At 45.3% G+C, this 71,476-nt stretch overlaps 2 protein-coding genes and 1 pseudogene across 4 annotated transcripts; 2 read left to right on the top strand and 1 right to left on the bottom strand.

Moving 5' to 3' along the window:
* The first annotated feature begins 33,434 nt into the window (after nt 1-33,434).
* PRNP (prion protein) lies at nt 33,435-49,865 on the top strand. 2 transcript variants are annotated; one of them, XM_035005902.1, is made up of 3 exons: nt 33,435-33,536; nt 35,963-36,060; nt 47,472-49,865. In XM_035005902.1, exon 3 carries the CDS (start codon nt 47,482-47,484, stop codon nt 48,253-48,255), a length of 774 nt encoding a protein of 257 aa, XP_034861793.1. In that variant the 5' UTR covers nt 33,435-33,536; nt 35,963-36,060; nt 47,472-47,481; the 3' UTR covers nt 48,256-49,865. The 2 variants fall into 2 exon arrangements, with proteins under 2 accessions (XP_034861793.1, XP_034861794.1); XM_035005903.1 differs by lacking the exon at nt 35,963-36,060 and having other exon boundaries at nt 33,439-33,536.
* On the bottom strand, nt 42,251-43,661 carry LOC118011601 (annotated as a pseudogene).
* A 17,661-nt stretch (nt 49,866-67,526) lies between the features above and the next one.
* PRND (prion like protein doppel) lies at nt 67,527-71,368 on the top strand. 2 transcript variants are annotated; one of them, XM_035005657.1, is made up of 3 exons: nt 67,551-67,600; nt 68,359-68,510; nt 69,763-71,368. In XM_035005657.1, the coding sequence occupies exon 3, from the start codon at nt 69,774-69,776 to the stop codon at nt 70,308-70,310; it is 537 nt and encodes a 178-aa protein (XP_034861548.1). In that variant the 5' UTR covers nt 67,551-67,600; nt 68,359-68,510; nt 69,763-69,773; the 3' UTR covers nt 70,311-71,368. The 2 variants fall into 2 exon arrangements, with proteins under 2 accessions (XP_034861549.1, XP_034861548.1); XM_035005658.1 differs by lacking the exon at nt 68,359-68,510 and having other exon boundaries at nt 67,527-67,600.
* Nucleotides 71,369-71,476: the final 108 nt, after the last annotated feature.

Raw genomic sequence — 71,476 nt, 5'->3', positions numbered from 1 at the left:
ATCATAGTGGAGATTTTGGGGGAAGACGGAAGGGAGTTTGCATCACACCCCGCACAGCAAAGAACCTAATGCAATTCATGTTGAGTAAGACATTTCTTTTCACGTTCAAAATCCCTCTTGGGCTCCCAACTCCCAGATTTTAGGCTTTCTCGACACTGCTTAGTGAAAAAGGAATGAAATATTAACATAGCTACATGAATAAATCTCAAAGACAGTATGGTAAGTGAAAGAAGTCAAAAACAAAAAAGTAGCTGCTGTGTGATTCCAACCCTATGAAAGTCTAGGAAAGTGATAAATCAATGGTCACCCAGGGTTCAGAAGAGGAAGAGAATCAGTGCAAAGTGCCCAGGGAAATTTCTTAGGGTTATGGTCTCTTCTATATCTTGGTGGTGGTGGTGGTGTTTACAAGATTACATACAAAGTTCACTCAAACTACACAATTAAAATCAGTGAATTGTAAAGTATGTGAGTAATAGCTCAGTAAAGAAAACAGAGGAAAACTTTATCATTTCACATTACATAGAAAATAAAATTGAGACATACGAAAATCTGCAGACCATACCTAAGGCTTCTATTTCTAACAGAAAGCATAAAAATAAATTAGGCATCCATGTAAGAGCCTACAAAAAAAAAAAAAAAAAATCCAGAGAAAGTCACTAAAATGGTAAAAGTTAGAAATTAATTGGAAAAAAGAACCCTAAGTAAATCTAGTTAGTTCCCACACATACACACAATCTCCTAGTTAAGAATCATTAATGAAATAAAATAAAAAAGAGGAAGCACCAAATATACAAAATAAGAACTAAGATTGAAGAAGAACCAATGATTGAAAACAGACCAAGAACCAAGAAAGAAGTATGGGAAGTTGTCCAAGACTTATAAACAAAGAAATGCCAGCCCTGCTGGCTCCAGGAGTGAATTCATTCCTTTCTCTTGCTAATTAGTTTCTTGCAGCAAAACCCTTACCCTGAAACCTGCCAGTACAGAAAAAGAAATCTGCACCCCAGGCCCTCATAAGAATACTGAAAACACTTCCAACCGTTAAATGTTAGCAAATGAAATCCAGAGGTCATTCAAGCAATAGCATGCTGTTTGTTCTCTATTTGGAAATCTATTTTAAGTCCTATGTTGATAAATAAAAGAACAAACAACAAAATAGTAATTGATGAAATCCAATATTCATTCCTGGTGTTTTTTAATGGTAAAAGATGGGTGTTTTCCACAAAATGACCCATAGCACCATGTTTAATGATGCCACCCTAGAAGCTGCCCCAGTTAGATGTAGGAAAAGCAAGGATGGCCATTGTCACTTTATTCACCACAGTTCTAAAAGCCTGTTAGAGAGAACAAAATGAGAAACACAGTCCACAGAGGAGCCTCTAGTTTCATAATATGTGGATGCTAAGATTGTATTCTTGAAATTTGAAGGCATCAACTGAAACATTTTTTAGAGACAACTGGAGAACTTAGTAAGGTGACAGTTTATGAAATTGACATACAAAAACCAAAGGCTTGGGGCACCTGGGTGGCTCAGTCAGTTAAGCTTCTGCCTTAGCCTCAGGTCATGACATTAGGGTCCCGGGATGGAGTCTGCATGGAGCTCCCTGCTCAGCAGGGAGTCTGCTTCTCCTTCTCCCGCTTTCCCCCCTCTCCCAGCTCGGGCCCCCACCTCAAGTAAATAAATAAATACAATCTTTAAAAAAGAAAAACAGGGCGCCTGGGTGGCTCAGTTGGTTGAGCAACTGCCTTCAGCTCAGGTCATGATCCTGGAGTCCCAGGATCGAGTCCTGCATCAGGCTCCCTGCTCAGCAGGGAGTCTGCTTCTCCCTCTGACCCTCCCCCCCTCATGTACTCTCTCTCATTCTCGCTCTCTCAAATGAATAAATAAATCTTTAAAAAAAAGAAAAAGAAAAAGAAAAACAAAGGCTTTTCTATAATTAAGCAGAAACCAGTTAAAAATAAAATGGAAGAAAATATTGCATTCTCAATAGTTATAAAAACAAACGTAATTTATAAAGACATATTCTTTTTTTTTTTAAGTATAGTTGACATATAATGTTATATTAATTTCAAGTGTACAGCATAGTGATTTGACACTTTTTTTTTTTAAGATTTTATTTATTTATTTGAGAGAGAGAGAAACAGCATGAGAGGGGATAGGGTCAGAGGGAGAAGCGGGTTCCCCGCCGAGCCGGGAGCCCGATGTGGGACTCGATCCCGGGACTCCAGGATCATGACCTGAGCCGAAGGCAGTCGCCTAACCGACTGAGCCACCCAGGCGCCCATGATTTGACACTTTTATACATTACATACACAACAACTCTTCACAATAAGTGTAGTTACCATAAACCTATGCTTCCATAGTCGCTCTCTGACAAAGGAGGCAAGAATATACAACGAGGAAAAGACAGTCTTTCTAATAAATGGTGTTGGGAAAACTGGACAGCTACATGGAAAAGAATGGAACTGGGCCACTTTCTTATACCATACACAAAAATATACTCAAAAGGGACTAAGGACCTAAATGTGAGGCCTGAAACCATAAAACTTCTAAAAGAAAACCTAGGCACTAATCTCTTGGACATGGGCCTTGGCAACGTTTTTTTTGGATCTGTCTCCTGAGGCAAGGGAAACAAAAGCAGAAATGAACTCTTGGGACTACATCAAACTAAAAAGCTTTTGCACAGTGAAAAGAAACCAGCAAAACAACAAGGCAACCTATTGAATGAGAGAAGGTATTTGCAAATGATATATATATATGGACATATTCTTGATTAGAGATGTACATGATCCATATAAAGTATCTATAAAAAATCAGAGAAGCATAAACGATTTGAATAAATAATAGCATCAATAATAATAATAGCCAACACTTTGTAATTACAGCGTAGGTCCTTACAAGGCTCTGTCGGTTGTTATCTCTGGTAATCCTCCCATTAACCTGATAAAGCAGGTATTGTTATTATCTCTGCTCATCGTGGGAAGATATAACATGGTGAAAAAGTTGATCCTTCCTAATACAAACTGTCTAAAATGCAATCCCAATTAAAATAGCAAGATAATGATTCTGAGTTCCACCGTGAAAACGTAGGCAAGTTACTTACTAGCTCTATGCCTGTTTCCTCACGTGCAAAATGGAAATAGTAGAAGTTCTTATAATAAAACATTAAATTAATTAACACATACAAAGTATTTATAACAGCACCTGGAACAGAGTAGGTGTGTAAGTGTCAGCTCTATTATTATTATTGCCTACAAGAATACATATGAGAAGAGCCAAGGAAGTCCTGGGGGAGAAATGGGAAGAAGGCCCATCTAGGTGGGCCAGCCCTCCTGATATTAAAATACACGGCAAAGCTACAATAATGATTATTTAGAAGAAAATGGCATGGAATTGGCAGACAGATAAATGGAATACAAAGTACAGAAATAAACTCAAGTACATATGAGACTTCAGTACATTATTTAAAGGTGGCACTTCCAAGCAACGAGGAAAATCTGTTCTATGAGAAAATCTGTAAGGATAATCTGTTAACCACTTGGAGAAAATAGAGTGAATTCTTTTTTTAAAAATATTTTATTTATTATTTATTTGAGAGAGAGAGAGAACACGAGCGGAGAAGAGGGGCAGAGGGAGAAGGAGAAGCAGGCTCCCCGCTGAGCAGGGAGCCGGATGCGGGGCTTGATCCCAGGACCCGGGAATCATGACCTGAGCTGAAGGCAGCTGCTTAACGGACTGAGCCACCCAGGTGACCCCACAGAGTGGGTTCTTAACTCTTTTTTCTTTTAACCCAAATTTATTTTACATGAAGCGAAGATTTTGATTTTTAAAATGCAGACAAAAAGCACTGTTTTCATCAGTGCACATTTTTTACAAACTGGGAACAGAGAAAGCTTTCCTGAACACCAACATGAAACCTAGAAGTCACAAAAGACTTGATAAATCAATATGACTATGTAACAATTTTACATTTCTATACATCACTATACAGGGGTGTGTGGGTGCCTTCAATGAAATCAAAACAAGATATCTACAACACATAAGAGAGGCCAAAAATAACTTCCTCGTATACAAAACATAGGGACGAACCAATAATGGGAAAAATACCTCATTAAAAAATGAGGAAAGTAAAGGAACAGATTAATTATGGGAAAAAAATACAAATGACCACTAAATATAAAAAGAAGTTCTACTCTCCAATAATGTAAATTTCAATTATTAAATATAATTTTTGTGTGTTTCCAGATGTCAGAATTGAAGATTGATAGGTAATACTGGCAAGAAGGTGGAGAACATGTATTCTCAACGCCGTTAGCAGGAACACACGTGGGTGAACTTCTTTGTTGGGAAATTCGGCAAGATCTGAAGTGTGCCCACTTATAAGAATTTGTCCAGGAGAAACACTAGCACAACTAGACAGGAATGAGGAGGGTTGCTGTATAGAAGCATAAGACTGGTGCTGGAGGGGAAACTGAAGAGTGTCTGGTCCAAACTTTGAGGTCCTCCCCAATACAGGCTGCCCAGCACCATATCCCTGACGCTCTGCTTGAGGGTCCCTTAGATCTCCACTGTCAGGTGTTGTACAATGTAGTAACATATAGACCCTTCCAAACTATGAGTAGAATGAGTACTCAACAGCACTTCATTTGGAACACTTAAGACAGTGTTTCTCAAACTTCAATGTGCACATAAACCACTTGAGTATCTGGCTAAAATGCAAATGTTGATTTGGCCTGAATGGGCCTGAGATTCTGCGTTTCTAACCAGCAGCTCCCAGTGATGCTGATGCCCCTGGTCCACAGACTACAGTTTGAGTAGCAAGGCCATAGATACACTCCTTCGATCTGGTTCTTGGCAGACATGGCTTTCCCACTGAATCTGTAAGGCATCACTCCCTTGATGCCCGTGGGGCCTGCAGGCACAGATGGGGCACAGGAGGTGGCCTGAAAGTGACATATTTCTCCCTGATGTGTGAGCTCTCATAAAATTATTGTGCAGGAAGAGAGGCTTGAAGAAGATTCCCATTGCCTGAGGCTTGGGGGATCCCCATGGCTTTACCACGCCCATTGCGTTGACTTCATAGATCCTTCCTGGCACCAGATTTCATTGTTTTCGCCATCTGGTCTCCTGCAGCGCAGGCCGGTAGGAGGCGGCCGCTCCTGCGGCAGGTCCCCCTCTAACTTCTCAGCCCAAACTCTGGAAACTTGGAGCTTTGGTGACAGAAAGAGTCTCAGATTGCAATTCAAGTTTAACAAATGTGTCTTTTTTCATCTAGAGACCTAATGTCTCTGACCCTGTCTAATCATGCCCTGGAAAATTATCCCTTAATTCCCAAAGCATTTCCTCTCCCATTTTCCCCCTCCCTCTTCCCCTCAACCTCAACCAACACCTGCTTGGTCACTCACAATAAATCTGTGCCTTAAAGTGTTCCTTTGGCAAAGCAGAGATAATTCTAGGTCAAAACTAGGTAGCTCTGTTGGGTTTGAATTTCAAACATGTAAACTTGAGTTCTTAAGTATTTCCTTTGTGGCAGATGGTTTGGCTCCAAGACTACTCAGGGACCAAGCAGAAAAGGTGGGAGTAAGAGATTGTGTGAGAGAGCTGGGGAGCCCCCGGATGAAGAGGCAAATCCCACACCTCCTTGGAATTCATAGGGGAAAGGGGGGAGGTGGGGGGTGGGGGTGGGGTGGGTCCTGGAATTCAGAAGCAGCCAGGATCCACGAGCTGTTCTTTTGGGCAGTTTACTTCAACTGGGAATTGTCTGATGTGACAGGAAACCAGGGCTGGAGACTCTGACAGCACCCCAGGTGGGGCTTCCCTGGCAATGGAGGTCCAAAGGTCCCCAACTAGAGCTTGAGTTGCAACCGTGTGGAGGGTGGAGAAAGGAGCCTCAGGCAATGGGGATCTTCTTCAAGCCTCTCTTCCTGCACAATAATTTTATGAGAGCTCACACATCAGGGAGAAATATGTCACTTTCAGGCCACCTCCTGTGCCCCATCTGTGTCTGCTTGGAAAATGTTCACAGGTGAAGGCTCCCCTCCACAGCAAAACTGCAAAAAGCCCTGCAGCATCTAGAGAGGAAACGTGTCCCTTGGTAAAAGGAATAGCTTTTTGAAGAAAGGAGAAGGTGCCATGGCGGCTCTCCCTGCACAGAGCCCCTACACTGCTCGTCCCAGGCCCTAGTCCCTGCCGGAAGGATCACTTCGTTACATCGAAAGACACCTTCATTGCCTCTCCCCCTCCTATCACCTCAGAAGTGGAACTCTTGCTGGACATGTACTTCAAATCCTCACCTAATTTTATGACATGGGTGAATCTCTCCAACAGTGGATTTTATAAATGTCTCTCTTATCACAAAGGACGTCAAAGAAATTCTGCCTTACAAGCTGTATTGTAGTCCTTGTGTCAGGTATATGGCATAATCTCGGCAGTTGGGAGATTTAGGAGGTTCAAGGCTAATGTAACCCCGTAGGTGATGGGATTCTAGTTTAGAGTTTAAGACTATAAACATCGGGACTTAAGCATGTTTGCCCCCACCATCCATTAGCCCCTCAGCAGCCACGGCGTCACCCAGAAACATACACCAAACCATCCGTCCTCCCTGCGAAAGGCCGCTCCACCTGCAGCTCAGTACATGAAACAAACCTCACCTGCAGCACCAGCACCTGCTCTTCCTGGGCCCGGAACATGCCTTTCCCAGGGGCCCAGGGGGCTTGCCTCTCATCTCCTTCTGGTATCCACTCAAACAGGAAGAAGCCATGCCTAGAGATGTGAATTTGGGTGTCAGCTGCAAAGAGTTATTGTTTAAAACCATGAGTCTGGATGAGACGATTGGGAGCACCAGAGACTTGGGCTGTAGTCCCGGGGCACTCGTCCCCGTCCCCCGACAGTAGGGAGGCAGAGGCAAGAAGAGAGGGAGAGGGACTGGGAATGTGGCACTCCAGAAGCCAAGGGAAGAGCATGGCTTGGGGAGGACGGAGTGATCGGTGCATCCAGGTAAAAACAGCAGCTTGGAAGTACAGACGTGCAAACACAGGGAGAATGGGGGAGAAGACCACAAAATGACATTTTGGAAACTAGAAAGCAGATGGATGAGGAGCATATAATGTCTTTGGTCCAAGGAAGCCAAGTCCCAAGCTTGCAGTGGGGAAAGCAGCAAGCCTACCCTACTGGCACCTTTGAATCCCCAAAAGTTTGAGAAACCGGTGACATCTGGTCTCTCTGGGAGCAGTGATGAAGAAGAAGCCTAAGGCAGAAAGGATTAGTTGAAATGCTGTTTAGCAAGTGATCAGACCCCAGGTCACCCCAATTCTGTTCAGCCAGGTCACTGGCCTTCTGCCCTCCCCTGCAGAAGGCCAGACACGTATTTCCTGAGGTGAGGAGACTCTAAACCCCATGGGAAGCAGGGTGGCCACACTGAAAACAAAGGAATTCCGTGAATGCGGGCATTCTGGATGCTGAGACAGCCCTTGCCCAGCCTTGCTGCCCATGCAGTTCCCAGGATGCCAGCTCCCATCCAAACAGGAAGCAGAAAGATTTCCAGAACAAGGACTCAGACAGCTGAAGCCAACAAGCCCCACTTTTGCATTCAGAGCTTTCCTGTGAGCTGTTAAGTGTTCACTCTTAAATGTGTGCCAGCAGCCAGACGTCTCAGGAAAGCATCTACCATGAAAGACAAATCCAACACAGACACAAAATAATCAGTTGGGAGAAACTGAAACTATGCCAAAATAATATTATCATTCATACCTTTAGAGGATAAGAGAAGAAATATTATCCATGCAATGATAACAGGGTGCCATGAAAAACATTGGTCCAGAGAACAAAAAGAATACTTAGAAATTAAAATCATGACAAGACTGAGTCACAAAATAGAAGCAGTGGAAGATAAAGTTGAGGAAACCTCCAGAAAGAAGAGTAAAAAACAGAAAGAAATGGAAAGCATGGGAGAAAAAAAAGAAAAAGAAAACAAATCTAGGAGACCCAGTGTCTGATAAATAGGTACTCTATAAAAAAGAATGGAGAAACTGGAGGGGAAGAAACCATCAAAAAAAAAAAAAATTGTAAGCAGATTTTCCAGAACTAAATAATGTGAATTTCCAGACTGTGAGTACTCAGCACAGAGAAGAAAATTGACCCACTCCAAAGCACATTACTGTGAAATTTAAGAACTTGGAGACAGAGAGAACGAATGTCTTACAAGTTTCCAGAGGGGAGAAGAGATCACATACAGGAGGTCGGGAATCAGAATGGTTTCAGACTTCTCAACAGCAGCTCTGGAAGCCGGAGACAATGGAGTAATGCCTACCAAAAGTCTAAAGGAAAAATATATCCAACATAAAATTTTATATCCAATGAAACTAAAAATTATATTTGAGGTTAGAATAAAGATATTTTCAAAAATGCAATAACTCAAAACATTTACCTCCAAGATCCCCTATGTTAGGAAACAATTACTGAATGCAGTTGGGGAAATATAATTAAAAGGAAAATCTTCTCCCTGTGGACAGGAAAACCTGTCCACAAAGGTAGTATTGAATAAACACTAAAGCAGAATGTGATACACATCATGGGCAATCTGCTGAGAGACTACAAAGACAGAAAAAAATCTTGCCCTTTTATATAGCCAAGGAGATATGAGCCATTATAAGCATGATTTCAAGATAAAAAATAATTAGTCCTCAAGTAAGAGAACTTAGTGCCATTTGTCACACATAGTTTTTCCTAAATTCACCTGGTAATTGACCGGTCGTCTAGGTTTGCTAATTAGCTTTATCCAAAGGAAAAATAAATTTGTTCTATCTTTACCACAAGAGGTAGTTTTGCAACGTGAATTGAGGGACTCCTCCCCTCCCACAGAAACTGGGAGATAGGGATGCTTTTTCCCTTGATATTTTTATTTCAAAGAGATGGCTCCTAGGTCCTTGATAAGACTTCTGCATCATAAAGCTGGCAAGAGGTTTTTTCCTTCTAAAAAGGCTTACATACATATCCTAGAAAGAACTTACAAGTTTTCTAAAGTAAATGCTCTAAGAAAAGTGAAAGAGGAATTTTCTTATTTTCAACAGGGAGAATTAAGCCTTTATTTTTATTTTATTTTATTTTCTTTATTCAAGTATAGTTAACATACAGTGCTATGTTAGTTTCAGGTGTATAATAGTCAACAATTGTATACATTTCTCAATGCTCCTCAAGATAAGGGTATTCTTGGGGCACCTGGGTGACTCAGTCATTGAAGCATCCAACTCTTGATTTACATTCAGGTCATGGTCTCAGGGTCATGAGATCAAGCCCCTTGTCTCGTCCAGGCTCCCCTGGGCATGGAACCTGCTTAAAAAAAGATTCTCCCTCCTACACTGTTGGTGGGAATGCAAGCTGGTGCAGCCACTCTGGAAAACTGTATGGAGGTTCCTCAAAAAGTCGAAAATAGAGCTACCCTACCACCCAGCAATTGCACTACTGGCTATTTACCCCAAAGATACAAATGTAGTGATCAGAAGGGGTACGTGCACCCCAACATTTATAGCAGCAATGTCCACAATAGCCAAACTATGGAAAGAGCCTAGATGTCCATCAACAGATGAATGGATAAAGAAGATGTGGTATATATATAAACGGAATATTATGCAGCCATCAAAGAACCCCCAAATCTTGCCATTTGCAACAACATGGATGGAACTAGAGGGTTTTATGCTAAACGAAATAAGTCCATCAGAGAAAGACAAGTATCATATGATCTCACTGATATGAGGAATTCTTAATCTCAGGAAACAAACTGAGGGTTGCTGGAGTGGTAGGGGGTGGGAGGGAGAGGGTGACTGAGTGATAGACCTTGGGGAGGGTATGTGCTATGGTGAGGGCTGTGAATTGTGTAAGACTGCTAAATCACAGACCTGTACCTCTGAAACAAATAATACATTATATGTTTAAAAAAAAAAAAAAGAAGAAGATAGTAGGAAGGGAAAAATGAAGGAGGGGGGAGGAATCAGAGGGGAAGACGAACCATGAGAGACTATGGACTCTGAGAAACAAACTGAGGGTTTTAGAAGGGAGGGGGGTGGGGGGATGGGTTAGCCTGGTGATGGGTATTAAGGAGGGCACGTATTGAATGTAGCACTTCATATTCAAGCAATGAATCATGGAACACTAAATCAAAAACTAATGATGTAATGAATGGTGACTAACATGACATAATAAAATAAAATTAAAAAAAAAACGATTCTTTCTCTCCTCTCCCTCTCACCCCACCCCCTCCACTGCTCAGTGGTATGCTCTCTCTCTCTCTCTCTCAAAAAAATAAATGTATTCTTAATCCCCTCTATCTCACTGTTTAAGCCTTTATCTTTTAAATAAAGCTTTCAAGGCTTTCTTTTTCATTTTTATTTGTCCCTACAATGTACTCCACCAAAATGAAAGAGCAAACCAAGGAAGACAAAAACAAGGGGCACCCAAAAGAGGAGACCAAGTATGGGACAGGCTAAGGGAATCCTCAGGATGGTGGAAGAGAAAGATTTCAGGATGATGGCTGTGAAAACAGGAGCAGTCAGAAACTGCAGGAGAGTCTTTTTCAGGAAAAAGGAAATTATGAGTTCCAGATGCATCTGAATGCATTGAGAGATTTAGACAACTGGAGAAGAGTTTGGGGCTGGATTCATGGTAATACAAGAAATATAAGCAAACAATTAGCAATTATAAACTCTAGGAAAACAAATGGTTGAACAGGAAAGGAAAAATAATCATAGTTTACAACATGGCTCCATTGTGAATAAAATTTTCAGATCATGGCACTTTAAGAAATTGATCTATGTAGAATTATAACATATCTTTACTGGAATGATGGGGAGAGGGACAGGAAGAGTAAGGTTGAATGTGGGAAGTTGGAAAGGCAAAGAGACATAATTTTCATTTTCACTAATAGGATGTCAGAGGTAATATTTACAATTGAAAAATCAAGGAGTAGCAATGGAAGCATGTTATTAGGAATATCGAGATAATACCAAAAATAATATGTAAAGGAGATGAAAGTATTTGCTTCTAGGAAAAAGGAAGCTGGAGGCCTGCCCATTTCCTTGAAAATACTGTGGAACTATTTGATTCTGTAAACTAATATGCATAACTTTGGTAAAAATGGGAAGTCAAATTATAATCAAAATAGCTTCAGATTTATTAAGTTGGCAAATGCATTCCCAAGAATTGAAGAGGAATAAAATATGATCCTTATCTTTGTGGAGTACAGAATGAAAAAGAAAATAGCTTATAACACAGTATGATAAAAATGTGGTACTAGAAGTATAAAAAAAGTACACTAGGTACATGAAGACACTGGCTACATTTTGTTTGTATCTCCCTTATCCTGTGTACTGCCTGGCAGGCAGGGGTATGACAGGTGAACAAATGAAGATATATATACACACATGTTGCACTAAAAACAGAAAACAGAATATTTTCCTATATTTATATGGTGGAGGAAAACAAATCTAGGAAGATTTTATAGCAGATGTGATATTTGAATGTGGAACTGGAAGTTCACCAGGATTTCTCCAGGTGGACAAAGATGGGGAGAATTTTCAAAGCAGGAACAACAATTTATACAAAAAAGGTGAGCGAGTAGCATGATATCAGTTAGCATATAAACAATAATGCTGTGTAACAAACCCCCCAAAGCTCAGTGGCACCCAACACTAAATATTTATTTTTCACTCATACAGCTGCAGGTCAGCTGGAATTGGATTGACAGACTGGGTTTAACAGGTTTGGATGTTAACTGCAGGTTAAGTTCAAAAGTGTTTCATCTTCTTTGGACCAGGAACTACAATACTCGTGATGGAGATGGGAGAGCAAGAAGGCAAGTACAGCTCAAGTCTCTGGACGCCTTGGGTCCACTAACATAACCATTGGCTGCAATAATATACACGAACAAGCCCAGCATTAATGGGTTGGGAGTGCACATTCCTCCTCCACTGGAGTTTTGCTGAAAGTTATTCCTGAACAAAAGTCTAAATCACAAGTGTTTGGGCAATAGAATAAATGCATTTAACTTCTGGAGACTTTCTATTCGCACTTCCCTCACAAGAGTAAAAGTTATTCAACCAGAATGAGCCACATGGAGCTACTGAGCACTTACAATGTGTGGCAGGTGTGACTGAGGGACTGAATTTTAGTTTTATTTAATTTGTACTAATTTAAATGTCATGTGGCTTATAGCTACCAGATGGAATATGCAGCTGTAACCATCACAGTTAAAGCTGATGTTTTAATCGGAGGATTTCTTTTATGAAGTCAGGTCTGAAAGTCTCATCTTCTACATATATATTTTTGTTCTATCATGAATTTTAGGATTCATTTTGATGATGTACTTCGTGAAGATTGGAAAAGGCCTTGAGGGCTACTTAGGCCAAATTAATTGAATTCCTGGGAAAAGATTGCATCCCTGACCACCCAGGACCTCCTTGCCAATGTGTGTCTCTGGGACAAGAAAAGCTAGGAGAGGATGTGAACTAATTAAAATAAATCCAGCAACATCATTAGAAAAATAACTCAAAAAAAAAAAAGGAAGAACGAGAACTCCAAGTTCTCTCCAAGTCCTTTTATGATGGTCGTCAGAGGGTCACACAGGAATATTATTTCCTATCTGAATCATCTTGTGTTTTTGTCACATACAATTTACAGTTACAAATTCCACAAATATGAATCATTCCTGGGAAGGACTAGAACAATGTTGGCCAATAAACAGAAAAGCAGTATGCATAAGAATCCTACCATACCACTGTTTCAGGACCGAAGTCTAAGAAAGTTGAAAAATACCAGTAAGAATGTAAATTTCCTTTTCCTTCTAATTTCTTAGTCTCTATTCTTTAAAGGAAAAAGAAATAGAGCAGGAGTCAAGAAAATTGTGCAAAAGAATTGCCATACCGGACATACACAGAGTTTCTTACAAATAAAGACCACATCGAAAGAGGAAATGTCTTATGGGCAAAGTATATTTCACAAAAAGGAAAGGGAATTTCAAAGAAAATGAAGACAGTCTCTCACAGAGGAATGATCAGAAAAAAAATTCTGGACTTTCTATAGTTTCCATTCTGCTTTCTATCATAATTCCACATATCTCTCTGGCTCATTTAGAAGGGAAAATACAGGGGCACCCGGGGGGTTCAGTCTTTAAGCATCTGCTTTCTGCTCAGGTCATGATCCCAGAGTCCTGGGATCGAGCCCCACATCGGGCTCCCTGCTCCGCAGGAGGCCTGTTTCTCCCTCTCCCACTCCCCCTGCTGGTTTCCTCTCTCCCTGTGTCTCTGTCAAATAAATAAATAAATAAAATCTTAAAAAAAAAAAAGAAGGAAAAATATCTAGACTATTCCAGGCTGAATACAACAACATTCATAAGGATTACCAGAAACACAGGCTATAAAATCAATAATAGGTGTAGCTGGGTTCCTCATACGAGTAAAGAAAAAGGGCGCCTGGGTGGCTCAGTTGGTTAGGCGACTGCCTTCGGCTCAGGTCATGATCCTGGAGTCCCTGGATAGAGTCCCGCATTGGGCTCCCTGCTCAGCGGGGGGTCTGCTTCTCCCTCTCCCACTCCCCGTTTGTGTTCCCTCTCTCGCTGTGTCTTTCTCTGTCAAATAAATAAATAAAATCTTAAAAAAAAAAAAAAGAAAGAAAAAGTAAAGAGACCAAGGAACCAATAGGCAGTGACTTAGGAGTTTGTTAGGAAATGTGTCCTCTTCACTTTGTCCCTTGAGGCTCTTTGTAAAAGCCAGGATTTCACATCTTAATGTTACAGCAATCAACAAGCTTTAATCATTAATTAAAATAATTGAATGCCATTTTCACTTATCAAACTGGCAATCATTGGGAAAAAAAATGTAATAGTGTGCTGGGGAATTCAGAACCTACTTTTGTGAGAGTGTAAACTGGTCCAACTACTCTGGGAGCATGCTTCAGAAGCTTAAGAATGTGCTCATCCTGTGTGCACATTCTACCCCTGGCCGCTTATTTAGCCGCAAGGATGTTCTTCCCAGTGACTATATAATAGAGTGCTATGCAAAAATGGTATTGCATAATATATTGGGGGGGTTTTGTTTGTTTCTTTTAAAGATTTTTATTTATTTATTTGAGATAGAGAACACACAAGCTGGAAGCAGAGAGAGAGAGAGAGAATCTGAAGCAGACTCCACACTGAGCACAGAGCCTGATGCTGGACTTGATCTCACCATGCAAGATCATGACCTGAGAGGAAACCAAGAGTCGGCCGCTTAGCCAACCAAGCCACCCAGGTGCCCCACAGAACATATTATTATAGTGGCACCTGAGCAGCTCAGTTGGTTAAGCAGCTGCCATCAGCTCAGATCATGATCCCAGGATCCTGGGATGGAGCCCAGTGCCTGGCTCCCTGCTTGGTGGGGAGCCCGCTCCTGCTTGTGCTCTCTTGCTCTCTCTCACTCACTCTCCCTCTCGCTCAAGTAAATAAAAAAATCTTTAAAAGAATAATAATAATATATTGTTACATGGAGTGGAGGGGAACGGTGGTTACTAGTAAAAGTTATGATTGTATTTGGGTAAGTAAAGATTACATGTACACATAAAAGTAACTTGAAAGTGCCAGAATTATTAACAATTTTTTTCTGTATACTTATATTTTCTATACAAAATTCTAGTTTCTGTATCTATAATATATAGAGAACATGGCTTTTGCAAGAAAAAAATTTTAATACATATTTATGATCATAAAAAAGGAAAAGGGAGGAACTGATTGATTTAGAAGATCAAAACCACATTGAGATACCATCTTACAACAATTAGAATAGCAAAAATGGACAGGGAAAGAAACGACAAATGTTGGAGATGTTGTGGAGAAAGGGGAACCCTCTTACACTGTTGGTGGGAATGCAAGTTGGTACAGTCACTTTGGAAAACAGTGTGGAGGTTCCTCAGAAATTTAAAAATAGAGCTACCCTATGACCCAGCAATTGCACTACTGGGTATTTACCCCAAAGACACAGATGTAGTGAAAAGAAGTGCAATGTTCATAGCAGCAATGTCCGCAATAGCCAAACTGTGGAAAGAGCCGAGATGCCCTTCAACAGACGAATGGATAAAGAATATGTGGTCCATATATACAATGGAATATTACTCAGCCATCAGAAAGGATGAATACCCAACTTTTACATCAACATGGATGGGACTGGAGGAGATTATGCTAAGTGAAATAAGTCAAGCAGAGAAAGACAATTATCATATGGTTTCACTTATTTGTGGAACAAAAGGAATAGCATGGAGGACATTAGGAGAAGGAAGGGAAAAATGAAGAGAGGGAATCGGAGGGGGAGACGAACCATGACAGACTATGGACTCGGAGAAATAGGCTGAGGGTTGTAGAGGGGAGGGGGGTGAGGGGGATGAGTGAGCCCGGTGATGGGTATTAAAGAGGGCACATACTGCATGGAGCACTGGGTGTTATGCACAAACAATGAATCATGGAACACTACATCAAAAACTAATGATCTACTGTATGGTGACGGCATAACATGATAAAATAAATTATAAAAAAAAAGATCTAACTGTCTTTATTAAAGCGTTCATGGATGGAGCAGCATCCTGTCTAGCAAGCAGAGGGGAACTCCTGGGGAGTAACTGTTTTAAATGCTGCTACCTGAGGCCCAGCTGCCTCCTGCATGGCTGTTCTCATCTAGTTTCATTATAGCAGCCCACCTTTGCTGGAACCATGCTGAGTGGGCTGCTCTTCCTTGTTCTCTAAGACTTTGTATCACCTGGAGGTACTGGCCGCAGAATAAAGCCATTGTGCGGATTTGTAGTATTCCAACACGGTCACCTCCATGGGCAAAGGCTCTAAGACTTGTGGAACTAAACTTAAACTCCCATCATCTGGAATGGTCGAGACCATCTTATATTATTTACACAGGAGGGTTAGGTAGGGCCCCCTGTCATCTCAGACAGACCCTTGCCAAGAAGGCGGAGGTTCAGGATTGGGTTTGAGCCACAGGGATGACAACAATCTCCTGCACACATCTTTCTTTCCCCAAGATATGATTTTAAGTAGGTCTGGAGACCTGACTGCATTTAACGCACATGAGGGTTTCTGACTCCCCTTTACCCTTTTGGACCTCCAGTCCTACCCTCCCCAGGGCTCACGCCCTTCTTTTCTGCCTCATGGTGCTTCTCTCTAGCAGAAAAATCAGAAGCAAAATTGGAACAGGTATAAACTGGAGTTGTCGGAATAATTCTTTAGATGGCTTCAGATGGCAGCATTTCCAATCCGGGTTGATCTCTTGTACTTTATTCGATAGAAAAAAAAAAGAACAAACATGCCTATGAGTTTTGACATAACCTCCAACCATTTTTACCTTCAGATTGTTCGCTGCACTTCAGTCTTGCTTCCACAATATGCCATGAACTGTTTTGTGTGTGTGCGCGTGTTTTTCAAATGTCACTGCTTAAAAATTTTTCTGGCATTTTCCAGTGTTGCCCCAGGCAAGCAATTATGTTACCAAGAGTGAGGTGGAAAACAAAAGAAGGCCTGGCTCTTTTCACTGCCACAGTAAAGAATTACAGGACAGCGGGCGCCTGGGTGGCTCAGTTGGTTAAGCGGCTGCCTTCGGCTCAGGTCATGATCCTGGAGTCCCTGGATCGAGTCCCGCATCGGGCTCCCTGCTCGGCGGGGAGCCTGCTTCTCCCTCTCCCACTACCCCCTGCTTGTGTTCCCTCTCTCGCTGTGTCTTTCTCTGTCAAATAAATAAATAAAATCTTTAAATAAAAAAAAAAAAAGAATTACAGGACAGCAAAAGGAAAGTGAAACGAGCAGTTTATCGAAGTACACTCCAGAGGAGGAGGAGCGGGGCAGTGAAGAGACACAAAGGCCCCAAGAACTCCCGGGTGCGGGCTTATATCAATTTTTTCTTTTAGGTGGGTCCTACGGTTGCAACATTTATTTGAGTGACAAGCCTGGATTATAGAACAATTAGCCAACTATACACATATCCTTTCCCAAGATGTATTCAAAATACCTCAACATTATTTCTATTCTAGAGACATAGGTCAAATAAAGACAAGGGGCTGCTTTCTACACCATTGCAACAAGCACATCGAACTTCATTCTTCCGCCCCCGGAATGTTGTCACCACAGACTGACTGTTAGATGGGTGGAATGGGGTGGTCCCTCAGGTGGGGCTCCCTGTCAGGACATCTAAGGTCCAAACTCCTGTTGCTTCTGCCCAGCTTCCTGCCTCACAATTACAACTGACAGAAAGCCAGCCCTGGTTTCTGTTCAGTCTTGGCATAAAATACTGTTCAAAGAAATAACAGTCCATCAGAAGATTAAAACAATTAAAATCTGTATGTGCCTCTCAAGAAAATCCCACAGGACAAGTACACAAAGTTTCTGAAAACAAGAGAGAGCATATAATTTGGGAGAGGGTCCACTGATGCAGACTTAGACTATTAATGTATGAGGCACCAACAGGAAGTCACACCTTGGTCCCGAGGAAGAGAACATGTGGTCAGAGCAGCAGGCCAGGAAGCCAACCCTGGATGAAATACCGAAAGCAAAAAGAGGAAGTTCCAGCCGAGGAATAAGGCACAGAGGCAGCTGCTGAGTCCTGGTGAAACACAGTATATTGGTGGGGGTCTAGGTGGGGGCGCCATTGTGACGTGAAGGGTGCTTGAAGATGTGCCTTGCAAACCAACATCTGAGAATGTGGATCTTCAAATATATGAAGGAGTGACTTGCCTTACAAAATGAGTGTTTGAAAAGGTAATACGTCTTTGACATATTTTCACACTTGTTCCAAACATAATCTCAAATTACATGCAAATGTTCAGGAACCCATCAAAAGCAAGGTCTATTCACAACGTAGTTGAGAATAACCTCAAGGGTAATTGCAGCATAAAAAAACCATGTTTGTGTTAGCAGAGATAGGGGAAGAGAATCCAAAGGGAGATTCACTTCCTTTATAAATGCTTCCCTTTTTTTCATCTTTTCAGCCATTCCCCTACCCCCCTCCCCTCTGGTCAGTTTGTTCTCTGTAGTTAAGAGTCTGTTTCTTGGTTTGTCTCTTTTTTCCCCCTTAGCTCATTTGTTTCTTAAATTCCACATATGAGTGAAATCATGTGGTATTTGTCTTTCTTTGACTGACTTATTTCACTTAACATTCTACTCTCTAGCTCCATCCATGTTGTTGCAAATGGCAAGATTTCATTCTTTTTTTTACGGCTGAACAATATTCCATTGCACATATATATCACATCTTCTTTACCCATTCATCAGTTGATGGAAACTTAGGCTGCTTCTGTACCTTGACTATTGTAAATAATGCTGCTATAAACATGGGGGTGCATGAATCCCTTTCAATTAGTGTTTTTGTATTCTTCGGGTAAATACCCAGTAGTGTGATTACTGGATCTTATGGTAATTCTATTTTTAACTTTTTTGAGGATGCTCCATACCATTTCCTCAGTGGCTGCACCAGTTTGCATTCCCACCAACACTGCACGAGGGTCCCCTTTTCTCTACATCCTCGCCAACATGTGATCATGTATTTCTTATTCTTTCTCTTACTGATGTGACGTATCGTGTTGGTTGATCTGCGAATATTGAACCACCTTTGCAACCCAGAAATAAATCCCCATTGATCATGGTGAATGATTATTTTTTAATGTATTGTTGGATTCTGTTTGCTAGTAATTAGTAGAGGATTTTTGCATCTATGTTCATCAGAGATATTGGCCTATAGTTCTCTTTTTTGTGGTGTCTTTATCTGGTTTTGGTATCAGGATAAGCCTGGAATCATAGAATGAATTTGGGAGTTTTCCTTCCTTTTCTATTTTTTGGAATAGTTTGAGAAGAATAGATATCAACTCTTCCCTAAATGTCTGGTAGAATTCACCTGTAAAGTCATATGGTCCTGGACTTCTTGTTTGTTGGGAGTTTTTGATTACTGATTCAATTTCTTTGCTGATAATCAGTCTGTTCGAATTTTCTATTTCTTCCTGTTTCAGTTTTGATAGGTTATATGTTTCTAGAAATCTATGCATTTCTTCTAGGTTGTCCGATTTTTTAGCATATGGTTTTTCATAATATTCTCTTACAGTAGTTTGTATTTTTGTGGTGTTGAGTGTTATTTCTCCTCTCTCGATTGTGATTTTATTTATTTGGGTCCTTTCTCTTTTTTTCTTGATGAATCTGGCTAGAGGTTTATCAATTTTATTGATTTTTTTCAAAGAACCAGATCCTGGTTTCACTGATCTGTTCTACTGGGTTGTTGTTGTTGTTGTGGTTGTTGTTGTTGTTTCATTTCTATATTATTTATTTCTGCTCTAATCTTTATTATTTCCTTCCTTCTGCTGGTTTTAGGTTTTGTTGTTCTTTTTCTAGCTCCTTTAGGTGTAAGGTTAGGTATTTGAGATTTTTCTTGCTTCTTGAGATAGGCCTGTATTGCTATAAACTTCCCTCTTAGAACAGCCTTTGCTGCATCCAAAGGTTTTTGTACCGTTATGTTTTCATTTTTATTTGTTTTCATGTTCTTTTGTATTTCCTCTTTGATTTCTTGGTTAACCCATTCATTGTTTAGTAACATGTTATTTAACCTCCATGTATGTATGTTCTTCCCAGATTTTTTCTTGTGGTTGACTTCAAGTTTCATAGTGTTGTGGTCAGAAAAGATGCATGGTATGACTGATCTTTCTGAATTTGTTGAGGCTTGTTTTGTGGCCTAATATGTGATCTATTCTGGAGAATATTCCATGTGCAGTTGAAAAGAATGTGTATTCTGCTGTTTTTAGGATGGAATGTTCTGAATATATCTGTTAAATCCATCTGGTCCAGTGTGTTATTCAAAGTCACTATTTCCTTGTTGGTTTTCTGTTTGGACAATCTGTCCATTGATGTAGGTGGGGTGTTAAAGTCCCCTACTATTACTATATTACTATCAATTATGTCCTTTATGTTTATTAACTGTTTTATGTATTTGGGTGCTCCCATGTTGGGTGCATAAATATTTACAATTGTTATATCTTCTTGTTAGTTTGTCCCCTTTATTATTATATAGTGTCCTTCTTTGTCTCTGTTTTAAAGTCTATTTTGTCCGATATAAGTATTGCCACTCTGGCTTTCTTTTGACATCCATTTGACATCCATTTGCATTATGGATGTTTCTCCATTCCCTCACTTTCAATCTGCAGGTGTCTTTAGGCCGGAAATGAGTCTCTTGTAGGCAGAAGATAGATGGGTCTTGTTGTTTTTTTTTTATCTACTCTGTCACCCTAGGGCATTTGATTAGGACATTTAGTCCCTTTACACTCAAAGTAATTATTGATAGATATGTAATCTTTGCCATCTTGTTACTTGTTTTGTGATTGTTTTAGTAGCTTTTCTCTGATCCTTTCTTCTTTTTTTCTTTTTCATGGTTTGCTGGTTTTCTTTATTGATATACCTGGATTCCTTTCTCTTTATTCCTTGCATATCTATTAGTGGTTTTTGATTTGTGGTTACCATTAGGTTTGTATATAATATCTTCTGCATATAGCACTCTACATTAAGTGGATGGTCGCTTAAGTTTGGACCCATTTTTTACTCCTCCCCCACTCCATGTTTTAGGTATATGCTGTCATATTCTACAACCATTTATTTTGTGAGTTCCTTGACTAACTTATTACAGAAATACTTACTTTTACTCCTTCTGTGTTCTCTACTTTTCATACTCTCACTTATGGGCTTTCCTTTCCATTCGAAGAGTCCCCTTTAATATTCCTGGTAGGGCTGGTTTAGCACTCATGAACTCCTTTAGTTTCAGTTTATCTGGGAAACTCTTAATCTCTCCTTCTATTCTCAATAATAGCCTTGCTAGAAAGAGTATTTATGGCTGCAAATTTTTCCTTTCAGCACTTTGAATATACTATGCTATTATTATTCCCTTCTGTCCCGTGAATTTTCTGCTGAAAAATCAGCTGATAGCCTTATGGAGTTTCCCTTGTCTATAACTTTCTTTTTTTCTCTTGCAACCTTTAAGAGTCTTTCTTTATCACTCTTTTTTGCTATTTTAATTATTATGTGTCTTGGTGTGGTCCTCTTTGAGTTGAATTTGTTGGGGGCTCTCTGTGCCTCCTGAATCTGGATCTCTAACCCCCACCTAGGCTTCGGAAAGTTTTCAGCTATTATTTCTTCAAATACATGTTCTGCCCCCCTTTCTCTCTCTTCTCCTTCTGGGATCCTTATAATGTGAACATTATTATGCTTCATGGAGTCCCTGAGTTCTCTAAGTCTATTCTTATGCTACAGTATTTGTTTGTCTCTCACCTGTTCAGCTCGATTGCTTTCCATTACTCTATCCTCCAGGTCACTAATATGCTCCTCCACTCCCTGTAATCTACTATTTATTCCATCTAGTGTATTTCTAATTTCATTTATTGAGTTATTCATTTCTGTTATTTTTTTTATCTCTTTGTTAAGGGTCTCATGATGTCCTCCACTCTTTTCTCTAATCCAGTGAGTACCTTTATGATCATTACTCTAAATTCTCTATCAGACATATTACTTATTTTCATTTCATTTAGATCTATTGTTATAATTTTGTCTTGTTCTTTCATCCGGGACATATTTCTCTGTCTCCTCATTTTGTCTGCCTCTCTGTGTCTATTTCTGTGTTAGGAAAGTAAGCTATGTCTTCTGCTCTTCAAAGTAGTAACTTTATGAAGAGGAGGTCCTGTGGTGCCCTGCGATGCGGAGTCCCCTGTTCACCAGAACCCAGCTCTTCAGGAGAGTATCCTATGAGTGTGGTATCTGAGTCACTTTTTCTTTCAGTGCCATTGTCTGCACTGACTCTCTGCCTGTTGTAGGCTGTGCCTGCTCTCTGCTGTTAGTGGAACCCAGGCAGGCCAGCTCTGGGAAGGTGTGCTGGCAGGGAAACTTCGGGGCTGGGTGGTGCTTTTAGCAAAATTTGTGCTGGGCCACTAGTCCAGGGCAGGATCCCCCAAAGTGTGGCACAGCTGGGGCCTGGGCACCAAGGTGTTTGGGGGCCACAGCTGGACATGGCATGCATAGCATAGTGGTGGCTGGGCAGGGTGCATGTGGCTTTAACATAAGTTGCCCTGAGCCCAGGGCCAGAGGAAGCAGACTTGGAGTGGGCAAGTCCTCAGGAGAACATGTGGGCAATGCGCACTGCTAGCAGGTTAGGTAGCAAGTGTCTATATAGCCCCACCTCCTACAGATGTGTCTGGGCTTCTGCTGGGAGATGGGGGAGGAAAATGATGCCTTCGGCTCCCTTGTTTTCAGAGAAGTCCCCCAACACTCTGAAATCAGTATGAACAGATCTATCTCCTGTGTGTGTTCTCTGCCATTTTTATGTTGCCTCTCCATGCAAGCTGCTATCTCTTTAAGGGTGGCGACTGAGCTGTCACTTGCCCTCCCTGCTCGCCCAGGCCTGAGTCAGCTGACTTTTAAAGCTCCAGACTTGAAGTCCCACTGGTTATACAAATGAATAGAATTCAGCCCCTCTGGTTTTCAAAGCCATATATTATGGAGATTAGTCTTCCCCATGTGGCCTTCCTGGTGTGAGGGCCCATTCTTCTGCCCTCTGCGTGGGTGCAGCTCCCTCCCTCCCACTGCCTTTCTGCCCTTCCTAACCTTTCAGGTGCAACTTCTTCTCTATATTTGGTTGTGGAGTTTGTTTCAGTATTTAGATCACTCTCCACTTATTGACTTGGATGTGGATGAGATCTAGTTATACAGGTGGGATGGGGTGAGCTTAGGATCCTCCTAGTCTGCCATCTTCCCAAGCTCCTATCACACCTTCTTTATCCATTCATCTATCAGTGGACACTTGGGCTGCTTCCATAGTTTAACTGTTGTTAATAATGCTGCAATAAACATAGGGCTGCCTGTATCCCTTTGCCTTAGTATTTTTGTGTCTTGGGGGTAAATACCCGGTAGTGCATATATATGCTTCTTTATTTTCATTGCCCCCACTTAGACAAGTAAAGAGCTGAAGGTCTTGAATGGAAGTAAAAATTTAGAGCACTCAAGATATATTTGGAAACCATCTGGGTTCCTCATCTAATGCAGAACCTCGTTCCCTGCTAAGCACCTTCTGCCAGTCCAAGGATTTCAGGAATACAGGAGGTGTATTCATGCTTACTTGTAATGATCAGGTGCCTTTCTCAGCCTTGGGGACGGCAGAAGCCAGGCCCTCCTCCATGGATGACCAGTCATTGCTGCTGAGGTTCTAGAAGCCTCGTGATGCCAGAGGGCCTTCTAACCCCACAGCCACACAGTGCCCCAAGCATAAGTGAAAACACTTCCTCTTCCTCCTCTTCTATTTCCCTAAAATCCCAGGGACTTCTAAGATTCATGTGGTAAAAGCTCTTTCTTTTCTCCCCCATCCGTGGCACCCTTGCCGTGGGGCTCACAACTTCATCCACCGGGGCTGAACCAAGACAGACAGACAAAGGATGCTTGTCTTTGTACTAGGCCAAACTTTGCTGGTTGACTTACTGACCCCCCAGACAAACCTTCTTCACAGGGGCTCCTGGCAGGCACAGCCCACCAAGGTATCAAGCCCCTGACTTGACAAGCCTGGGTGCTGCTCAGGCTTAAGCTGAGACCCGTCTACCCAGTGCTTACCTCCCACACCTGTCCCTCCCCCAGCATGACAGTGACACAGAAATTAAAGCTACAGTAATGAGGACCCGTCGAACCCCAAAAGGAGCGGGCATTCGTCAAAGGGTTAGCTCCCTGAGCTGCACTTGAGAAGACTACGTTGCTCTCAGAATAGAAGTCAGCATAAGAATATGTTTTAAAAACAAGGCACGGGCTTCTGTGGCAAAGACAGTCCCCAAAAAAGCAGATTTGAAACAGAAAATTCCAGACTCCCTGCCCTGCACCATTTCCCAGAACAGCCTCAGGAAAGGAGAAAGACATTCAAATCCTCTTCCCCTTGTCATGGGTTCACCAGCCTCATTCTGATCTCCAGGTACTTTCCACCAGAGTGACTTGAGCAGCCAGCACCAGAAGCGCTCACGAAACCTACAAGGCCTCTTCAGGGGCCCCTGACACCCACCTTACCCTACCGGAGACCTCACCTTAGAGCGGGCCAGGGATGATGCCATTGATCTAAGCACCACTCCACTCCCTTCCTTAGAAACATTTAGCAACAGATCTTGCAGCCTCAAAGCCTTTCAGAGGCTCTTGTGGTCTTAGAAATAAATCCTTCCCTCCTGCATCCAGATCGCAGTTCTAGGGGCCACACCCTCTTATTTATCATGGCCTTCCACATACACGCTGTACCATGGACATCCACAGCATCATTTCTGTCTATGACTACATGGTACAGTTACATTTCTCCTTTAACTCTGATTTGAGTATTTCCCCGGAAAATGCTCAAATGACTTTCTCCCTTAATAGCATTTGCTTTCACATTATTCGGGGTTATAGCCTTCCTTCCTTCCTTCTACAAGTGTCCGGCACTTGTGAGGCAGAAATAAAGGCAAAAAAATATGGGGGGAAAAGCAGTTCAATATTTTATCCTGCTTCTCATTTTAGTTGTGCAATGTTTCGGGGGTTTGGGGTTGCTTTATTTTTATAAGTAAACTATTTATGCAAATGTTAACTGTATCTTTTCCAGAAATACAACAGTCTTCTCTAGTTGGAGACTCTCAGTGGCCAAACTTCCCATTGTATATACCCTGTGGAAGCAACACAGACATTCAAACTAGAAACTTTTAATAAGAGATGTGGGAAAACTACAGAGCTTGTATCTTAGTTTGGGGTCCACCAAAAATCAACACCAAGACGCAGGTGGTTTTCTTGGGGAGTGACTCCAGGAAGCAAAGTAAGTGGGCAACACAAGACAGAGAGGGGACAAAAGCCAGGAAAAGTGGGCAATAGGGCTTTATCCCCTGGGGGACCGTTTGGGTGATGATGGGAACGTTGGAGCATTAATTCACCAAATCGCATCTCCCATTAGTGAGGATTGCCCCGAAACCCTGACTCCCCACACTTTGGGGTGCTCTATGAGGGGCAGGGCAGGCTGCCAGATCACCACCATTTGGTTTATGTTAATGAGGTGACTTTTGGAAAGCACCCAAGGACAGGAGGGGAAGCGACCATGAAACCAACCTGATTTCTGGGGAGAGGAGAAGGCTGGGAGGTTCAATCAGAGGCTGTGCCAGAGAAAGATCTTTGGCAGAGAAGAGAGATGCAGGCCTTGTGGTGGGTAAGTATCAGCATTCTGGAAGCCTGGTACAAGTGAACTCAGGTGGGCCAAAGGGACATAGCTTGAGGCACCAAGAGCACCTGCCATGACTCTCTAGGGAGGTCCCCAAAGCCACCTGAGTAAGCACATTCATGTTAGTTTCCTGGATCTGGGAGCAAGTATTTTACATAACGTCCTAGTCAGCTCCGGCTGCTGAGTGCTATAGACAGAGTCGCTTAAACAACAGAATTTATTTCTCACAGTTCTGGAGACTGGGAAGTCCAAGATCAGAGTGCCAGCCAATCCAGTTCCTGGGGAGGACTTTTCCTGATTTGCAGACGGCTGCCTGCTTGCTGCGTCCTCACTTGGCTGAGCGGGCGATCCTCTCCCTCATTTCTCTTCTCATAAGAGCACTAAACCCATTCACGAGGGATCCACACTCAGGGCCTGATCCCCTCCCAAAGGCCCCACCTCCTAAACTAGCACACTGGGGATTAGGGCTCTAACATATTAATTCTGCCAGGACACAAACATTCAGTCCATAGCACATAAAGATGTCGATCCTTCATACATTTATTCATAAATGCAATGCCATTCCAATAAAAAATCCCAAGCACAAGTTTCTTGGAGCTCAACAAAAATATAGAATTAATCTGAAAGGAGAAGTGAGTAATATCAGAGACATTCTGAAGCAAAGAGAGGATAATGGGTGATAGTAGTCCTACTATGTGCTGTTGAGGCACATTATAAAGCTTTTACTTGCCTCAAGTATTAGTATTCCTTTGGGTTTGATCCTGAGAGGAAAGCCTCTTCCCAGATAGCACCGCCTCCCCTGGCTGTATCAATTGGCTGTAATAATGCTTTATGCAGATTCTACGTAAAAAGAAAGGCGACATGAACAGACACTTCTCCAAAGAAAACATACAAATGGCTAACAGATACATGAAAAAACGTCATCATCATTAGCCATCAGGGAAATTCAAATCAAAACCACACTGAGATACCCCCTTACACCAGTTAGAATGGCAGAAATTGACAAGGCAAGAAACAACAAATGTTGGAGAGGTTGTGGAGAAAGGGGAACCCTCTTACACTGTTGTTGGGAATGCAAGTTGGTACAGCCACTTTGGAAAACTGTGGAGGTGCCTCAGAAAATTAAAAATAGAGCTACCTTATGACCCAGCAATTGCACTACTGGGTATTTACCCCAAGACACAGATGTAGTGAAAAGAAGGGCCATATGCACCCCAATGTTCATAGCAGCAATATCCACAATAGCCAAACTGTGGAAAGAGCCAAGATGCCCTTCAACAGATGAATGGATAAAGAAGATGTGGTCCATATATACAATGGAATATTACTCAGCCATCAGAAAGGATGAATACCCAACTTTTACATCAACATGGATGGGCCTGGAGGAGATTATGCTAAGTGAAATAAGTCAAGCAGAGCAAGTCAATTATCATATGGTTTCACTTATTTGTGGAACATAAGGAATAGCATGGAGGACATTAGGAGAAGGAAGGGAAAAATGAAGGGGGGGAAATAGGAGGGAGAGATGAACCATGAGAGACTATGGACTCTGGGAAACAAACTGAGGGTTTTAGAGGGGAGGGCAATGGGGGGATGGATTAGCCCAGTGATGGGTATTAAGGAGGGCACATACTGCATGGAGCACTGGGTGTTATATGAAAACAATGAATCGTGGATCACTACATCAAAAACTAATGATGTATGGTGACTAACGTAACATAATAAAATAAAAGAAAATAAAAAAAAGAAAAAGAAAGGACTCTCTACCAGTGCAACATTGTGATTTAAAAGAAATATATATTTGGTCTTCATTCACAGTTCCTGGCTCCCAGCTCCCAAAAACCCTTAAAATTTCCTGAGAGATAAGAGCAATGGGAGCATCTTTTGTATTAATATTTGGTCTCTTGTCCTCAATTCCTGAGATTGCTCCGGTGTCATAAGGGTAAAGTTGGGTGTCTAATTATTCAGAACCAGCCAGATCACCACAATTTGGTTTATGTTAATGAGATGACTTCTGGAAAGTACCCAAGGATGGGAGGGAAAGCAACCATGAAACCAATCTGATCTCTGGGAAGAGGAGAAGACTGGGAGGTTGAATCAATCACCAACGGCCAATGATTTAATCAGTCATTCCTACATAAGGAAGCCTCCATAAAAACCCAGAAGGACTGAGTTTAGAGAGCTCCTGGGTTGAACAATTTGGGGAAGGTGGTGCATGGAAGCATGGAAGCTCCACCACCTTCCCCATATCTTGTCCTATGCATCTCTTCCATCTGGTGTTCCTAAGTTGTATCCTTTCATAATAAACTGTGATCTCATGAGTAAAATGTTACTGTGAGTGCTGTGAGCCACTTTAGCAAATTAACAGAACCCAAGGAGAGTATCATTGGGACCTGCGGTCTGTAACAGTCAGTCAGAAGCTCAAGGGACAACTGGACTTAACAACTGGCCTCTGAAAGGGGCAAAGGGACATTCCTGTAGGACTGAGTCATGAACCTGTGGGATCCGATGTGATCTCCAGGAAGACTGTGAAAATGAAGTTGAACTACAGGATACCCAGGTGATGTTGGACAATTGCTTGGTGGTGGGAGGAACCCCCCCCCCGCCCTCCATCACACACACACATACATTGGAATTGGATATTAGAATCGTTTTAACCAGTGACGAGAAAGATTACCAATGGGGAAGGAACTGCCAGTAGAAACACAGGAAGGCTCCAGTTTCCAGAACAATGGAACAAGTCAGAAGCCCGGCCTGGGGTGGGAGACAAAGAAAGGCTGACAAAATCAAACAGTGAGTTCTGTCAGATCTGTGATACAGAAAAAAGCAAGTGAAGGACCCAAGTGTGGCAGAGATTCTAGGTGACACTAAACATTGGTTTGGGAAGCTGGGATACCTTACACATGGCTGGACAGAAAGACGTGAAAATTCTGTTGGAGCTGAGGGGAAATGGGAAGCAGAGCGATTGGAGCAAATGGGAGAGGGTAACGCTCAGGATAATGTTTAACTGATTTTCCTTCTGCAAGGTCCTGAGGTTCTCCTCCCAAGGAATTTACAACCTTGCTAAAAACCAACAGATAAATACTAGAAAGATCAAAACAGGGCTGGATGGTACAAGCCAGTCACTCCTGGAGCAGGAGGCAGCCAGTTGAGTTTGGGGGGAAGACGTAGGAAGATTTCCCGGGGGAGGACCCATCTGAGCTCAAACCCCCCAGCAGAGGGTGGTGAAGGCATTTGGGGCTGAGGAAACTGCCTGAACAGAGCTTCAACAGGGCAGTGACCCTGCAGGACCACAACCCCTGGGGCGACGCAGGGAGAGGCACCATTAGAACGTGGGCAGGGCTTTTCACAAACCCTTAAGCCCTAGAATCTAGCCTTCCAGGAAACATTAAATGTATTGCAAGAGTGGAGTAACCCGGGGCGCCTGGGGGGTTCAGTCGTCGAGCGTCTGCCTTAGGCTCAGGTCATGATCCCAGGGTCTTGGGATAGAGCCCCACATCGGGCTCCCTGCTCCGCGGGAAGCCAGCTTCTCCCTCTCCCACTCCCCCTGCTTGTGTTCCCTCTCTCGCTGTCTCTCTCTCTGTGAAATAAAAATAATTAAAAAAAAAAAAAAAGAGTGGAGAAACCCATGAGCCACTCTGTCCTGTGGTAGCAGCATGATGCCTCCTCTTCAAATTCGTGATCAATCATCTTGAGAGAAAATGCTCCTCACTCCCGAGAACAGACGACCCCATTACCAGGCCATCGGCCTTCTCTGCCTGTGGTGACTTCTTACACAATGCCTCACACCACTGCAGCCCTCTGACTCCAGCCTGGGGAGGGCAGAGGGGAAAGAGGGAAGGAGCGAGGTTTTTGAAGACTCCAGCTGAAGGCATCCACCCCGGAGAGGACCCTCATGGTTAGAGAGAGTTCGAAATACCCCCTTTATGCTCACAGGCTTCTCCGGCTACGGCCCATTTCTCTATTCCCTTCAGGGTAAAAATTCTCTCAAGAGTTGTCTCTATCCCCTCACCTTTAGTTTAAAAAAAAAATCTTTTTTTATCGAAGTGGAGTTGACAAGTGTTACATTTGTGTCAGGTGTACAATATCGTGATTTGACGAGTCTGTACGTTCCGCTGTGTGCCCCGCGAGTGTAGCTACCCTCTGTCCCCCAACACCGCCATGACCACACCACTGACTATATTCTCTGTGCTGTGCCTTTCGTCCCTGTGACTTACATCCCCTCTTAAATTTCTTTCCATCCCCACCTCTCCTTTGAAACTGTTCCCATCAAGCCCCCAATAACCACTTCCCTGTCACCAGATCCGGTGAGCTCTTTCCTGTCACCACTCTGTCTGGTCTCAGTAGATGCCTCCTGTCTTCTTGAAACACTCTCCGCTCTCAGCTTCGGGGACCCTCTTGGTTTCCCTCCTACCTCACGGGCCATCCCTTCTCAGTCTGTCTTGCCCGCTACTTTTCCTCCAATTCAAAGTGTGACAGCCGGAGCATCTGGGAATCTGTGAGCAGTGCAGATCCTTGGACCCACCCCTCCCAGATCTACTGATCAGAATCTCTGGGGTGGGGTCCAGGTGACTCACACGAGCCACTGAGAACTGGGGATGGAAAACCGCAGGCATTGCTGGCGGTTCAGAGCAGATTCCTCTTCTTCTCTCTGGCTACACTTTCTCCCTTGATGTTATCGTCCAAGCCCATGACTTTGAACATGATCTACAGACTGATACTTCTAAATGCACATCTTTGGCACCAACCCACCCAAGCTCCAGAATCCCCAGGTGTACCCATCTGGGGGCAACACGGGCATCTCAAATTCAATGTGTTCAAGATGGAAAGAACTTCTCTAAAACCTGTTGCCTCTAAAACTGGGTCTTCCGCCATTTCGGTACCATTTTAGATTGAAGTACCTCCTCTGTTACCACACTAGATCAAGCACCATTTTCTCTCTCCTGGACGGACCACTGCAAAAGCCACCTACCAGGCCCTGTTCCCACTTTTGCCCCACTGGGCCCCACGCCACAACCAGAGTGGTCTTTTCGGAACTTAAATCAGGTCATGTCATTTCCCTGCTCCATCTCCAAGGGCTTCTACCACATTTGATTAAAATCTAAACACCTTGGGCGCCTGGGTGGCTCAGATGGTTGGGCGTCTGCCTTCGGCTCAGGTCATGATCCCAGGGTCCTGGAATTGAGTTCCGCATCGGGCTCCCTGCTCCTTGGGAGCCTGCTTCTCCCTCTGCCTTTCTTTCTCTCTCTGTGTGTGTCTCTCATGAATAAATAAATAAAATCTTTAAAAATAAATAAATAAAATAAAATCGAAACACCTTGTCATGGGCTCTTTGGCCCTGCATGACTTGATCACTTTCTATGTAGCTTCCTGTATTCCCTTTGGTGTCTGAGGTCAAAGACTACAACTATATAATTCACACTAGGCGCTCTATAAATTATTTGTTGAATGAAATAATTCTCCTTTTGCATATAAGTAAACTGAGACTTTGACTTCCTTAACTTCTCCGTATTTGCTGAGAAGGATCCACGTGACACTGACAAGTACCTTCTAGCCAGGACAGGAGATGGATGCAAAAGGAGATTCTCAAAGCACTTGACAGTGCTGTGAACTTCAGCACAACAGGTGCCCAAGAGTCCACAAGATGAAGCCCCAGAGGACAAACCTTAAACTCCACTCCACATCAGTCCAGAGAGTGGCCTTCCCTGTCCATAAGGGGGTATGATAGTTGTCGTGATCGGGGAGGCAATCGTGAATGAGGTTGGGATAAGGAATGATGTAGGGCCATTTGCAAAATCTTCCTCCTGCAGGCTGCCTACCCCTGGTGCTCTTCATGAGGTCAATGAAAGCCTCTAAGAATCTATAGGCCAGACCACCAACCCCATTATGGCAGTTTTTAAGAATGGCCACAAATTCTTGGGTACTCCTCCCATTGAGAAGTGGGGTCTATGTCTGCTACCCTTGAATCTGGATGGACATATGACCACTCTGGTCAATAGCATACAGTGGAATTGATGTTATGTGATTTCCAAGACTAGATGGGAAGTGGCTAGGCAGCTCCCATGTTGTTGCTGGAACTCTCACGTCCTAAGAAGCCATGTGAGAAGTCCTTCAAACCTGAGACCAGAGGCTGGGGGGAAGCCAGGTCATGTAGAGAAGCCGTGCATAGGCCTTCCGATAGGCACATGTGATCTTCAAGTCTTCTCTGCTCAGGTGCCAGGCATGCACGTGAAAGAGCCTTCCAGGGATTCCAAACTCCCTCAGACTTCGAGTCTTCCCAACTGCGGCCCCAGACATCATGGGAGAAGCCAAGTGCCCGCTGTGCCTGTCCACATCCCTGGCCTACCTACTCATCCATGGGCATAAGAAAATGGTGGTGGTTATAAACCACTAAGTTTTATGGGTAGTTGCTACATAGAAACAATAGCCAGATTAGGACATAAGGCAATCGCTTTGGGCTCCCTAATCCCTCCAAGAAATCGTCTGCCTTTGAGCCTCTTCCCGCTGGGAGAGCATTTGGCCAGTAGACACAGGATCCTTTTGAGGAAAAAAAATAAATAAGAATAATAATAATAAAAGCTGAGTTTTAGGGTCTTCTAACCAAGCTCTATAGAGTCCCTCCTGCGAGGGGGAGGCCAGCCCTTTCCTCCTTCTGATCCTGTCACCTACTCTTGGCTCCAGCCCAGCTTAAGACTCAGAGAGATGATTCACTGCCCCGCCCAGTTCACCTGGCAATAAGCCATCTCCAAGGAAAGAACTTAAGGCTCTAAAAGTACTGTCAACCTAATCATTATGCAAAACTGAACGTATAGAAAACAGCCACAGTATTGCTGCCTAACGTTCCTTTCTTTTTTTTTTTTAAAGATTTTATTTATTTATTTGAGAGAGAGAGAATGAGAGACAGAGAGCACGAGAGGGAAGAGGGCAGAGGGGGAAGCAGACCCCCCGCCGAGCAGGGAGCCCGACGCGGGACTCGACGCGGGACTCGATCCCGGGACTCCGGGATCATGACCTGAGCCAAAGGCAGTCGCTTAACCAACTGAGCCACCCAGGCGCCCCTAATGTTCCTTTCTAACTGGTCCAAATCCATTTGGTCTGTTACTGAATCACCCCATGGGATAGCCATCCATGTTTTCCAGACCTATCATTTCCCCTGACCAGCTGACCTTTCAAGTGCCCACCCACATTCGCATAAACATCACCCTGCATCGGTTTCACATCGCTATTCTCTGGCTTCTCCCCTTCCTGCCCACTGGTCCCCTCCCCCTTGAGTGATCCACCCTGGGATATAGCTATGTAATCCAAATCCCATTTCCAATGGGTGTCTGGATATTTTTAAACCTCTCTTCTTACAAGCTTAGCGGAGCCTCTTGCCCATAACAAGGGGACTAGATGTCCCATTTTTCCCAGGACAGTCTTGGTTTATGCCCACTTAATTCATACCAGTGCCCCTTTCACTTTAAAAGTGATCCAATTTGGGTAATAATTTAGACGATTCCCCAAACCCTAATTCCCATCCTTCTATCCCTTCATCCCTGGCCACCCTTTACGTGAAACAAACCTCTACCTCATTTCTTAGCAGGAATAATGAGCCAAAACACACCATTCTGTTTTAGACAAGGTACCTCAGGTAATGTGAGTGGACTTGTTAAATGGAGTACATTTCCTCATTTGGGAGGTCTACTCTAAATCATCTCTCCTGCATAAAATAAGGAGCAGAAACTGAGTCAATGAAAGAAAGGGTGGTGGCCAATGTCCTTCCTAGGCCTCCCATTTTAAGAATTTATGTGAAAATTCATTAATACTGGGCTCAATCCAAGGTAGCAAAAATCTTTTCCTCTTTAGAAATGTCTGGCTACCAGAGTTCCAAAAATTGCCTTCTCATTCCCTAACGTCTCCCGTTCTCCATTACGTAACGGGGGAGTGGAGGCTTCGGCCGAATTTCTTTTTAAAGATGATTTTTACAGTCAATGAGCAACGTCAGAGAGTGATGACACCGGGAGGCGGTATCAGCCGGTGCGAGTTCAAGCGAATCCCAACCCTTTTCACTGGCGACTCAGACGCCCGGGGGTGCGTGGCAGGTCTGCACCTTTTCCCGTAACCCCCCGCCGCCCGCCCGCGGGAGCACGGCAGCGCGCGAGAGCGCGTGGTCATTGGTCCGCGCGCCGACCTCGGCCCGCGAGCGCCGCCGCCTCCCTTCCCCGCCCCCGGCCCTCCTCCTGGGCGGTGCTTGTCGCCAGCCTCCGCGCCAGTCGCTGACAGCTCCGGCACCGCGAGCTTCTCCTCTCGGGAGAAGGCAGGTAAACAGCCCGGTGGCCTTTTCATTTCGCAGCGCAGGGCGCGGGCGGGGGTCCGGAGCCCTGGGGGGCGGCGGGCGCCGCGAAGCCCGACAACGCGAGCCGGGGGCCGACCTTGGCAGTGAGGGGAGGGGGCTTCCCTGCGGGCGCGTGGCGCGTCCGGCCTGCCCCAGGGTGCGCGTTGGTTTTCGGGTGACGCCGCTTGGTTTTGCTTTTCGGGTGACGCCACTTGGTTTTGTTTTTCGGGTTGGGATTGGGGGCGGTTGGCCGGGCCCCTGGGGAGGGGTGGCGGTGTGCCGCGAGGTCTGATCCTCCCCCACGCGGGTCCGCGGCCCGAGGGGCCGAAGGTCCGGGGAAGTGGGGGCGATCGCCCGGGGCGAACGCGCCTGGCTTCGGGGAGACGAGCCGGGGGGTCGCGGGGCTCCCAGCCGGCGGGCAGAGGCCGGGCACGCCCCGAGGGTGCGCGGAGTGGGGGTGGGGGAGCGGGCGCCCGCCCAGGGCCAAGGCCTCGGCGGGAGAGGAGTCCGGGATGCCTGGGGGCCAGCTCCTCCGGCGAACTCCTCCCGAGAGGCGGCCGCAGTGGTCTAGCCCTCCGCGGAGCGGCCCCCGAGCAGGCGGGCGTGGGCGGGGCCTCGGCCGGGTGGGGCCTCGGGGTGGCCGCGTTCTCCCTCTCGGGCCCGGGAGTGCCCGGCCTCCGGGGACAGATGTCGCCTGCCCCTGATCATGATTATCTAAGTGGCTGCGTATTTTTCTTTCACATAGAGCATCACGGTTTAATAAGCAGTTCCCCACATGCCGAGCATTTGAGATGTTTCCCTTTTCCTTGCGAAAAACTCCAGGTGGAACAGGATTAAAGATTTTTACAAATCAAATTACCAGAAAAAAATAGGAACAGGAAATTGAATAAAAAAGGTCAGATCTATGGAAAAATGAACAACTCTCTCAGACGTTATTAAGAAGGAAGAGGAAAATCACCGGTGAAAAGGAACAATTTCACCTACACAACCACCGAGGAGCTCTTAAAATGCAAAAGAACTAGCTGGAAAGGGAAAGAAAGCAGAGAGCTAGGATGTGATTTGTATCTTATTTGTATCTGACACAAATTTTTCATACTTGTAAAAGGACAATGTCAAGGGGCGCCTGGGTGGCTCAGTTGGTTAAGCGACTGCCTTCGGCTCAGGTCATGATCCTGGAGTTCCGGGATCGAGTCCCGCATTGGGCTCCCTGCTTGGCAGGGAGTCTGCTTCTCCCTCTGACCCTCTCCCCTCTCATGTGCTCTCTTCCTCATTCTCTCTCTCAAATAAATAAATAAAATCTTTAAAAAAAAAAAAAGGTCAATGTCAAGATTATAATAGGTACATGGTGAAATGATGAACCATTTGCAGAATAAAATGCAAATGAAAGCAAGTCTGTATTGTCGTTTCACATCTACTAAATGAACAAAAACGATCAAAGTAGTAGTAACAGCAACCCCTCTAAGGCAGTTGCCATGAAACTTGCATGTTCAGTTATCTGAGGATGTGGCGGGGTATTGGGGTTAGAAAGGTGGCTCTGCTACTGATTCTGTGACATCCGGACAGGTCACCTAATTTCCTAATCCTGCTCATGTCCACTCATAAAGTAGAGGAAGTGAAACCTACTTCCGAGTTTGTTGCCAAGATTAACTCTAGGTAAAACAGACCCTTGGTGTGTATACCTTTATTCTTTTCCTGTTCACACCCCACTAGGGATATTGTGAATTACTACACACTTTTTGTAAAACAATCTGGCAATGCATTAAGAAGTTCAAAGTGGTGACCCAGAAAACCCTACCCCTGGGGATTTACCTGCAGTGGAAGAAACAAGCAAACAAAAAAGCCATATGTGGGCACACATTGGTGCAGAATGATCTAAAATTAGAACCAACTGGGAAACAACCTGATTGTACAACAGCAGGGCAGTAGCTCAGAAAATCATGGCACAGTAACTGGTAGGAGCATTATGTAACCATCAAAAGTCATGATTTGGGAGCCTCTGATATATGGGGGAAACTGACAAAGTACAGTTTTCTAAACTGTTTCCTCAAGAGTGAGTGCATGTGTGGAAAATCTGAATTTTGGAAAAGCACCAAAAAATGGACATTTTAACAGAAGTGAGAGGTGATTTTCATGTTCTTTTTTGTTTACATTGCTTTTACTAAATGATGCAATTTTTTAAATAGGTCACATATCTCAATTTTTTAGATGATACGGACCCACAGTTTTCTCTGTGTCCTGTTTGCTGTTTTTTTTTATATGACCTCATTTTTTTTTCAAATATTGTCTCATTTTTTTCTTGAATAGATTTATTAGTGACTTAGTAATTTATATATTAGGTTTTTCTTTTAAGGAATCAGTTCTTAGATTTACTTATCAATTCTAGTTTTTTTCTTTTTTGTGGTTGGTTTTAAGGATTCCTGAGTATATTCGAAAACTGAGCCATTTCCACCACGCCGAGGCATTTGGTCTTCTCAGAGACACAACTCCAGCTCAGCTGAACCACGACAGATGTATGTACCCTGTGGAATCTCTGGTCTTCTGATGGTTGAAAAGTCTCCAACTGTCACAGAAAATAAGGCTCTGGAAAGGCTGTGATCACAGGCCCCTGCTCGGGAGGCCACTTGGGTCCATATATGTAATTCCTACCATTGCATCATCCTTGCAAAATCAGCTTGATTTTGCAGAGAAAGGGTCACAGCTTTCTCTACAATCAGGCTGAATTACATAAGGAAGCAGCCATTTAAAAAATAATATAATAAAACAATAATCACATAACGTTTCTGTACCAAATTAACGCCAAAGGTGACTGTCCACCAGCTGATGGAAGGTTTTATGAGGTGAAAGGTTTTCGAAGCTGTAGTTTTATCTTACCTGTTCTCTTCTGCCTTTGGGATCTTATTTCTTCTCCCAAGGCAATTGTATCAGCTGTGAACGGCTTTGTATTAAGCATTCACATTGCACCGTCATCTAACCCAGGGATGGTGCTGCATTTAAAATAATCCTAGAGTGAACACCGTGCTTGGCAGCGCTTATAGTCGGGAGCATTTTTTTTTTTCCCCTGCAATTTGTTAATCCTTTTTCTTCAGCTATGTTCTACTTATTACTGCTAAACTATCGTGTGATCACTTCAAGGGAAGTATGCTCTTCATGAGAAGCATTATAAATGTGGTTAAGTGTTGTGTTCCTAAGGACCTAGTTCTGAAGCCTGGTTAGGAGTGCAGTCCCCTGGGAAGCTTTTATGGATCCCTAGATCCCATTGCTGTTGGCCCAGGAGAGGCTCCAGCAACATTGCTTTTTAAAAAGTTCTTCAAGTCATTCTGATATAGACCAGGTTGGGGATCCTTGCCCTGTTCAATCCAGGCCTGGGCCTCAGGGTACCAGTGCAACCCCACATCCCAAAATGTTTTGCAAAATGTTGTATAGCTTGCATCAGATTCTTGAAGGGGCAGTATCCTCAAAAAGATTAAAATATGACAAGGTTCTACCTAACCCTGGAAAGACAGGGAATTTTCCTGGGGGCTCTGGGTGGTGGGAAAAGCTGGTGCCACTTCCCAATTTAACCAATTAAATTTCAAGTTATAACATGGTCTAAGTATTAGAAGTTCGGCCCTTGGCACGAGACCATTAAGCTAGTTCCTACCAGCTCTGTCGTATCCCCATGAATAAATGGGAATAGGATGAACAAGGTAATAATCTGTGGATCTTTCTGGTACCTTCTGTCAAGTTCCATTGCTCTGCCATTGTTCATGTGCCACGTGATCCTAATAATGCCTCGTGTAGCTTTCCAATGTATCCTGATAGCTGGCAGGCCAACATGGCCCTAGGTTTTCTTCCTGTTCAATGATTTTTTTCTCACTTCTTAATTTTGAGTATCATTTCATCATGTTCTTTAAAATCCCCTTTGAATTCTGATTGAAAGCGTGTCGATTTGATGGATTATTTGAAGATAAATTGGCATCTCTCAATATTGGTTTTCCCAACCAAAAACAGACTATATGGCTGGGGGGGGGTGGTGGTGTTGTTGTTTTCTTGTCTTCCTTTACGTCTCTCAGTAAAATTCTTTAGCTTTCCTCATAAAAGTCCTATTTATTTTTAGGTTAAATCCTAGATACTGTAAAAATTTTTTATTGCCATTATAGATGGAATGGCAATATGGAACATTATGGATGGAATGTTTCATCCATGCTAAATCTTCTCACTCATTACGATTAATTTGGGGACTTGCTGGTTTTTTACATATTGATTTAAAAAACTGCACCTAATGAGCTCACTTATTTATTCTAAGACATTTTGGGCCTATTTTCCAAATAGAAGATTGTAGTTGGCTGGAACTTCCATAACAATCTAAAAATCACAGCCACTACTTGCATTTTTGACTTGTTCATTACACGAATGGGACGCCTTTCCTTTTTCCATTAAGATAGGATATAGGCCATGTGTTTGTGGTGGCAATTCTTGATGGAAGGGGACTGCCTGCTAGTTCTATAGAAACTTTAACAGCTTAAACTTAAGAAATCAAAGTGGAGGTTGATTTTAATTGAAAACTTTTCAGTATCTGCAAAGAATCTTATTGTTCTGTCATCTTAACCTAGTAATAGATTTCCTGATTTTGAGCCATCCTCGCATTCCTAAAATAATCCTTATTGGTCACAGTGTATTCTTCTTTCACTAAACTGTTAAAATCAGTTTGGCGGTATTTTCTTTTGGATTTTGGCATCCGTTCTGGTGGAGGCCGGGTGACTAAGGGCATGAGCCCTGCACTTGAAATGCTGGGGTTTCAATCTCAGCCCTTGTCCCCTTGTCCCCTTGGCTATAGACACCGCTTCTCAGGGGAAGATGCCCTGACATTTATCTCTGCTGAGTTCCCGACTCTTAAAACAATTGCCTAAATTGATACTCCTACTTGAATGTCTCCTAGGTATAGCCAAGTTAACGCGTCCAAACCACAGCCCCCGGTTTTCTCTCCAAGCGGGGCCCTCCACCCGTCTCCCTCATTTCAGGAATTGGCATCACCCCCCAAGCTAAATATCTTACCCACCATCTGTGTCCCCAGCCACTACTAGTACACAATGCTAGAACCTTAGAGGACACTTAAATATTTGTTGAATGAATCAATATGTTCCATAATACTACATAGTAATATGTAATTTAAGACGACTTTTTCCACCATTTCTTTTATAGTTCTTGGTCAGTTCAAGTTTTCTATGTATTTAAAAACTGGCACATATTAGTTGTTCCATAAATACTTGTTGACTGCATTAATTCTAAAGTCAATATTTATAATTTATATATATATTTATTTATTTATTTGAGAGAGAGAGAATGAGAGACAGAGAGCAGGAGAGGGAGGAAGGTCAGAGGGAGAAGCAGACTCCCTGCTGAGCAGGGAGCCCGACACGGGACTTGATCCAGGGACTCCAGGATCATGACCTGAGCCGAAGGCAGTCGCTTAACCAACTGAGCCACCCAGGCGCCCCTATAATTTATATTTTAAAAGCAACCCATCCCACACGGATTTTTAATTCCTAAAACACATTTGCATTTGGAAGGAGGTTACCCTTTTAAAGCCTTCTCTTTCTAAGGTTATGTGGCCTTTCCCATTCCCCATGTGGAGCTATGTAGTGGGGTGTGTTTGTGTGCGAATTGCATTTTCAAGTCAGTTGATTTTATTTAGCAATTCCTCATTTTCCTGGGTTTTAAGTTCTACTTTCATCTCTTTTATTTCTTTATAACTACAATGCTTTATTTTGAAATTTTCTCTTTCTGTTTTCTTCCTTTGTTGAGTTGAATAATCATTTAATTTATTTTCATTCTTTCTGTTCAATTACACCACCCACACTCCTTTGATAGTCAGGTGGGTTCCTTTATTTCCACACCCTGCCTTCTTGGCATCATTCACCTCTCTTGTGGTTTTGGTTTGGTTATTTTTTTCTTTTTGACTAGACTGATAAGTGTAAGTGATATGTCATTTTTTTTTTTGGCCCCATTTTATCTGATTCTTAATGATTTTGAATATCTTTTCAAGCCCTTTTGGCTTTTCCTCTTCTATAAATTATCAGTTTTTGTATCTTTTGGCTCTTTTGTCTGTTTTTGTCTTATTACTATTTCTTACTGCTTTTAAGAATTCCTTGTAGGTTCTAGAAATGAATCCTCTGTTGGCCGTAAATACTACAAATATTTTTACCATTATGTCCTTCTCTTAATTTTGTCCATAGTGTCCTTCACAGCATTAAACAAGAATCCTTAACTTTCATGTCATAAAATTCTTACTTGCCTCTTGGTTTGTGCTCTTTGTTTTAAAAGCCCTCCGGCCACTCCTCCTCCAGGTCACACAGGCGTTCACCTGTAGTTTGTTCTTCTAACAATGTGCTTTTCCCTTTCTAAGTTAGGTCTGTATTCCACCTAGAGTGCACTCTTGCACGTGGTGTAGGGGATCCAGTTTTATGTTTCTTCGGTTTCCCGGAAGCATCTGCTCAACAGCCTTCCTCTCCCCATTGATTTGTGGTGGCTGCTTTATTGTATATCAAGTCCCTACTAAAGTATATATACAAGGGCTTATCTCTGAATGTGCCCTTCTGCTCTCCCTGGCTGGTTGTTCTGTTCCTAGACTTCGACTGTGTGGTCTTTATTGCTCTGGCTTTGTAGTAGGATTTAAGGTCTGATCCAGTAGATTCCCTTCTCTTTTCTGTTCCTTTTTAAAGTTGAGTTTGCTATTCATGGACATTCCTTTCACCTTGTAAGTTTATTGAACTCCTCAGAAAGCCCAGGTGGACTTTGGATTGGCATTTTATTGAAATGACAGGTTCATTGGGGGGGGGAGGTAATTAACAGACATCTTTCTAATACTAAGTCATCCCAGTCAAAGCCATGGAGTACCTTTCCGTTTTTACAGATAATCTACAGTGGTCTTTACTGGAGTTATTTTTGTTCAAGTCTTATTTTTTTCTCAGTTAAGTCAAGTCCTAGATATTTTACAGTTTGGTTTGCTATTGTGATTATCTTCTTTCTATTTTTTTTTTAAAGATTTTATTATTTATTTTACAGAGAGAGAGAACAAGCAGGGGGAGCAGCAGAGGGAGAGGGAGAAGCAGACTCCCCGCTGAGCAGGGAGCCCAATGCAGGGCTCGATCCCAGGAACCTGGGATCATGACCTGACCCAAAGGCAGACGCTTAACCGACTGAGCCACCCAGGATTATCTTCTTTCTTACGTTTTTTTCCTAAGTTGATTATTGCTGGTGTAGAGAAATGCTGTTGATTTTTTTAGGCCAGTCTCATATCCCACAGCCTTGCTGAACTCTAGTACTGGGTCTCTTGTCATCTCTGACCAATCTGCTGGGTTTTCTGTGTATGATCACTTTAATTGCAAGTAATGACGGCTAGCTCTTTCCTTGCAGTTCTTGCCCCGGTTATTTCTTTGTCTCTGCCTATGACATTGGACAGGACCTCCAGTCCTGTGACGATGGACATCCTTGTCTTATTTCTGATCTTAAAGGACATGCATTCAGAGGTTATCCACCAAGTCTGTTTGCTGGTTTTGTTATATAACCTTTATCAAGTTAGGGGAGTCTCCTCCTATTCCTAGTCTGCTAAGAGTATTTTTTTTTTTTTTTTTAGTGTTAAATAGGTATTGACCTCTGTCAAATACTTAATGTCTTCTTTGTTTGTTTTGTTTTTCACTATTTGTTTTTTTATTTATGTCATGCTGGGTGTGGGAGCCTGAAATCTGGAGGTGATGGGTCTTCCCCTTCTCACGCCCTTGACAAGCACAGCTGAGATTGGTCCCTGAAACCTCTGAACTGGGGCCATTTGGACAGGGCCAGAGCCTGTATCCCTGTCTCCCGCCAGATGGGCCCTCCTCACAGGCCAGGGAGGGAGGGCTCCCGGACACCCACTCAGGGCCTGACTCAAGTACTATAGTTTTCACTGGGCCACCTGTGCCCCTCACTGGTCCCAAAGCCCCTACCCGGCCAAGGTCTGGAGGTGGTAGGGGGGAACAGTGGCCCCTGGGGGCTAATAAAGCCATTTAACTTGACTGTGGCTTTGGCTGGGCCCAGCATTTGAGGGGATGGGGGCCAAGGTGTGTCTCAAGGTAAGATGCTGGGGAAGCTTTTTAGATAGGCCTCAGCGTCCACATCTGTGAGATAGGAGGACTTCTCTGCCCACAGTAGACACAGTGTCTACGTAGTGCAGGAAGGAGATGCATCCAGGGGCTCGACTAGAGGGGAGGAAGCCCAGGGCCCCTGCCTACTCCCTGGAGCTCAGGGCCCACTCTTGGGACCCTGTTGCTTCCTCTGTTGCCTGCCCAACTGGCAGAAGTGCGGCCAATTGGGGTTGAGGCCAAAGGCCTGCAATCTCTGGTGACTAAACTCACATCTATCAGGTGTCACCTTGGGGCCCAGGAGATATGCCTCCTTGCCCCTCCTCCGCCTCTGGGGGGGGGACTGGCTTCTGGGTGGGTGACACAGGGCCCGCCCCTTCCTGTGTTGGGGCTGCTTCCTGCTGGCCCCATCAGGTGCCCGCAGCACCCCCTGTGGGCTGGCTTTGTCTCTCTGTGGCTTCCCCGTGGCTTCCGTGATCCATCTCCTCTGGGCAAAGTGACTTGAAGATCTGCCTCTTTTTCCAAGAGTTCTGGGCCTTCCAGCTCTACAGCCCCTGGTCCTGCAGAGGCCCCGGCTCTGACCTGTACAAGCAGGTTCTCTTCAGGGAGCACCACTCCCCTCCTCCAGCTCTGGGTTGTCCCAGTACTCCTCCAGGTGGGCCAGTTCTCTCGGGGTGTCAGGGCTGTGAATGTCCTTCTGCCCCTTCAGCCACTCCAGCGAGTTGGCATCCCCCCAGGGCTTCTCCCCACCGGCGGTAGCGTGCTTCTGCAGCAAGCTGAGAGCCACCTGCCCGGCACTGTCCTCGCCCTCGCCGCCCTCCACCCTCCCGCAATGCCCGGAAGCTTTCCTTGAGCTGTTTCTGTGCTTCTACATAACTTTTCGACGAGATCTGCTGGAATCTCTGATTGGAGGTCTCCACGTCTGAGTTTGCCTTCTTTCTCCAAGATAACCTTCCTTCCACAGCCCTTCAGGGATGGAGCCGCATCTTCTTCTGCTTCCCTTTGGCCGCCGGCGCTTCCTCGCTCTCCGAGGACGGTGCTGTTCTCTGATAGAAGGTGGCATCTTTCTGATAAATGTGGGGATCCTTCTTCTTCAATGAGGAGAGAGTCCTGCAGAAATCACGCTCCCTCTGGGGGTCAAATTCCACGTGCTCATCACTGTAGAGTCAGACTTAGAGCTGGAGGCACCACCGGGGTCCAGGTCCCGGGCCCTGGAGCGATCTGGAAGCTGCTGCAGCTCCTGGTGCCTCTGGTAGTGGCCGTACCGAGTGGCCGAGGCCACGTTGACCCGAAGGGGCGATGACCCACACGGTTTGGCCTGGTGGCTCTGCCCTTCATGTCTCGAAATGTACCAAAGGATCGGGCCACAAGCCGACCACTGACAGGGAGTATCTTCCAGGAATTCAGAAACCCCGTCTCCATCCCCAGCAATTTCACTCGCCAGCACTGCAATCCTAGGTATGTCACTTGATGTCTGTGAATCTTGGTAGCCCAATTCGCAGAGTGACAGGTTTGCATTCGCTGACACCAGATATTCTTCATTTCATCACAAGCAGGAAGAGATTCTCCAAGGTCTCCTGTAAGTTTTGAGTCCCTCTTATGTTTAGAAATGCGTCTCTACTTCAAAATGTAGCTGCTATGTTGAATACTTTTCATAACTCAGTATTGCTTTTGTTGTTCTCAAGTGATTCTAAAATGATCTTGTCCTCATGTATTCTGTCGTTAGCCAACTTTATCCAATACTCAGCCTTAATGGAGTCCCGAACAGCAACGCGTGCCCACGGCTCTGAGGCCCTCTTGCCTCTTGGTCTCTCTTGTCTCACATACATAGCTTGAGAGGGAGGAGTGAGAACCGAGCCCTTCCTTTGTCTCCCTCCAGGCCTCCTCCACTGTTCTGTGTCCGTCCATGCACCTGCCCAGTTCCGAAACCCTGACTCTTCCAGGCTCTCACCCTCCACATCAAACACCAAGCCCTCCAGAAGCTACCTTCCAATCAGACCATCCATGACCATCCTTCCCTGACAAGGCCACCATCTCTAGCTCAGTCCCTGCAGGAGCCTTGAGACTAGTTTCCCTGCACTCGCACGCATGCGTGCACGCACACACAGGCCCCAGTCCATCCTCCACAACCTTCTTTCTCAAAGAGAACCCAGAGCTCTTCACTGGCTCCCTAGTACTTTCGGGATCAAGTCCAGATGACTTAACATGTCCTATCATTAAGCTACATATAGTAACCCACGGGGACACTCTTGAGAATGAAAAGGGCACTATTAATATTAGCACCAGGTACAGCAGGTGTAAACTGTCCCAGGGAAGACGGGATGTCTGCACCCCTTGCTGGTGAGGCCCTTTACTGCCTGGCCCCGTCTGCCTCTCCACCACACATGCAGGCTCCTCTCCCGTGAAGCCCCCTGTGGTCCTTCCCCCCCCCCCCGCCCCCCCCCCCCCCCGCAGTGTTCTCTCTCACTGCCTGTCTCCACTCCGAATGCCCTGTGGCCCCTTCCACCTCGTGCACCCGGCTTCCCGAGGAACGAGGCCCTCTCTGTGCCTCCCTTCCTAGGTGGTCTGATCATCTGCCCACATGTCTCCACAGCTTACAGAGCTGTGACTCTTACAGCCTCGGACCAGGCATGTTCAAAGCCAACCTCCGCGTTCCTCGCCTTGCAACAGCGTCTCCCTCCTGCCCCGACCGTGTCAGCAATCCTCACTGGTGGCGGATGGCACATGAACTCAGCGTTCCTATAACTGGACTGTGCATGTTGGACAGCGGGCCAGTGCAGGGAAGAGGGTTTTGAAAATTCATACATATGGTTCACTTTTGTAACAGGTTAATTTTTAGTTTGGTTATGATGCTTTATTACAGATGTTTCCACACTCATCCATTCATTCCACATTTATCGCGTCGGGCTATGAGCCAGGTACTCCATTTAGGCACTAGGGCCACTGCTGTGAACAAAGCGAAACTCCCACCCTGGGGGAGCCCACACTCCCGCGGAGAAGGCGAACAGTAAGCAAACAGTAAATCGTAGATGTCAGGTAGGCATCCCCACTCTGGAGAAAAGCAGGAGAGGGGGATAGGATGCGGGCTGCTGACTTCGGTAGAGTGGCTCGGGCAGCCCCACGGGGGTGGCATCAGAGCAGACTGGAGCCATACGAGTAACCGAGTAACCGGAGGGGGAGCCTTCCAGGCCCCAGGAGCAGCAAGTGCAAAGGCCCTGAGATGAGAAAGTGCTTATCAAGTGTGAGGAGCAGGAGGCCAGAGAGAGGTGGGCAGCTGGAGGCAGTCACGTGCGGCACGGTCATGACTTGGGGTCTTACCCTGAGCTTGAACGTGTGGGCCGCTTGGTGGGGGAAGGGAAGAGGCATGGTGTGACCTACATAAAAAAAAATGGTTGTCTGAGCTTCTGGGCTGCTGAGTAGAGAACACGCAGTGGGGGCGGGAGAAAAGCAGGGAGGCTGGTTGGAGGCTGTTGAAAGACCCCCATGAGAAGCAACAGACGCTTCACCCAGGATAGTAAGTAATGTTGGGAAATGTGAGTAGTTTCGGGATTTAGGATTTATTTTCTTTTTTTAAGATTTTATTTATTTGAGAGAAAGAGCACATGAGAGGGGGGAGGGTCAGAGGGAGAAGCAGACTCCCCACCGAGCAGGGAGCCCGATGCAGGACTTGATCCAGGGACTCCAGGATCATGACCTGAGCCGAAGGCAGTCGCTTAACCGACTGAGCCACCCAGGCACCCTAGGATTTATTTTCAAGGTAGAGCCGATAACATTTGCTGGGAGATTCACTGTGTGCTGTGAAAAAGAGGAAATTCAAGAGTAACTCTGGAGTGGGGGTCAGGGGGGTGGGTGCCTGGCTGGCTCAGTCGGTGGAGCATGCGACTCTTGATCTCGGGGTTGTAAGTTGGAGCCCCACATTGGCATGGAGTTTACTTTAAATAAATAAATACATAAATAAAATCTTAAAAAGAAAAAAAAAGAATTCCAGGGTATTGGCTGGGTTTGGCTGATTGGGGTGAATGAAGTCGTTGTTGACATGAAACCCCATTAGATTGGGAGCTGTTGACTGGGGTGGCGCTCCCCTAGTCCGGTTCCCTACGGTGTGTGAGTGAAGGCGTGGGCAGCAAGGAGGCTGAGAGCTAGAGCCCGTGAGCACTGGGGAGTACAGCAGGGAGAGGCCCGCAGGAGACCAGTACCAGGGGCTCAAGAGGCGAGGATAAGGCCAGGTGGCACACCCTGCCCCTCCCACCCGACCCAGAAGAGCCTCCAGAAGGCCTGATTGATTGGCATGAGCTGAGCAGTTGAACCTGCTTTCGTAACTTTCAAATATATTTTTATTTACCTGTGGCCACCAAGATTTTTCAATAAGGATAGAAGCATAAATGGAAGGTGAATCATTTACTTATTTCATTATTCTCCTCCCTCTGAATGTCTGTGCGTCTTTGATCTCTGCCCTTAGAACTGAGCATCTTTCATCTGAAAGATTTTTTTCATTTTATAAGTGTACATTCTGCAAAGGGTCATAAATTATTATCCAGGGCAACTTAGTTTGGTTGTGGATTCCTGAACTGTGCCAGCCCTTTTCTGTAAGATGTGTTTCTTTGGTACCAAATGTTAGGAGAAAATAAGTCCCTCATAAGCCATTAAGTGCTGAACTAAAACTCATTCAGTGACTTGTGAACCCAGGCATTTTTTTTTTTTTCAAAGACTTTATTTATTTGACAGAGAGAGACGCAGTGAGAGAGGGAACACAAGCAGGGGGAGTGGGAGAGGGAGAAGCAGGCTTCCCACGATCAGGGAGCCCGATGCGGGGCTCGATCCCAGGACCCTGGGATCATGACCTGAGCCGAAGGCAGATGCTCAATGACTGAGCCACCCAGGCGCCCCAAACCCAGGCATTTTTATCCTGCTTCGAGCGGCTCTTTTTATAGATGATGAATTTACAAGAGGGCTTTCAAAATCCTGCGTGTTTCCTGTTTCCAAAAAGTACCGTATTGAGAAGTACTTTGAGGAAATTCTTGCAGGCATTTATCTGTTCAGAGGGCATTAATTCCTTCACCAAACAAGTCACTGTTGTGTGTCTGCCAGGCAGCGCCCTGGCCCCTGAGGAGAGAGCAACAGACAAGACGCCCTCCCTGCTAGTGCCCGTTCCCACAGACGAAAGAAGACACAAGCCAGTGATTTTCAAAGTTAATTCCTGCAAAGCTCAGGTGGGGGGCTTCCCAACTTCCAAGACTTCCATAAGGGCCACCCCAAGTTCTCAGAAGGTTCCAGAAGGGGCTACAACAGGATCCTCGTAGCAGTCCACACAACAGCCAGGGACTTGTCTCCACTCCCAGCCCCCACAAGTGGCTGCTCGGGGACAAGGGAATGAGACCCATATTGGTGGATAAAGGGTTCCCTTTGGTGTAGAGGCCCCAGACCCCACAGGAGCCAGGGTCCCCCCCAGGACATTCCCGGTTACAATAATCACTGCCCTAAAGATGCTCAAAGCTATGGCAGGCCCACCAGATGTTTCTAGTTTCACCCAGCCCGGATGCAGTTTATCAATCAAGTTATTTTTACCATAAGCAACGTTGTTGACATTCCATCTCTATCAGGTTTCCAGGAAATAGAGCCAGAAATGATAATTAAGGTCAAATTTGTCCTTAGAGAAGGAAAAAGAGTTGTGTTAATGCTTTATTTGAAATCACTTCTGTCGTAAGCGCTGCAAAGGAGAAGTAGGAGTGGGGAGCCTTTGTGACCGACGTGCAGATGCCCTTGCTGTGCGTTCATTCATTATGCAGCAAATGTAGGACACTGACACCCTTCTCGTTTTGCAGCTAAGCCATCATGGTGAAAAGCCACATCGGCGGCTGGATCCTGGTTCTCTTTGTGGCCACATGGAGTGACGTGGGCCTCTGCAAGAAGCGGCCGAAGCCTGGAGGAGGCTGGAACACCGGGGGAAGCCGATACCCAGGGCAGGGCAGTCCTGGAGGCAACCGCTACCCACCCCAGGGCGGAGGCGGCTGGGGTCAGCCCCACGGTGGTGGCTGGGGACAGCCCCACGGTGGCGGCTGGGGTCAGCCCCACGGTGGCGGCTGGGGACAGCCTCACGGTGGTGGCGGCTGGGGTCAAGGTGGTGGCAGCCACAGTCAGTGGGGCAAGCCCAATAAGCCCAAAACCAACATGAAGCACATGGCGGGAGCCGCGGCAGCCGGGGCGGTGGTGGGGGGCCTGGGTGGCTACATGCTGGGGAGTGCCATGAGCAGGCCCCTCATTCATTTCGGCAACGACTACGAGGACCGTTACTATCGTGAGAACATGTACCGCTACCCCAACCAAGTGTACTACAAGCCGGTGGATCAGTACAGCAGCCAGAACAACTTCGTGCACGACTGCGTCAACATCACGGTCAAGCAGCACACAGTGACCACCACCACCAAGGGGGAGAACTTCACGGAGACCGACATGAAGATCATGGAGCGCGTAGTGGAGCAGATGTGCGTCAGCCAGTACCAGAGAGAGTCCGAGGCTTACTACCAAAGAGGGGCGAGTGCCATCCTCTTCTCCCCGCCGCCTGTGATCCTCCTCATCTCGCTGCTCATTCTCCTGATAGTGGGATGAAGAGAATGAGCATCCCGTCCTCTCCAGCGTCTTCATCTTTTACAGGTTGGGGGAGGGGGTGTCTACCTACAGCCCTTTAGTGGTGGTGTCTCATCCCTGCTTCTCTCTTTATCACCCATAGGCTAATACCCTTGGCCCCGATAGCCCTGGGAAATGTGGAGCAGACCCAGGATGCTATTTATTAGAGCCCCCGTGTGATTGAATCTTTCAGGGGCCCATGCTAGCGCTGGGCTGGGAATAACAGCAGTTGACCTAGGGCTTACTTTTATTTTATTTTATTTTATTTTTTGTCTAGTGCAGCAGGTTGAGGCCAAAACAATTCTCAAAACAGTCTTCAAATACCTTTGCCTGAAAACCTCTGGCTCCTTCCCCAGCTAGAGCTCAGTACACTAATACCCCATCTTAACTGTGATTTCATAGCAACTTGGGGAAATTTTTCTCATCCGTTCTAAAAGAATCCGATCGCATTTTCCTGTGCAAAGAGCATTTCTGCCAAATTTAAAAGGAGGCCACATGATACTCATTCAAAAAGCGAAACTAGAAATCCTTCGCTCTTGGACCCCGGGTCAGCCCACCAGAGAGCAGAGAACTGGGACGATGGTTTGCATTCTGTGGTGTGGGCCACACAGCAGCCAGAACATCAAGCGTAAATAGTCATGCGACACTAGACCTCGGCAGAGGATGTTTTCACAGGGAATGAACATAACCAACAGTGCGAAAATGCTAAAAAAAATCCCACACTTGGGAGTGGTGCCCTTCGAGGCAAGCTCCCATTTGGGACATGTAAAGCACCTGCATGTGCCATTCCTTTCTTTCATAATCTAAACTCTAGATAATTAAGGCAGTAAAAAATTGAACTGCCTTCCGGGCACTGAGAGCAAATCTTTGTTCATTTATCTGTAAACCAGAATGATTTTGACACAGGAAGGTGCAGCTGTTAAAATAACCAACATCCTAGAGGATTGCGTAATGGAGAAAATGATTAGTAGACAAAGAAAAATGATTGCATTTCTTCATTGCTGTCTCATAATTGTCAAAAACCAGAATTATGTCAAGTCCTAGTTTCTATAATCGGTTTTTGAATCAAAGAATGGAAGGCCATCCAAAAAAATATCTTAGGTCGGACATGACAGAAATATCCATTCAGGGTGGAAAAAAGGAATTCTGTTAACTGTTATTTAAGTAAGGTGAAATTATTGTCTGGATTGTTCAATATTGTCACCTAGCAGATAAATTAGCATTCTGCAATGTTCCTGGCTTGCACTGTGCGGGTATTTGATGTAAAAAAAAAAAAAAAAAGAGTTGTTATATATATATATTGTGTATGACAGACTTAGAAATTTTGGTTAAAGGAGTTAACATCGGATATATCTAATGCACAACAGGTTTTGTAAGGTACTAAATACTTAATATGTAGAAAACCCTTTTGCGTGGTCCTCAGGCTTACATGTGCACTGAATAGTTTTGTATGATAGATCCATCGTGGTCTTCGAAATATGCATGTACTTTATATTTTCTATATTTGTAACTTTGCATGTACTTGTATAAAAAAAATGTATACATGTTCGAAATCTTGACTAGAATTAAACAGAAGCTAAGTGAGTGTGTCCCGTGGTGTTTGCAGTGACATTCACCACTGCGCCCTGTGTTGGCAAGGCCAGGGTGGGGGTGATGCGAGCAAGGCGCCACTCGAGGTCCCCGAGCTCCTGCGGCGGCCCGTGTCCTGTGCACCTGCTCCCAGTCCTGCCTTCAGCATACTCCCAGTCACACGCCAGCTCCTCCCTGCTGCCTTTTCATTTTTTCCACAAATAAATGTGCTAGAAACTGGGTAAATGGCAGAGGCACTTGACTGCAGCAAAGGAAGACAGTCCTTGTGCCCTGGAAGCTTTTTTTCTGCCCTAGACTTTGAAATAGAGGATTTTCTTGACTAAATTGAAACCTACCAAGCACTCAAGTACCAACTTGATTGCCCCCCTGCCCCACCCCCAATCTCAGGTTATAAATGCTCCCAGACCCTGGGAGCCCCAGTGACTGTCACTCCCTTTGGACTGAAATTCAACACCTTAGGTCTAAAAGGCCCTTCATTTGTCACAGTCCTTCAACTCCTGCTTCGCCTGTTTCCTGCCTTCTTCGAGAGCGCATCAGGCTCCAGCCTTAGGGGCGCTCTTGATTTTCCTTGGCGGGTTTTCTTTGGCACCTGAAATTTACCAACAGCAGGAAGTAATCACAGAAGCGACAGTGGTTGGAATCACAATTATTTGTTAATACCTCAGGAAATGCCAATATCCTGCAGCGATCAGAGCATCAACTTTGTACTGAAAATGGGAAGATGGAAGTCAACGTGTTGAATCCCCATCATTCACCAAACTCCTAGAACAAACAACAGCCACCAAGTCTCCAAAGCATTCCTCATCCGTAAGTGAACCTCAAACTTAATCCTTAACATAAAAATTTCTAGAATGATTTTCACTTGGGGCCATTTTTTCTAATTATTTAAATATAAGCTTCATTATCTGACCATCATAATTTCTCAAGAGTAGCCCACTGAGAAGACTTCAAATATTCAAAGCATAGGTACTGAGAGGGCCAAAGTGAATAATACCATCAGGCCCCATCATTTTTTCCTGCTATTTCCAACTCCTGTGAATTGTGCTAAAAGAATTTTCTCTTTAAAAAAAGAAAGGACCCTCCCCCTGCTTGTGTACTCTCTCTCTCTCTCTAAAATAAATAAATCTTTAAAAAAAATAAACCCTTTTTATTGAGGGTTGATGTGAAAAATACTATTTTGAAGAACACATTTTTTTAAAAGATTTTATTTATTTATTTGACAGACCAAGACAGTGAGAGAGGGAACACAAGCAGGGGGAGTGGGAGAGGGAGAAGCAGACTTCCTGCCAAGCAGGGAGCCTGATGTGGGACCTGATCCCAGGACCCTGGGATCATGACCTGAGCTGAAGGCAGACGCTTAACTACTGGGCCACCCAGGCACCCTTTGAAGAACACATTTGGATCTGTGCAAAACAGCAATTAATCATAGTTTTTATTATGTTACATAATGTTACTCATATGGCAATCTATCCAATCATTTTCTCAAGATTTTATCACTTGGGAAAAGTACTGAAGAGTCTTGCCTTGCCTGTCTGGAAGCTCAGAAAAGTGCTGTCACCAAGTGTGAAAGGCAGTATGACATCCTAGTTTAGCACACGGGTTCTCAGACTATCTGAAGTCAAATCGCAGTTCTGCCACTTATTAGCACTGTGATCTCAGGCACATTATTAATCTCTCTGTGCTATAGCTTGCTCATCGATAAATGGGATAACAAAGGTATCCACGTAATAATGCTGTGGTAAGAATTATATGAGTCAGGGGCGCCTGGGTGGCTCAGTCGTTAAGCGTCTGCCTTCGGCTCAGGTCATGATCCCAGGGTTCTGGGATCGAGTCCCGCATCGGGCTCCCTGCTCCACGGGAAGCCTGCTTCTCCCTCTCCCTCTGCCCCTGCTTGTGTCCCCTCTCTCGCTGTGTCTCTCTCTGTCAAATAAATAAAATCTAAAAAAAAAAAAAAGAATTATATGAGTCAATATATTACTAAAACTCTTAGTAATCAAAACAGTATTCTACTGGCACAAAAATAGACATATAGGTCAAGAGAATAGAGAGCCCAGAAATAAACCATGTTTATATGGCCAATTAATCTACAATAAAGGAGGCAAGAACATACAATGAGGAAAAGGTAGTCTATTGATTGAATGGTGCTGGGAAAACTGGACAGCTACATGCAAAAGAATGAAGCTGGACCACTTTCTTACACTTTACACAAAAAGAAACTCAAAATGGATTAAAGACCTAAATGTGAGGCCTGAAACCATAAACTCCTTGAAGAAAACACAGACAATAATTTCTTTGGCATCGACCATAGAAACATTTTTCTAGATGTGTCTCCTTAGGCAAGGGAAGCAAAAGCAAAAATAAAATATTGGGAGGGACTATACCAAAATAAAAAGCTTTCGCACAGCAAAGGAAACCATCAAGACAAAACAACAAGGCAGCCTACTAAATGGGAGAAGACATTTGCAAATGATATATCCAATAAGGGATTAATATCCAAAACATATAGAGAACACATACAAGTGAACACCAAAAAACCCCAAATAATCTGATTAAAAATGGGCTGAGACCTGAATAGACATTTTTCCAAAGAAGACATACAAATGTCTGACAGTTGAAAAGATGCTCAACATCACTCATCATCAGGGAAACGCAAATCAAAACCACAATGCGTTATCACCTTAACACTTTTCAGAATGGGCAGAATCAAAAAGACAAGAAATAACAAGTGTTGGTGAGGATGTGGAAAAAATGGAACTCCTGTACACTGTTGGTGGGAATGCAATTTGGTGCAGCCCCTGTGGAAAACAGTATAAAGATTTCTCAAAAAATTAAAAATAGAATTACCATATGGTCCAGTAATTCCACTACTAGGTACTTAGCCAAAGAAAACAAAAACACTAATTTGAACAGATACATGCACCCCTATGTTTACTGAAGCATTATTTACAATAGCCAAGATACAGAAATAACCTAAGTGTCCATCAATAGGTAGATGGATAAAGAAGATGTGACATACATAATATACAATGGAATATTACTCAGCCATAAAAAAGAATGAAATCTTGCCATTTGCAACAACGGATGGATCTAGAAGGTATAATGCTAAGTGAAATAAGTCAGACAGAGAAAGACAAATACTATATGATTTCACTCACACACGGAATTTAAGAAACAAAGCAAACAAAGAAGAGACCAACAAAACAGACTCTTAAATACAGAGAACAAACTGATGGTTGCCAGAGGGCAGGTGGGTGGGGGATGGGTGAAATAGATAAAGGGGATTGAGAGTACATTTATCATAATGCTCACTGAGTAATGTAAGAATTATTGAATTATTATATTGTACATCTGAAATTAATATAACACCATGTTAATTACACATCAATAAAAAAAGAAAACCCTTTAAAAAGTTAAAAAATAAAAAAAATAAAGGAAGGAAAAGGGGCGCCTGGGCAGCTAAATGGGTTAAGCGTCTGCCTTTGGCTCAGGTCATGATCCCAGGGTCTGGGATCAAGCCCCGCATCAGGCTCCCTGATCAGCATGGAGTCTGTTTCTCCCTCTCCCTCTGCCCCTCCTCCCTGCTTGTGTTCCCTCTTTCTCAAATAAATAAATAAATCTTAAAAAAAAAAAAAAAGAAAGGAAAAACCAATTTAAAAATGACTGACATAAAGTAACTGAGTTGAACTCCCAGAGAGGGCTCTTCTGGAGAAGCGTCAGGTGTCAACTTCTGTGTCCCCAGCTCCCCCTCTGGGGCTGAGACCGAGGAAGTGTCCTCTGCCTTTGCACGGAAATGTGGGTCTGTGTCGCTTTCCACCCTAGTGGGAGCCTTCATCTCAGCCAGAACTGAGCTTCCCCAGACTCAGGCCTTGCCAAACAGGACAGGGAGTTAGGCCTCTGAGGGCGCGTCACTGTCCCCCACGCGCCCCAGGCCACCTGAGACACTGGCTTGTCGTAGCCCTCAGACTGGAGCTGTGGGACCCCTGCCCTCACCTGTACGTTAAAGGGTCCCCTTCTAGGCCTTCACTCAGCGTTCACCTCCTAGACTAGGTCCCAGGGACTGAGGTTATTGGAACTCTGCCAAATGGCCCCAAGCCAACCTCTAGGGTTCATTCCGCCTCTTATCTGCTCGACCTTCCACAGGTGGATCACAGGTGTGCACACCTCCGTGTCAGAGAGGTAGCCAGGTTTGGGGGAGGGAGCTCAGAAAGAACTTGGACACATGGACCCCGGGGGCCCACGCCCATGAACCTGAGGTCCGCACAGGTGCTGGCTGGGTCCCGGTTGGGAGTGAAGAGAGCAGCTATGGGCTGATGGCTCTCCTTTGTGGACTCTTGCTTCCTGCAGGGCCTGTGAATGTGAGAGGCAGTCCTGCCCGTGGGGCTTCTAGGGGAAAGCAGTGAAGGATTTTGCAATGAAGTCATTTGTTTTTACAAATGTGCCCAAGCCATGCAGGTGTTTTAAAGTTCTCAGGCCAGGACCGGTCCTGCGCAGTTCAGAGGTACCTCCAGAAGGAGAGTGGGGACACTTTAATTCTGGTGCTTCCAGCCAACTTACCCACCCCTGAGCAGGTACTCCTCATCTTCTTCCCAGATCCCCACGTACGAGTGGTCCAAATACACCCAGGCTGCCACGCCCCTTTCTGATGAGCCTCTAGAAAGTGACAGGTGCCACTGAGATGTCCTGTTAACATGTGCTCAAATGTGTAGGACCCCACCAGTCAAATGACAGCTGTCTTTTTGCTTCTGCCAGGGAATTTGCCAACACTTGCTCCTAAGATCTGACCCTTAGAAACAATGAAGGTCCATCAATTCGATTAAAAAATAATAGTGAGCCAGAATTAATTTTTTTTTTTTTTTACATGGCGGTGCTTCCGTGCAGTGGAATGCTGCCCCGCAGCTGTTGTGTTTCGGAAGAACTGTGCCTTCCATGAGCGTGTGTAATACAATTTTAAGTGAAAATCGGAGTACAAACCACTAAGGGCAGTGTCTCCATTTTTCATAAAACAAAGAAATAAAATATAGAAATAAACAAAAAAAATACCAGAAATATATAGTCCTTAATGTTAAGGTGCTTGTCACTGGGTGGTAGATGACAGGGGATTTTTTGTTTTTCTCCGTATTGTTTTTATATTTTCCAGAAAATTTCAGTGACCAAATACTGCTTTTTTTTTTTAAGTTTTTATGTATTTATTTGACAGAGAGAACAGCAGAGGGAGAGGGAGAAGCAGTCTCCCCGATGAGCAAGGAGCCCCCATCCGGGGCTCGATCCCAGGACCCCAGGATCATGACCTGAGCCAAAGGCAGATGCTTAACCGACTGAGCCACCCAGGTGCTCCCAAATATTACTTTTATAATAAGAAAAAGGTCCGCAACTATTATTTTTAATTCCTCTCTTGGCATCAGCCTGGGCGGTGCGCCCTCAGGGAGCTTGTCTGTAGTGTTTTCTCAGACTTCAGTAAGCTTTGGAGGATGTATCACGTGCCAGGCTCCACACGAGGCACTTGGCATCCAAGGCCTTATTCTGACCTTCATAAGATCCCCCTTTTAGAAACCTGATACCTGGAGACATTCTGTCACTTGTCCAAGGTTACACAAATGGTATGTTCCTCAGAGTATATTGTGGAAACTCTTTGCCTTTGGTTTGTGATGATATTTAAGAGTTTGGCTCAGAGGTCCCAGGCCTGAGGCACAGTGCACAGCTCATGGCCTCTGTGAATGGTGACCCCTGGTCTGCTATGAGGCTCCAGCTTCTGGAACTTTGCTGACCCCAGGCAGAACCTGGACAAACGGTCAGTGATCCGAAAAGCAAGCTGGGTCTAAAATGCCTCCTCCCCTGGATAGACCCTCTATTGCTCACTGTCCCGTACGTGCCCCTCCCTGCATTATTTCAGGGAAGCCAGTCCCAAAGGTTGTGCACAGATGGTGGCCCCCTCCAATTAAGCCATGGTCCCCTAGAGCCCTAGAGCATGGGTCCCCTCCTGCTGGAGCCCCCAAGCTAGAGGCCACCTGCGTGATGATGGGCTGGGAGCCTTTTTCTCCCTAATTGTCCTAGAAAATCTGCCCCTTTCCTCCCTCCCTCCCTCTCTAAAAACAAACAACAAACAAATAAACAAAAATAAGATCATTATCTTAATTTTTGTACTGGACAAAGATACCAGTTTTCAGTACCTCCATCCCTTAGCACCCTTAAATGACCCAATTATTCTCAGACCCCATTCTCATCGCCTTTCTTGCTGGTTATACCATCGCTATTAGTTTGTTAGAGCTGCCATAACAAACTACCACAGACTGGGTGGCTTAAAAAAAAACCAAAAATTAATTTCCTCACATTCTGGAGGCCAGAAGTCTGAGATCCAGGTGTCAGCGGTGTTGATTTCTCCTGAGGTCTCTCTCCTCAGCTTATACACGGCCGCCTTCTCCCTGTGTCCTCGTGTGGTCCTCCCTCTGTGTGTCTGTGTCCTAATCTCTCCACAAGGACACCAGTCACAGTGGATTAGAGCCCACCCTAACGGCCTCATTTTAACTTCACTTTAAATTAACTCTTTAAAAGCCCTACCTCCAAATACAGTCATTTTGAGGTTTGAGGGCCTAGGACTTCAACATATAAATTTTGTGGGGACACAATTCAGCCCCTAATGCCATCTTTCTAGAAACATAGCAGTGTGTCCACGTCACTGTCAACACAGCTCAAAGGCATTCCCAGGATTGTGAGGATCTTGCGAGGGCCCCCCCACACACACACTCATTTCTCCTAATGGAAATACCATCGTCTGTGTGCCCTCAACAGACTGGGCTACTCGGGATTGCCAAGGCGCCCACCTCAGGGTGCCCATTGCAGAGCAAGCAGAAATGCTTCCATTCCAGAGACAGCCACTGAAATCCAGCCACTACGCCCCCAGGGCTGGCACAGAATGAAGAGTTTCATAGTCTCCTAAATTTGTTTATTTGGCTCCTACTTAACGAAGATCTAAAACTCTAAGCCCAGTAATGTTCCTCCCACACACCAATACACATGCGAACACACCTGGCTTTGGGTTATGCTGATTACGAGTTAATTAACTGAGTCTGAGTGTTAGCTGCAATTCGGTGGGTGCTACAGAGAGCTGGCAAGATCCTATGCCCTCATGCCGCCAAATTCGGAACGCCAGGCATGCCCTTCGCCCTACTCACAATGGCTGCCCACACATGGAATGCGTCCGTTCAGGTTTCTGTATGGCCCAAGCTCACCCTCCCAAGGCCCTAACACCAAAGCACAAGAGAACGCCACAGATTCCAGGCCCTCCCAGTTGTGTGCCAGGTGGCCTTGCGTTGACTCACAGACCAGAGAACCCAGTGAGGAAGGAGACTGTATTTCCTCTTTTCTAGCCAAGGTCACATTTCCCCATTCCCCTGCATGTCTCTGAATCTCCTTTGACTCCAATCCTCTGAGGAGGCCTTTTCTCCCCAGCCAATCTGCAGACCCATTTCATTGCCTTCCAGGAGGCAACTGACACACACATGTTGGGTTTATTATCTCCACAGTGTCACACAGACATTGAGGCTGCTGTGGAATGGCCCAGAAGGAGAGTTCCTGCTTCCAGTTAGGGCCATTAGGCAGAGCTAATGTTTCCTCAAGAAACAGCTCTGGACCTTTGAAGAATGAAGAAAATAATGAATGAGTGAATGATTACAGGTGCAGTCTAGCCTAGATTTGCCCCCATAAAGTCTGTCAGAGACCATTCTTAGCTTTGAGAATTTTAGGAGCAAGATTTTGCACTGCCGTCTATGGAGGAAGTCCACTGGGGTTCTGCTAAACACCTGATTTCCACCAGCTAGGGCTGCCACATTCCCCGCAATCCTCCAGGAGATGAACTCCTTGAATAAACCAGGATGGGCTGTTGGCTCTGTCCAGGCAACTTATGGAAAAACCTAAGTGAAAGCCGCCATCTTGTTTTTGACATAGTCGCCTGAAGAGTAACTGGACAACAGAAACGTTGTTTTATCCCACACCTCCTAGTCTGCCCTAGTAAAACCACAACGTCAAATGGAAGAGTATTTGTATCCTACAGGGTAAAGGGTGTAGACCACACAATGTTATTCACCATGTGAAAAGGCTGCATGAAGTTCTGATCCATGCTATCATATGGACGATCTTTGAACACATGATGTCAAGTGAAAGATGATGATTCTATTTCTGTCTCTTTATTGTATGATTCTGGAATAGGAAAATCTATAGAGACAGAAAGTAGATTATTGGTTGTCGGGGTTTGGAGAGAGCTGGGGAAATGAGAAGGGAGAGCTGATGGGTATGAGGTTTCTCTCTGGTTTGATGAAAATATTCTAGAATTAGATAGTGGTACTTAATGAACTACTCTGTGCTGAATATCACTGAATTTACACCGTGAAATGAATCATACGGTATGTGAATTACATCTCAATGAAGCTGTTTTTGTTCGGGTTTGGTTTTTTTTAAGCATAAAATTACCTGCCTAAGAACTGGTTTGGGCAACCCTCTTGGGTCCCCTCCCTCTTCGGGAGCTTTGTACTATCGCTCAATAAACTTTACTATCACACACACACACACACACACAAATTGGTGAAAGGGTAGGGGGCAGTTTAGGCATTTATTTGAGATTTAATCTAATAAGAACATTTTAGCACACTTGTTTTTTTACAGGTGTTCCAGAAAACAGTCTGTACAGAAAGCACCAATAGCCTTGGGTCCACCGCGCTTATAAACACTTGGCCTGAAGCCTTTTCTGGCCACAAAATCAAAGTCTTAATCAACGAAAGCTGAAAAATGTAATATGATATTCTTGGCCTTTATCAGGTTGAGCACAGAGACCTGTGTTCTGCATATGGCTTCATTACCAGTGGACTGAAAACAACCTGGGGGTGAGTGTTTTGTTTGGGAGCTATGTGGCCAAGACCTTTTGAACAGAAGTACCAGAGAGTATCCATGTAAGAAGGAGCTTTTTTAAAAATATATATATATACATATATATTCTTTCAGAAATTTCTAACAACTGCATGACTTAATCTGGTGGTAAAAGCAGTTGTTAAAAGTCCACCTTTAAAAAAAAAAGTCTAGGGGCGCCTGGGTGGCTCAGTTGGTTAAGCGACTGCCTTCGGCTCAGGTCATGATCCTGGAGTCCCGGGATCGAGTCCCGCATCGGGCTCCCTGCTCAGCGGGGGGTCTGCTTCTCCCTCTGACCCGCTTCCCTCTCGTGCTGTCTCTCATTCTCTCTCTCAAATAAATAAATAAAATCTTTAAAAAAATAAATAAATAAAAATTTAAAAATTTTTTTAAAAAGTCTACCTTTTCAAAATTTAAAAAAAAGTGAGCACAGCAATATTTAGCCACAGAGTGCTTGAGTTGAAAACCTGCTTGCTTCTCCGTGATATGTAATCCTAAAAGACCTGCTGATATCATGCACAGTCAAAATCAACTCAAACCCTTTACTCAGTGTTAAATACCAAAGTTTCCTCAAGACAAAGCTATGGATCTTTGATGAATGAATGAATGAATGAATGAATGAGTGAGTGAGTAAGGGACCTGGGGAATTGCTTCACGCACCAGTTTTTGTCATGAGTCTAGGGACTGCCTTTTCTACTAGATTACAAATTACTCCTCATACAGACTATTTCAAAACTTTGTTTACACCGAATGGAAACTTCTCCTGACTTTTCCATCTGCCCAGTGGAGGTAGCTCCAGCTGTTCCTTCTGCACTTCAGAGGGAAGTTATGCAGATGAGTAAGGATGTGCCCTTACATGCTATGTGCTCTTTGGCAAGACTGGGTGGTACAAATACCAGGTTTTGAGAAATGGAAGCCCTAGTGTGAAACTTAGCTTCTGAACACCCACATTACATCCCTGTCTTACTCACCTTGACCTGCTTGCTCCGGGCAGAAGGCTCGCTGGAGCCTTTATGAGCCAGACAGCCCATCTGAATCACACACATGATGTTTAGGTTTTCCCTCCATTGGCTCTCCTTCCATTTGGTTTTCCCTCCTGCGTGTATCCCTGACTCTTTTTTTCTGTGAGTCATTGCACACCTATGTGTCACTTCCACTTGGGGTCAGGAGATCAGAAAAGATGGAAGAGGGGCATTGGTTTGTGTCCAGTTGGAAAATCTGAAATGCGTCCCTATGGCAGCTAAAGTAAAGAAGCAGGAGGACCCAGCCATCCCTTGAAATCAAGGACATCTGTGCATTGTTCAGGAAGTATTAGCCCTTCCTCAGAACCACAAAGCTGAGTCAAGTGGGAAAACTTGCAGGGCAGAAAGGGTGTGAAAGAAATCCAACAGAACACCAGAGATGTCACCGGTCCCCCTCTATCCTTTCCCCCGTCCCAGCCCTCTTGATGGCAAGCCAGTCTTCCATTTGCGCACCTGTAATAGGATGCTACCCACAGTCATCTTCCTGTCCCTTCAAGAACTGGCTTCATGCTCTTCCTCCCAGGAAGTCATCTCTACAGACTTCCAGCTCAAGATCGCTACCTCCTCCACACTTTGATAATCCCTGCCTGGTACATACCACCAGAAACACTGAGCCAACGGACTGTTTCATGGATCACAAATACCAGCAACCACAACATATGACCATCATTTCCCCAAGCCTAATTTTACAAGGTATATTCAAACGCAACATGAATCCTTGCCTTACTGTCCCCTTTTCTCATGCTGTTCCCTCTACATAGAATGTCTTCCCTGCCCTCTCTCCACTATTCATCCAAACTCCTATTTATACATTAAGACCCAACTGAAATCTCTATCCCTCCCATGGATCCTTTTGTGAGGGTGGCGAAGCCTACGGACCCTGCACAGAATGATGTTTTTAAATGCATAAAATAAAAATACAGAGGTCACAGAGGAAATCAATGATGCTGAAATATAATTATCAGAACCTTTTTGCACTGATTAAATTAAAACTTTTCTCAAACACGCTAAATAAAATCTACTGGTGGACCTAATAACTACCATAATTTCACAATGGTAAGTGTAAGGGATATTTCAAGATCTGCTACACCTACACATCTGAAGGAAGGTGACCACCTTGTCCTGGCTTGGCGCATACTTTCCCAGTTAGCACTGAAAAAATCCAGTGTCCCGGGAGCCCCCTCAATCCTTGGCAAACGGGGACAGTTGGTCGCCTAACTGTCGTCACTGTTTATTTAAAAATTAAAAGAAGTCTCCAATACCCAGAGGGGCCACCATGCAACAGGTGCCTAGGGAACACCAGAGCCTTCTTCCACAGCTGAATCTAAGCTGGTTGAACAACTTTGGGAAACTGTCAGTTTCTACTAAAGCTGAACAAACACCTATTCAAATCCTGAGGATTTGCCCAACAGAAGTGAGATCTTATGTTCACCACCAGATGTATAGATGAATTTTCATAGCAACTGCATTCATAATAGTCTCAAACAGGGACTACCACAAAGTCCATCAAGAGGTAAACATAAATAAATTATGGTCTATTTATACAACCATATATCATACAGGAATGAGAAGTGAAAAATAACACCTCCAGGCAACAGTACTGATAAATCTCACAAATACAATGGGGAGCAAAAGAAGCCAGCCACCGACAAGCACACATTGCATGATTTCATTTGTATAAAATACAAAAGTGGGTGAAACCAGCTGGGTCCTTAGAAGTCAAGACCGTGAGTACCCTCTGGGTGGGTGGGTGGGGCAGTCATGAGGGTTTGGAATATTCTGCTGGTTACAGAAGTTTATTCAGTGTGTGAAAACTTATTGAGTTGTGCACTTTTCTGCATGTATGTTCTACTTCAATAATAGCATTAAAAAAAAAATGTTGGCTCCCCCATTCCTATTTCCTGCCGGATCTCATCCCTATAGCCATCATACCAAGAAGTGACCTCGGCCTGCATTTTCCGATTTGCTTGGTTCTTTGGCTCAGTTACTACCTTTCTTCACCCAGTGTGACCTGTCTGGACGGTGCTCCAATCTTTCCCCTTTCTCTGTCACAGACCCAGCCTCTGGCACGAACCTCTTCAGCCCCTGCTAGTTGCCTTCACAACAGTAAATGCTGCTTCATTAGAATTTCTGGCAGGACAATAATGAACATGTTAACACATGCCCAGGTGTTAACAAAACTTTTAGATCTTAGCTTACTGCCCTTTATACTATTTTGAGGTGAAGGATTTGTATTGGATTCTGTGATTCCAACATTGGCAAGCAACGTTTGATAAGCATTAACAGTGGGGAAAGGGAGGCATGATACCTCTTACACAAACGTGGAAACCCGTTCTCAGTTGAACTTCTGCCTGCCCCAAAGATATCTGGTAAATACACCAATTATTCTCTGAGACAGAGGGCGGCTTACATGATGCAGAAGGCTAAGCTCTCCATCTAACAGATGAGAACTGAAGTCACTCCAGGCAGAGGATGGAAGGGTGGGGATTAGAACCTGGGTCTCTGGAGGCGCCTGGGTGGTTCAGTCGGTTAAGCTTCTGACTCTTGGTTTTGGCTCAGGTCGTGATCTCATGGGGTGTGAGATTGAGCCCCAGGTCGGGCTCTGTGCTTGGCGGGAGGATTCTCTCCCTCTGCCCCTCCCCCTCTCTCTTTCTCAAATAAATAAAACATCTTAAAAAAAAAAAAAGATAAAGAATCTAGGTCTCTGGTTCCCACCCCCTCCCTTTGCAGTATCTCCAGGGCCTCCCCTGAGAATGAAAGCCACCCTGGGTAAAAAAAGGGGTCTCTGTTCTGACACAATAGCTAACCTCTTCTTTCCTTCCTTCCTTCCTTCCTTCCTTCCTTCCTTCCTTCCTTCCTTCCTTCCTTCCTTCCTTCCTTCCTTCTTTTAAAGATTTATCTATCCATCTTAGAGAGAGAGTGGAGGAGAGAGTCCTTAAGCAGACTCCATGCTGAGTGCGGAGCCCGACTCAGGGCTCAATCCCATGACCCTGACATCATGACCTGAACTGAAAGCAAGAGTCAGACATTCAGCCAGCTCTGCCAGCCAGGCACCCCCACATTAGCCAGCCCCTTTTACCTGTTCCAGGTAACCTCACCCTGGGGCCGGCCTTTCTCCTTTTGGACATTTTCCTGCCTGTCAGGAAGAGAGGACAAACTGCACATCAAATTATCCGGTTAATTATTCTTCTTAAAAAACCATCAGAGACAAGTGAGAAAAGTGGTGGGCGGCCAAGTGAGGAACTTCAACCTGGTGGCCGGGGCTGGCACTCTCTGCCCTTCTTGGGGTCTCCAGGCTGGAGTTTCTCCCCTTTCTTTGGGTGCCCCTTTCCAGACCACCTTAAAACACAGCCTTCACCCTGTTACCTGTGACCTAGAGCTTTGGTGGCTGTCTATCTTCTCATTTACAAACATCCTATTCCACGAACATTTGGGGACACAAGATGAGTAACTACCTTCAGTGGTCGCTGGTATGCCACGAGATTCCCCACCTCCCAACCCTTACACACCCCCTCCCATCACACCCACCCCCTGCCCGCATCATCACACCTCCCTGCCCTGCGTCAGCTCCGCACAGCCCAGCACCCAGCACCTGCTGTGGTCTGAGCAGGGAAGGGCACAGAACTGTAGGGGAAATGGCCCTTGGATGAGAGAAGCATTTGCTTCCTCTGTGGCCTCCCGTGACACTTCTAGACAATCGTACCCCAGTGGAATTTTGACTACCGTCACATGCTAGGTTTTCACATGCTGCCCTTGATATTTTACAAACTAATTCTAAAACTGCTGCCTTTATCCCTGTTAAATTCCCTCTTGGTGCCTCTATATATCATGCCCTGCTGCGATTTGGAGGGTTTGGCCTGCCCCCCTGGCACACAGCCCACCTGTGCCCACCTTGACAGCTGTGATCCGGGCTCAGCTCTGACAATACCATCCTCAACCAAGTCACAGATAAGAAGGGATAAAGGGAATTTAGTTGCTGCTAGATTCTAGGCACTGTGCTATGTGTGGGGCAAGTGGAACGTGGTCCTTTGACTTCTGTGAGCTCAAATGAACATATGAACAGCAAGGGCGCCCCACACAAGTATTTGGCCATGTGTCTAGTGCTCTGGGACGCCCCAAAGGAAGGCCCCTGACTGCGCTTAAGAAAAGAATGGACGAGCTAGAGAGGAAGGTGGTATTTAAAATTTGTGCAGAGTAGGGCACCTGGGTGGCTCAGTTGGTTAAGCGACTGCCTTCGGCTCTGGTCATGATCCTGGAGTCCTGGGATCAAGTCCCACATCGGGCTCCCAGCTCAGAGGGGAACCTGCTTCTCCCTCTGATCCTCTCCCCATTCATGCTGTTTCTGTCTCCCAAATAAATAAATAAATAAAATCTTTTTAAAAATAAAATAAAATAAAATTTGTGCAAAGTAATAATCCAAATTCTAAGAATATAAAAGCTGAACATGTTCTATGACCCAGCAAGTCTCCCCTGAGAGTGTTCATCCAACAGAACAGGGTTCACAATCCACTAAGAGGCACATGTCAGAATGTTCACGGCCGTCCAAACCAGACACCACCCAAATGCCCACCATGAGGGGAACAGAGAAGAAAATCGTGGAGCCGTCTCACGATGAAATGAACCATTGACAGCTACGCACAATGTGGGTGAATCTACACGACCCAGTTTGAGCAAGACAGACACAAAAGAGTATGGTCTACATAATTCTATTTCTATGAAGTACGAACAGGCAAAGCTAAGCGAGGGTGTCGGGAGTCAGGCGAGAGGGCAGTGACACAATGGGGAGACAAAGAGGCTTTGAGCATGCTGTCCTTGCTTGATTTCTTATTCTGGGTGCAGGTTACATGGGTGCGTTCAGTTTGTAACAATGCATAATTCTGTAACCTCAGGATATATTCAGCTTCCTGTGAATAGTAGACTTCACTAAAAAGAAAGAAATTGAGTACGGCTATTTAGACTGCTACCCAACTATCTTGTAAGTATTATTTTCCAAAACACAGTTCTATTATTTCTCTACCAGAAGGCCATGAGCAGCCTTAGCTGCCTTACCCATGTGTATGCTGTCCCTCCTTTGTTGCAGCATCGTCCAAACACATGACAGACACTCGATAAATCTTCGGGAAACCAAGATACAGTGGGTGATCTTCCTACACACTAACCCTTCTGGGAGCAGTTCGGCGTGGCATCTTGTCTCCTAATGACCACTGTATTTATAAATGCTCTCCAAAGGTCCCAGATCTAATCAAACTAGGAACTGAAATAATAATGACCCACTCAGGCATTCTAGACCTCAGCCTTTCCCTGCCAATTTTTTTTTTATTCACATAATTTTCTACTGCTCATCCATTCTAGAGAATCCCTCCAGAGTCCCTTCCCTTGCATCATGGAGCACCCAGCCCTGTGGGATCAGTCTCGTTCTCCCTGTTTAATCAATGATGACCCACACTCAGTGATATTCCTCCTGTAACTGTCAATGCCAGAACACACGATTCACTCAGCCCCGGCCTCTCAGCTCTCTCACTAATTCCTTGGCTGTTTGTTGGTTCATGTTTGTAGGCGGGGAGCAGGTGCCAAGCAGGATGGGGGCAACTAGTTCTGCACTCTCTGCAGCTGGGTAACAGTTTTCTTGCCTTGTTTGCAGCTTCCAGAGCTCCTCCCATCTTCTTGAACATTTCCACAGGCTTCCATGCTCCTCTGTGCCTCTTTGTTCGCTGCCAAGAGGAATCTGCAGGCTCATCAGCTCTGCACCAACCTCCCACCACCTTCTGGGCCAAGTCCTCCTCAGCAAGAGAATAGAAAGAGGAAGGATGGAGGGGCCTGGAGGTGCTCACACCACATGTGGACGGGCAGGGCGGACAGTACACAGAGTTCAGAACAGGGCAATGGGCCCGCACCAGGGGGCGGGGGGTGGGGGAGGGGGGCAGCATGGTCTGCCTGGCTGGGTGACCTTGGGCCTATCTGGCCCCATGACTTCATGGTGCTAAGGAGCTGAACTAGAGGATTCTGAGCCCTTTCCAGTTCTAAACACCCCCAATCCTAATTAAGACACTTGTACTGACACTTGTCTCTGGATAGCGAAATACTAAGGTGGTTTTTGTTTTCTGTTTTCTTCTGCATTTTGCAAATAGTTTATAGGGAGCTTGCACTACCAAAGTGTGTGTGTGTGTGTGTGTGTGTGTGTTCACAGGACCAAAAATTCTCTGATTCTAGGAAGAAAATGAAAAAGTTTTTTTAAAAAAAGGAAATGCAATAAATTTTAAAATTAAAGGCAGAGGAGACAGAAAGGCCCAACTGGAGGCCCCAAATCCCTACAGGAGTTAGCGAAGGGGGTGTGGGGGGATTCCCCACCTCCAGGGTGAGAGGTCTTTGTGAACTCATGGCGCCACCTGCTGGTCGTTCTGGGAGCGACCGCTTCAGCTTGGTTCACGAAAGGGCCTTGAAGTGAATCCCGCCAACATCGCTGGTTCACAATCAGGATAAAGATCACATTCCATTTACAGGCTAATCTCACTCCGTACTTTCCTCCAGAAATCACTTTTGATTTCGCATTGTAGTAATAACTGGAGCAGAGACACCTAAGTACGTCCCTTCTGTACAAGGACCAGTCGCCCAATAAGGGAGTGCAGTCCCTCCTGCCAGGAGAAGCTCGTTCTCCAGCTCCCCTCCCCACCTGTCGGAGGAAACTCACTCCCCGCCCCCACCATGTTTGAACCCTGTCCGTTTCACCTCCATCTGCATCTGTCCCGTGGGTTTCTGTAGACCTGAACTTCTTGGCCTTGGACTAATTCAGTAGCTCAAGCCTTCCTGGATGCTCAACAGCTTAAAGTGCTGGCCAAACCTCTTATGTGTCCCTCTATCCAACGTGAACCCTGCTTTTCCACCGCCCCAAAGGAAGTGTGGTACCTCGCTCCCTGGGGGTCCCCGCTGGGAGGGGGCAGTGTGGCCCAGCTGCTCTCCCACCCTTTTCTGGAACAGACCCTTCCCACAGAGGCTGCCTGGCCAAAACCCCTTTGCTGGCCAAGGCTGGTCTTCAGGTGCAGGACAGCATGCATACCCGGCAACAACCCTCTGTTGCAGATACGGATGGGAAAGGTTTTCCTTCTAACACTGCTCATTTCAGCTCTACAAGGCACCTCTCAAAATCCAGTCTTAAAAATAGACCTAACCAGACTCTGGACAGATGTCTCCATCCATCTGTCCAGCTGTGACATTGTGGTATAATAACGTCCCCAGTGTCTGGCACAGAGCTTCTAAAACCTTGTGAATTCCTGAGTGATAGGGGTGATAGGAGTATCTTTTGTTAGAGTATTTGGTTTGTGTCCCCAGTTACTGGCACAGAGGGGTTCGGAGAACTTCCAAGTTGGTGAACTCATCAACATTGGGGGAGGCCGTGCCCCAGACTCCATGAGGACTCCTGCAGTTAGAACCCTGCAGACCTTGCCTTATGTACTTCATCTGGCTGTTCATCTGTTTCCTTTGTAATGTCCTTTGTGATAAACTGGTTAATAGTAAGTAAATAAGTAGATGAACACATCCATACATAAAAGAAAAGAAAGGAAAATCAAAGGCAACTCTCAAGTCCCTCTGAACTTCATCAAGATCTTCACACAGTGTTTATTAGTGAAGAGTGATGTGGTCTATCCTCAAGGCAGAGGAGTGCCTGGGAACCCCTGATTGGTCGTGCCCAGCGAGGAGGGCTGCCATATTTGGAGAGCAATAGGAATGCCGCCTCCCCCTGCAGCTCCTACATACGGGGGAGGGCAGTGCTGGAGGACAGTGCTGCTGAGGTTCCAGAGGCAAGCTTCCAGAGAGAGCCCAAGGTATGTGGGGAGGCAGAGTTCGCGCTGGATTCCGTTTCTGTGGTGAGGGTTGCTCATTTCTAATCAGACTGCAAACCGTACAGTAGTTTCTTGTCTCCCATCTCCTGGGGGGTGTCCCGAGTAAGGGGACACATGAGCCTGTTGGGGCATCCCTGGTGTTGCATGTCTGGTTTTGGTGCTTGCAATAAAATGCTACTTTAGGGTTGGCTGGTTGGGATTTTCTTCCGCTTTTAAGCCCTTGTCTATGAAGACTACTTTCTCAAGATCTCTATACTTTTTTTTTAACTTGACACACCTGTAATTTGTGTTATTATTCTTATTTAACTTTTCTCCTACCAAAAGAGTATGGGCCGATGGCATGGGGTGTGGCCCCCTATTTAGGAGATTAATGAACGTTGGCTTCATGCTTGGATCTCTTTGGAGAAAGCTGGTCTGAGGTCACTGTGATTAGGGGGCGGTGGGGGGGGTAAGGTGCCAGAAAAGTAGGTTCTCAGGCTGCTGCCGGGCACACTCATGCCCTCCCTGAGCCAGAGACTAGACCATGCCTGCAGGTAAAGAAAGGTCAGCAGAAACCGCTTTGCGGGCATCCAGAGGTGGGACTGGACATGCACGGAGGTTGCATTTTGCCTTTTTTCCTACATAAGGACCAGAGTCACACTCCAGCTGAACATTTTAACAGAGATTGACCTATCACTTTGGGAATCCTGCAGGGAAGGTGTGTTAGGGGCTAAGCAAGCTGACTTTTGAACCTCCTCCAGCTCCGGCACAATAGAACTTCGTCTAGGACACAGCCTGAGCACGCTTGGCTTTTGTAACCATTCCGGGGTTTCTCATCCACGCCGACAACAGTCCAGGTGCTGGGATGCCCGGAACAGTTGACCTTGGGAAGTAGACTTCCACAATAGCTATTGTAAGTTTCAGGAGCCAGATGGGACAAACTACCGGACTGGGGGGCGGTGGGGAAGGGGGGATATCCCCTGATGTCATCAGCAGCCCTTCGGAGTGCTCCCCCAGGCCCTCCGATCCTCCCCAGCATCCCATCTCCTCCGGAATTCCTCACAGACCCTGCTCTTTGCTCAGCTTAGGGCCCATCGGTGCTGCCCTTCATGCCCAGCGAGTCAAAAGCACAAAACGCGGGCACCATCCCCTCCTGCAACACAGAAGGGCCATGGGACATGGCAAGTGGGCACATAGGAACAAAATCAGACAGACTGGATTCAAATCTGCCACCCGCTATTGTGCAGGCTTGGGCAAATCACTTACCTACTCTGAATCCCAGGACAACTTTTTTTTTTAAGATTTTATTTATTTATTTGAGAGAGAGAGTGCGCACGAGCAGGGGGGAGGGACAGAGAGAGAAGCAGACTCCCCGCTGAGCAGAGATACCTATGTGGGGGCCCTGGGATCATGACCTGATGGCAGAGCCATCCAGGCACCCCACAGGACAACTTTTATCAGATGGGAATAATAATGCACCTACCCCATGTGAGAATTAAGTCAGTCAATGCCAGTGGCTGATGCATAGTAAGTGCTGGGTGAGGGGAAGTGTGGGGTCACACTGTCCCCAGGGCGAGACTGGGATCCACCTCTATAGCAGAAGGAGGCAGGGGTCTCTTGGCCACGCTTCCATCTCTCTCTCCATCATTACCCTAAAGCCCTTTGGGGCTTTCTTAGAATAGATGGCAGAATGTGCCAGAGAACAGAGCCAGCTTAGAGGAATAGAATAAAGAGGGAAGATGAACAATACAGTCTGTGCTCAGAAGCCTGTGGTTCCAACTCTTCTGTGTATTTTCCTCCAGAGATGCTCTGACTGGAAAGACGGGAGCCCCAAAGAAAACCTATATGTATTATGTCATTACTCGCTTATTTTCCCATGCATGTTCAAAGGCTTTCTAATTGCCAGTTGTAGTGTCTTATCTGTGGGAGAAAACCAGATCTCCGCCCTGAATGCATGTAATTCCAGGCAAAAGCAAGAACCTGGGTATTGACTTAGCCTGTGCAACCCGAGCACGGGGAAAACTATTCCGCTTTTTGGAAAACGTGAAGGGCGCAAGGATGCATTCCTTGCTTAAAATCGGCCGCACACGGGAGGGGGGCAGGGGAACCCGGGAACCTCCCACCCCCCTGGGAGAAGGTAACTGCCCAGGCCTTTGCTCTTGCAGATCCCGACACAATGGGGAAACATCTGGGCAGATGCTGGTTGGCCATCGTCTGTGTCCTGCTGTTCAGCCAGCTGTCGGCGGTCAAGGCGAGAGGCATAAAGCACAGAATCAAGTGGAATAGGAAGGCCTTGCCCAGTACCTCCCAGGTCACGGAGGCGCACAAGGCAGAGATCCGCCCCGGGGCGTTCATCAGGCAAGGCCGGAAGCTGGAGATCGACCTGGGAGCCGAGGGCAACAGGTACTATGAGGCCAACTACTGGCAGTTCCCCGACGGGGTCCACTACAACGGCTGCTCGGAGGCCAACGTGACCAAGGAGAAGTTTGTGAGCGACTGCATCAACGCCACGCTGTTGGCCAACCCGGAGGAGCTGTCCCGTGAGAAACAGGACCACAAGCTGTACCAGCGGGTCCTGTGGCGGCTGATCAGGGAGTTCTGCTCAGTCAAGCACTGCGATTTTTGGTTGGAGAGGGGCGCGGGACTTCGGGTCGGCGTCGACCTGCCCATGCTGCTCTGCCTGCTGGTTTTCATTTGGTTGATCGTGAAATAAGCTTGCAGGCGGGCCGGCGGCCACAGGGATGAGAGGGTGAGCCATGGGCTGGCGTGGCCCAGTTCTCCCCCAGGCCCCAGCCCCCCGCGTGTCCCAAAGGTACCAAAGAGCCGTGATTCTCCAGTGCCTCAAGGCGCACTGGCGAGTCTCCCCTGGGGTACCTGACTGTATCGGGTAAATAATATGTGGGTACCAAGTCCGGCCCCACGCACTGCCTTCTCACCTCCCCGGGAGGCATCTGGCACGGTGCGTTCTGCAATAAATAATGAACAAATGTTCGGCGAACAGAGAAGAGAACATGCCAGGGACCGGGCCACGCGCTTCCCGGTATCCCCAACCCCTCCTAGAGACAGGGGTTCTTCCCACTGTGTAGACAAGGAAACTAAGGCTCCAAGAGGTGAGGTGGCTAGAAAGTAGCCGAACCAAAATGCAATCCTGGCTTGTCCAACCCCAGATCTTCCATTCTGTGCAATCCCAGAGCTGCCTTGTGAGTCCTTTACGGCTTGCCAGGCCCAAATCCAAACCCAGATTTCTGCCTGAGCTGATGGCCATGGATCCTGATACCTTGTTCCAGGCAGGTTGTATTTAATTCTTCTGATGAAGCTAAGATACAATAAAGGGAGTAAACGATCATAGAGGTAAAGCGAGACAAAGGCCCAGAAATCACGGCGTAAGGCGATCTTGCCAGGCTGAACTCCCAGAGCAGACCATTTCCACAGCAGGATGTGTCTAGGGCACAAAGATTTCTTTCACCAGAAGGATAAGTGTTCGCTCTTCCTCTCTCTGAAATATCACCTGGATTTGAGAAAATATTTTTAAATGACACATTTGCTTTGCAATGTTCCCTTAGTGCTATAGGGGCATCTTTTTATGTGCATGCACATGAGAGTCTCTAACCATACTCCCTTTACACGGGTCCGGTGGCCGATCTCCAGCTGTTCTTTTAACCACCGTGTTGGAGTGGGGCTGTCATTTCTGTGAACCACTTATCACTATAAAAGAATAATTCCGGGCGCCTGGGTGGCTCAGTTGGTTAAGCGACTGCCTTCGGCTCAGGTCATGATCCTGGAGTCCCAGGATCGAGTCCCGCATCAGACTCCCTGCTCAGCAGGGAGTCTGCTTCTCCCTCTGATCCTCCCCCCTCTCATGCTCTCTCTCTCTGTCTC

The sequence above is a fragment of the Mirounga leonina genome, unplaced genomic scaffold (genome assembly GCF_011800145.1).
Source record: "Mirounga leonina isolate KUSES-001 unplaced genomic scaffold, KU_Mleo_1.0 Mir_150, whole genome shotgun sequence".
Taxonomy (NCBI): Eukaryota; Metazoa; Chordata; class Mammalia; order Carnivora; family Phocidae; genus Mirounga; species Mirounga leonina.
This window is presented reverse-complemented; position numbering and strand designations above follow the sequence as displayed.

What these genes read in the sequence shown, in the direction of transcription:
- PRNP (XM_035005902.1), top strand. Translation starts at nt 47,482, where the DNA reads ATGGTGAAAAGCCACATCGGCGGCTGGATCCTGGTTCTCTTTGTGGCC.
- PRND (XM_035005658.1), top strand. Translation starts at nt 69,774, where the DNA reads ATGGGGAAACATCTGGGCAGATGCTGGTTGGCCATCGTCTGTGTCCTG.